Genomic DNA, 54,422 nt, shown 5'->3' with positions numbered 1-54,422 from the left:
GAAGAAAACACAAAGCACATACTTTATTTATGAAATTATTTCCTAGTCGACATTGTTTTTACTCATAAACAAATTAGAATCATCAAGCAATCTTTAATTCCGCAAGGACCTTTACAGTAATTTTATAATTAAAGCATCTTTTTATCTAAAAAAAAATCGTTACATTTGAGATTTGTGTGGAGTAGTTAAAAAAGGAATCGAAGTGACAGGTGAACAGAAAGCTTTTCTGCCCAAATACCTTTTCGATTCTCAATTTGGAAGAATGTGTAACCAATCCAAGTTTTTAGGTATATACTCGACACTACCTCTAATTACCTATATCAGAATTTTTTGTCATAGCTCGCTTTACTCCATCACCAAAGTGTCTTGTAGTATTGTTCTGAAATAAACATTTTCGATCTACAATAGCATTTTTCCATTACATTCACGAGTAGGAGTGCTAGGGTTACATGTTTGATGTTATTGAATAAAGTACCTATTCATATTTTGTCATAATAGCTGTGCTGGTAGCCGATAACATTCCTCAAGTGCCAGCCGAACTGAATACGCTACTTTTAGAGATAATCGCCTCCATCGGTGAATACAATGTACGATTACAGTTATCGTATCAAGAGCATTTCCCCATCGTTACCAATTTCCAATTTACTTTTCAGTACTTCTTGTGATATTGAAGTTGCTTTATTACGTTTACGATAAGTGCTATCAGGCACTGAATTCTTCACATGATCACGCAAGAAAGCTTGAAAAGTTTCATTGAAACGTTTCGTACGTATCCATGTGATTTAATAACTGGAGCACTTGTGACAGGAATGGAAATCAGTTACAGTAAGGGATGCTCTCATTACATAAATAATTTATGAATATTGGCTTGTATCGATGTGCAAACGTGGCAAAGTTATAAATGTTTGAATTTAACAGTTTCAATTATCCATAAATGTTGAAATACAAAGCTTAATTATTACAAACCCAACAAGCTAAAATCCTGCATATTTATTATCTACATTACATTTCGTGAATAACTGGCTCAGAGTACATTCTTTCCATCGATTATATTACATAAATTATTTTTGGTACAATTACATATTATATCACCAAAGCTAGGAACTAACAGATAATAAATAAATAATTATAAGTAACTAGTTTCCATTATTTATAAGTGTAGTGACTTCCAGTCGTAATCTTTTTGAAAATTAAATGGGCATGTGGTGGAAAATGGCGGTCATATTATTCTAAACTCTGCATTTCCATCGTGCAGTCCTTGGAGTGACCCTTTCGCATGATGGGACGATTCATCAAAACGTGAACAACCTTCATTTCTTCATGCTGAGTATCTTCGTTTTTTCCTTTCCTTTTTTGTCGTCGCGTGACATTACCACACAATCTTGGCACGACGCCTAAGAAATTAACCATGTAAGGACTATCTCATTATTTCCCCGAATCCCAGAATCGTGTCAATTTTCCACTTGCGAATGTTTTCAGGTGTGTTCTTATAATCACAATCAGGATAATCGGCTCGAATCCTGTAAAAAAAACAGAAATTAATGCGGCTTACAGATTTCAATGTATTCATACGGTAAAAAATCGATAGATCTAGCTTTTCCGATCTTACTTCATAAGACGGACAAGATTTTTTGTATTAAAAACTAGGCTTGTTCCTTAATGGACGGTAATTAGAATGATTGTATTCCAATAGTAAAGTTAATGTTAGAAAAAACTACTGGGTATCGGCATCAATTGGCAAAATACTGCTGTTACACAGTGAAGTTAATTTTAGTCCATTTTCTTCAGTTTTTTTTCCTAATACTTCCAGTCTATCTGAACTATTGTGTTTGCAGAGTATCGATATTTCTCATTTGTTATAGGTATTCCTGGTGTTTTGTGGAAAACCGTCTTTATTTTTATAACATATTGGGTCCGTTTAAGTCGTATAAATATTATAATTTTAATGTCAATAAAACTATGGCTATGACCGCACATTATCTGTGCTATGACTATGTGGTGCCCTCAGAAGAGCATACCGGCTCAATGGCGAGGAGGGATCAGGGGCGGACTGGCACGGGGGGGGGGGCGATTGCCATCTAGCCTGTAGATCATAATGGCCCGTTGGAAATTTATAAGTATGTGCTGTATTTAGTTTCTTGCACTATTAATAAAATATTAACACGTTTCTCTAATTGGGGTTGATGTAAAAAATTCTGTTTTAATTGAAGTACAATGAATTTATCATTTTTTGTCGTAGCATGAAAGTGCTGAAATACAATGATAGGGGACGCACCTCGTGTGGATTGTATATTTTGTTACTTTTAATTATCAGCTTCTTATTAATTTCGGTGCGTAGAATCCAAATCAATTCGTACTTTTTCGATTAGACTTCTCAGTCAAAAGTTATAGACTAGAAACCAATTTCGAAAAAGAATTCAAAGGGCTGTAACTTTTGAACTAGTAGCCCAATCTTGGAACTGTTTGAAATTATGTATTCTACAGGCCACATTCTATAAGAAATTTTTTTTTCCGGGCGATCTGAGACAATTTTTTTTCGGGGTTCAAAAAAAGGCAGTTATTACCTTCCTTTTTTACCAAAAATCGACTGCACCAAAATTTCTCGGGAAAGCACTTTTTCTTATTAATTTGGGCGCGTAGAATCCAAATCAATTCGTACTTTTTCGATCAGACTTCTCAATCAAAAGTTATAGACTAGAAACCAATTTCGAAAAAAAATTCAAAGGGCTGTAACTTTTGAACTAGTAGCCCAATCTTGGAACTGTTTGAAATTATGTATTCTACAGGCCACATTCTATAAGAAATTTTTTTTTCCGGGTCGATCTGAGACAATTTTTATTTCAGGGTTCAAAAAAAGGCAGTGTATAACCTTCCTTTTTTACCAAAAATTGACTGCACCAAAATTTCTCCGAAAAAAACGGACTGGCACGGGGGGGGGCGGGTGGCGATTGCCACCTACCCTGTAGATCATAATGGCCCGTTGGAAATTTATAAGTATGTGCTGTATTTAGTTTCTTGCACTATTAATAAACTATTAACACGTTTCTCTAATTGGGGTTGATGTTAGGTTGTTAAAAAATTATGTTTTAATTGAAGCGTTTTACAATGAATTTATCTTTTTTTGTCGTAGCATGAAAGTGCTGAAATACAATGATAGGCGACGCACCTCGTGTGGATTGTATATTTTGTTACTTTTATCAGCTGCAATTAAAAAAAAACTGTATGGTAATTTATTTTCGAGAAAGGAGTACTTTAAAATGTTTTTGTGGTGCACCTCAGAGCTAACCCCCTCCCCCCCGCTCCGCCACCTTCATTACTACACTAATACTTTAATGGCCTGTAACCTATGCAATTCCACCTGGCCCGCACTTACCCAGTCCGTCCCTGGGAGAGATCTTCAAGGGTGAGGTATTTGCTCATACTTGATGAAATCTCTAGAGATAAAACCCTCAGTACTGAGAGGATAACGAAAACAGTTTGTCTTACAAAAGGGTTTATGACGATAATCCTCCCTTCATCGACTGGAAGGATAATTTCAATAAGGTAAAGGGTAATGGAATCGTGTGTTAGACAGATGGTTCAAAAACTACGGAGGAGCCTGGCTGTGAAGTCTACGGAAGCGATGGACGGGGCCGCTGAATCTCTGTAAGCCTAGGACCAAAACCAACCGTGCTCCAAGCTCCAAGCCTACATATATGTAATCCTGAGGGCAGCTGCTCACCTATTAAAAGCGTACCTTACCATCAGGAAGATATTTATAGTTACAGATAGCAGACGAGCGATTAAGCATTAAGACTCGTATGTAGTAGATTCAGAACTAGTCCTGGAATACAGACAAGTGCTCAGCGCACTAGGCAGATGTAACAGTCACACTAGTGTGGATACCGGGGTCCGCGAGTTATGCTAACTCCTGTAGCTACAAATATTACTCAATCACACCCGTTTTTGTAAGAGTATTTTTTCTACAATATTGAATGTCTACTAAATACTATATCCAAGAATCTGACTGCAAATTATCCGAACATGATTTCTCGGGGTTCATATTTTTTGGGTAAGCTTGTTTTTGTAAATTAAAAATAAAAATGAATTTACTAACGGATTTTGCAGAAAAAGTCCTCAAAATAAAAAAAACCCCCCGATGCTTGAAAGTTGAAATTTAACGCGCAAAGAATATAATAAAGCAAGGTTACCCCTCATTTAACATACACCAAAAAAGATTTACAGCGTCGGTATTATGCCAAGCAACGTCGATCGACAGCCCTCTTAAATATTCCGCTATACTGCTAAAAATTGAATATTATGTGTAAGAAATTGTCGGCGGAAAAATATTTATATTTTGTTCGCCTCTCGCGAAGGAAGGCGGAAAAAATGCCGGCTACCCCTATACGCTGAATTATAATGTAATGATGAGGGAGCCTATGCGTGACCAGATTACCATATTATCGCGAACATCCCCGGAAAAGCCAACCCATTACTATCATATTTGCAAGCACTTAGTGTTGGAATTCTGTCTGTGTTGATTAACATGTCTGTTAAGGTACTTTAACGTGATGCATGTGAAATTTTCTGTACGTTCTACGTTTCAGGGAGCATTTTTATCGCGATACTTCGCCATCTAGGCTTCTAACGAAATGCTATGGAACTAGGACGTGCACGGTTTTTCTTATGCGTACAGTAACGATTAAAACTAGTCACGGAAATACATTTCCGACGCATAAAAACGTGTACAGATTCTACCAAAAGTTCTGAAATTCACCAATTTAAGTGATCTTTGTAACGGGAGCCCAGTGTAGAACCTAGGATTTTCGGTCCTGAAATTTAATGTAATCGTTTTCTACGTGAAGATCATAGTCAATGCAGATTAAGCACAAGATACGATGCTGACAAAGGCCGATCTGGACTTACGCTTTTGGGGCCCGTCACTGGCGCATCTTCTAGAATGATCTGTCTTATCGGACCAGTGCCACAGAACAGTCAACAACTGAATTCACTGAAATGATACGTTTAATAAATATAATTACCGAAGCAGCGAACGTCACCTGTGGAGAGACTGGTGAAACTAGTAAAGCTGTAAAGACTGCCTTTAATCGCCTTCACACAACAGAGAACTTAATAGGATACTTACAGTATATTTTAATAAGAACTTTCCGCTAGGATGTGCCGTCGAAATTTCGTCATTTTGCTGTACACAGAACAGAGGCTAACATGCGACTCTTTTCGTAAATATGTCCTTAGAAATTGCTTGCGATTAATTGCATCACATCGCAACCTGTTAAAAAAATTGCATCAAATTTGTTTGCGATTAATCGCATCGCCTGGAAAATACCTCATCGCCCATTGCGCTATAGCGTCTTGTCAGATCGTAGCCTAACATTCTGGGGGGTGGTGCTTCAGTTTCAGGTTTGGCATTTTCTTGGGGGGATGGCATCTCTCCGCCACCTTAAATGGCGGCGTTAGTGGACCTCCCTTCTCACCGCTGTCATTTTCTTCCTTTCCTTTAGTCAGAAAATTGATCGCTTGTAACCGTCGCGATGGTTTGGCTTGCTATAGTTAGATTGGGGAGTACCCCGTTGGACTTCGAAGACATTGAAAGGCAAGACCGGACAAGACGTACTAAATTAAGCATGTGGTTGAATCTTATTGTGCAACTTTGCATTTTCGTTAAGTCGCCTAATTTTTTGGAATATAATTTTTTTTAATCAGATAGGATACGGATTCTAAAAATCCTTAAATTTCTAGAATATTCTAAGAGAATTTGAAAAAAAATCAAACACCGTCCTTAGATCCTAACAAAACTACAGCAGTTCTAAATACTCCATACACGGTGTTTACGGGCTTGTGATTTAAATTTTATTTTATCTTTTTTTATTTATGTGGCACAAGAAAGTAAAACAATTTGCTATAGCTATCACAGATACCGCCTGCACACCTGCCCATGCGCGTTTTGCCCAAAAGCTTTTCAGCTTTTTTGCTTATATCTAAATGTTACCAAATTTGGTCCCAATCGGTTCAGCCGTTTAGTTGGAAATGAGACCGACAGACCGCCATCAACGAGATTTTGTCTGATTCGGATTCCTGGTACTTCAAAACGTTTGATTGAAAAGGTGGTGATCATCTTTTAATATCTTACTAACGTGCGGGTGGTAAAAATAAAGATTATTGTTGTGCCACCACAGATAATTAATAATAAACGTAATTTTACAGCAGTTGTTCAAAGTGTTGAACACAAAGTCTCGATCAACATTACTTATAGTAGTAGACGGCCGGTTGTTGATTTATTATTCTACTTCTATTAAGGTGTTTTACTGCGAATCGCCTTCTTTTAATGTGTTTAATCACCTCTTAAAAATAAAATGACAAGACCTTAAACACCCTGTAAAAGATTATCAATAAGTATTTTAAAGTTCTAAATTTCTAATGGTTCTGAATGTTTTCGAATTGTGCCGATTCTGAAGGTTCTAAAGATTTTATATATAATATTCTAACAAACAGTTCTATGAATGTAGTATGGTTTTTCTAAGCTGAAGACTCTGAAACGATTCCAATGATCATCACCGTGACAGAATTCAGCAAGTACCCATGCTTACGTTTCGTGTTCGGTATCAGGAAATATAACAGAATTTCGCACACCTTACCTCGACTTGGTTGGCACATGGCACATGGGTTTAGCTTCCATCCCGATGCACAATTTAGCAATGTTTCAACGTTCTTTTTCATTTAACATCTGCAAATTCTGTAATAATTCGGTTTACAGACAGTTACTGCATCTGTCCGAAGAGGCCTTTAAACGGAAAATTAAAAAATTATTAATCAAAGAGCGAAATTTAACATAACAATTTTTGTTTTGTTTTTTCCTTTGTTGGTAGGTAGTTACTTAGTAGATGTGTGATTGTTTACAATCAAAATCGAACTCTGCTAATTGTTTTATTTAGTAGAATCTACGTGTAGATATATGCTTTATGTTTCTAGGGGTATAGGGGGAAGAACAGATAAAGTATCTCAAAAACTTCAAGAGATAAAGAAAAAACTTGATCAGTAACGAAGCCTTTGGGGACCTAAGTAGCCCCTTCCGTATTTACATCATATTTAGGAACACCCTGTATATCCAATACGTTACGCTTACGAAACGGAGCTGATTAATAACACAAGTTGCGTTTGCTCTACTCTTGCTTGCTATTTAATACAAATACAAAAAGACAATTCCAATCGCAAGGGCTTTATTTATAACCAATTTGAAGAAGGCAAATCAGTTAGGTATACGATCACATAATTTAAGTGATATTTAAAACATAACCAAATAATTAAGCCGCCAAATCGTCGCCTGAAAACTCAGCCAAATGGGTTTGCATATAATTCCAGACATTATCATGAGTACCGAATATGATACGATAAGACCTGACGTTAGCACTTTTCACTATTACCCGCAACTCCTTATTTATAAAAACATAATGAGTTTTGCTTCTTACTTCTTCTTCGGTACAGCAAACGCATGCGATTATTAGCAAATATAATCCGCCACGAGGTACGGTAAATGAGGTAATTGCCGAATCGAGATCTTCTTCGCTTTCGAAATTGGGCTCTACCGTATCATCGTCCACTTGGAGATGCAGCAGAAATACCTGCTCCTCAGATGGCTGATTCAGAAATATTTCCGTAATTTTGGAACTGAAGCATTGCATGTCAATATGGCGGTAACAAATTGAAAAAGAATACTTACACCATGTTATCCAGTAAAAGGCGCAACACTGTAAATGTCACTAAGTACACAAACGCAATCGTGTTCGCACAAAACGCAATTGAACAAATTCTTTAGCTTTATTAGTTGCACTATATGGTGGATTGACTTGATATAAGGCGCCCGTCTGGTATATGCAGGAGAGGGGGATAAATTGAAAAAGAATATGTCACGAGTTCATGACTACCTAAAATTAAAAGGTTCGCAGTGTTCTGTTCACTATCTATAACATGAAACAGGAGTAGAATAATTCTAACTTAATGTTTTAATTTGAGCCGGTAATAAACAAGTATTATTTCTCCCTTCCCCCGTGAAAATTAGGTGACTCATATTGATCAAAGAATAAAACAAATAACAATTTTTTGAATAGTCTTGTAAAACTTAATACTTACAACATTATGGAATATTATGCGATGTATGCGGAAAAATAGTCCAAATATTAATTAACGTCCATTATCTTTAAACAAATAAGGAATCAAAATGCAATTGACCATTTTTTTTAATAAAGGCATATCGTAGCTTTCTTCGGATCAGTAGGTAATAATTCCATCAGAAAGTAGCCAGACATGGATCTTGTAAAATAGGGGTTGGAGGGAAGGTTAAAGTTAATTACGTACAATGATTTACAAAATGATAGCGATATCCACTACTGACATTCCCAGGGGCGGACTGGGTAACTGCGGGCCAGGTGGAATTGCATAGGTTACGGGCCATTAAAGTATTAGTGTAGTAATGATTTTGGGGGGGTTAGCTCTGAGGTGCGCCACAAAAACATTTTAGTACAAGTACTCCTTTCTCCAAAATAAATTACCATACAGTTTTTTTTAAATTGCAGCTGATAATTAAAAGTAACAAAATATACAATCCACACGAGGTGCGTCGCCTATCATTGTATTTCAGCACTTTCATGCTACGACAAAAAATGATAAATTCATTGTAAAACACTTCAATTAAAACAGAATTTTTTAACAACCTAACATCAACCCCAATTAGAGAAACGTGTTAATAATTTATTAATAGTGCAAGAAACTAAATACAGCACATACTTATAAATTTCCAACGGGCCATTATGATCTACAGGCCAGGTGGCAATCGCCACCCGCCCCCCCGGGCCAGTGCGCCCCTGGTTATACACTGCCTTTTTTTGAGCCCCGAAAAAAAATTGTCTCAGATCGACCCGGAAAAAAAATTTTCTTATAGAATGTGGCCTGTAGAATCCATAATTTCAAACAGTTCCAAGATTGGGCTACTAGTTCAAAAGTTACAGCCCTTTGAATTTTTTTTCGAAATTGGTTTCTAGTCTATAACTTTTGATTGAGAAGTCTGATCGAAAAAGTACGAATTGATTTGGATTCTACCCACCCAAATTAATAAGAAAAAGTGTTTTCCCGAGAAATTTTGGTGTCGTCAATTTTTGGTAAAAAGGAAGGTTATACTTACTCTGTCTTTGTTTGAGCCCCGAAAAAAAATTCTCAGATCGAGCCGAAAAAAAATTTTCTTATAGAATGTGGCCTGCAGAATCCATAATTTCAAACAGTTCCAAGATTGGTCTACTAGTTTAAAAGTTACAGCCCTTTGAATTTTTTTTCGAAATTGGTTTCTAGTCTATAACTTTTGATTAAGAAGTCTGATCAAAAAAGTACGAATTGATTTGGATTCTACGCACCCAAATTAATAAGAAAAAGTGTTTTCCCGAGAAATTTTAGTGTAGTCGATTTTTGGTACAGTTCCAAGATTGGGCTACTAGTCCAAAAGTTACAGCCCTTTGAATTTTTTTTCGAAATTGGTTTCTAGTCTATAACTTTTGATTGAGAAGTCTGATCGGAAAAGTTCGAATTGATTTGGATTCTACCCACCCAAATTAATAAGAAAAAGTGTTTTCCCGAGAAATTTTGGTGTCGTCAATTTTTGGTAAAAAGGAAGGTTATACTTACTCTGTCTTTGTTTGAGCCCCGAAAAAAAATTCTCAGATCGAGCCGAAAAAAAATTTTCTTATAGAATGTGGCCTGCAGAATCCATAATTTCAAACAGTTCCAAGATTGGGCTACTAGTCCAAAAGTTACAGCCCTTTGAATTTTTTTTCGAAATTGGTTTCTAGTCTATAACTTTTGATTGAGAAGTCTGATCGGAAAAGTTCGAATTGATTTGGATTCTACCCACCCAAATTAATAAGAAAAAGTGTTTTCCCGAGAAATTTTGGTGTCGTCAATTTTTGGTAAAAAGGAAGGTTATACTTACTCTGTCTTTGTTTGAGCCCCGAAAAAAAATTCTCAGATCGAGCCGAAAAAAAATTTTCTTATAGAATGTGGCCTGCAGAATCCATAATTTCAAACAGTTCCAAGATTGGTCTACTAGTTCAAAAGTTACAGCCCTTTGAATTTTTTTTCGAAATTGGTTTCTAGTCTATAACTTTTGATTGAGAAGTCTGATCAAAAAAGTACGAATTGATTTGGATTCTACGCACCCAAATTAATAAGAAAAAGTGTTTTCCCGAGAAATTTTAGTGTAGTCGATTTTTGGTACAGTTCCAAGATTGGGCTACTAGTCCAAAAGTTACAGCCCTTTGAATTTTTTTTCGAAATTGGTTTCTAGTCTATAACTTTTGATTGAGAAGTCTGATCGAAAAAGTACGAATTGATTTGGATTCTACCCACCCAAATTAATAAGAAAAAATGTTTTCCCGAGAAATTTTGGTGTAGTCGATTTTTGGTAAAAAAGGAAGGTTATACACTGCCTTTTTTTGAGCCTCGAAAAAAAAATTGTCTCAGATCGACCCGAAAAAAATATTTTCTTATAGAATGTGGCCTGTAGAATCCATAATTTCAAACAGTTCCAAGATTGGGCTACTAGTTCAAAAGTTAATCAATTACCATACAGTTTTTTTTAAATTGCAGCTGATAATTAAAAGTAACAAAATATACAAATATACTTTCAAAATACTACGACAAAAAATGATAAATTCATTGTAAAACACTTCAAAAAATAGAATTTTTTAACAACCTAACATCAACCCCAATTAGAGAAACGTGTTAATAATTTATTAATAGTGCAAGAAACTAAATACATCACATACTTATAAATTTCCAACGGGCCATTATGATCTACAGGCTAGGTGGCAATCGCCACCCCCCCCCCCGTGCCAGTCCGCCCCTGGACATTCCAACGGTGAATTTTTTGTATTATACACGATATACAAATCATTTGGTGAAATTGAATTCACTTTTGGTTTCCGTACGCGTGAATTAATTCCATCCACTCGATTTCCCAGTAGGAAAAGGAGCTATTGCAAACGCTTTGTTCATCCGGTCGCCAATTCTTCAAAATTACTTTTTACTAGAGAATGGGTATTGATCTCGAGTTTTTTGCTAAAGGCTTGCGCTAATGGTCAAATATATTTCCCTACCGATTTCTTCATCCGTTACCTTCGGTTGCTTCCGATATGAAGTCTGAAAAATCGCTAGAGCTTGAGCTTAAAACCCGCATCGTCGCTCCATTTGGAAAAATCATAATATGCGTTTTAGTGTAATCCTCATCTTTGTGTCGCTTTTTACACTTTTTACCGAAAATTAGTCCACGTTTCTTCCCATTTGAAATGCAAAATAAAAGTAGTACCTAAATAAGTAAAACCATCGTTAACTTTAAGTTAAGTGGGTATATTAAATTAACATATCATAGAATCATCAATAGAAGAAAATAACTAAGAGAAAATAAAGAATAGGATAATGAGTGAATACATATATGAAAGAACCAATTTACATACATAAAGAGAAGAGCGAAAACGATCAGTAGTAAAACAGAGATAAGGGAATGAGGGGAAGAACATGCAATAAAAAAAATAAGGTAGAGATGAAGAGAGAAACAAGAAGAAGAAAAAAAGTCAAGATATAAAGAATTCAACAAAGAGGGAGAACTGTATGTGGACTTGTAAACAATATAATTAGAGGAATCTGACGCAATTACGAAGAATTCGAAGAAAAGAATTGAAAGAAATCGATCGAATGGGAAATTGTATTTTAAGATTCCAAAGAATTTGAATAGTTTTAAGGATGTGAAAAATCAGAAGACACCATAGAATCTAAATAGTATGATGTAGTACGAATAAATAAAAATAAAAGGAGATAAATTTATATCAATAAAAGAACTAGAACGAAGAATTTTAAGAATTTGATAAATGAAAAAAAGGCAAACAATCGAAAAAATGATAAGAATTTGAAGAATATGAATAACCGAAAGAATTTGAAAAAAGCTGAGGAATTTGAAAGTTAAAAAGAAAATGAGAGAAAACGGTAGAACAAAAAATTTGTAAACTGGGAAGTCGAAGGAATCTAAAACATTCAAGGAAATAAAACTTAAGGAGTAGGAAGAATCAATAGATTCGTCCTGAAAAAAAAATTGTTATTTACCAAATCTAGTCCTTTCGAACGTCTCCCCTCCATACTATACCATCTATTTAAGAGTCAAGTGGTGGGGAATGAGGGGGAGTACAGTACATTCAATTCCCATTTAGAGTTGTAGTGAGTAACTTCGTAGCACAGACGATTGACGAAATAATTTACCAATTTGTGTACACATTTTACAGCGTCACGCCTTTACTGGCAAAAATGGTGTAAGTATTTTTTTTTATTTATTACAATTATAGTGACGTTCACACTGTTTAGTTCAAAAATTACGGAAATAAGTCTGAACAAGTGGTCTGCGAGGAAAATGTTTCTGCTGCATCTTCATGTAGACGAGGATACAATAGAAGACGATTTCGAAGGCCTCGGAACTGTGGATTCAGCAGTTACTTCGTATGTTGTACCTCCTGGCCGGCGATATATGTTAGTAATTGGGTACATTTCTTGTAATGAAAAAATAAGTCGCAAAACTCATTACGTATTCATAAATAAAGAACTACGAGTGATTGTAAAAAGTGCTGGCGTCGTGGCTTTTCGAATCGTATTCGGCACTCCTGATTGTGTCTGGAAGTACATGGAAAGACATTTGTCTGGATTTGCAAACGACGAACAACTGCGACTTAAGTATTAAATATCATGATGTGGCGTACGTGATCATGACTCCTGTTCTCATTTATAAATAAAGTTTTTAAGGCATTCTGTTTAATCATTGAATAACGAAATCAGAGTTTAATGCAATCATTGACTAATTATACCCTTAGTGAAAGATACAACTAAAAGTATAGTCTATGCTAAAAGGTATATTTCGTACAGAAAAGTAAGGAGAATCAATTATCCCTTTTACTAAGATGTTTTTGTATTGGGTAGTCTTTATTCATATTAATGAAACAATGTGCACCCACGACACGTTTCTCCTTCAAATCTGAACATCATTTCGACTGACGCCCTTGAAAAAGGATGCACACATTGATACTAACTAAATTTTATGTTATTAGACCGATTTAAACTATATAATCCCTACAGTGTTCATAATGTCTAAAATTGCTAAGGATCCAATTTTCGAACATGCCTTGGGCTTCTGAAGTCTCCATGTTCAATAGCACTCATCCTTGATTTTGAACTCTTAGAAATCGATTGGCGAAGGTTTGACATTACTGTCTCTTTTCTTCCTCGAATAAGACGAGGAACTGACGGACAGACAAAACACAAACAGAATTGCTGTAGAAAAAGACGCCATCTTTTGTAGGGCAAAAATCTCTACTGACTGGACTAAACGACTAAACCTCGCAACTGAAACCGTTTCGGGGCAGTAAGAACGATTCTACGCAACCAGTTCGACAATGCTTTCAGTTGACCGTGTGCGGAGGGGTGGAGGAGTTAATTTTGTTCGCGAAAATTTTGATACAGTATAAACGAATCTGTCTACATGGTTTCTATTTGTGCAACATGGTTTTGCTCCAACATTTATTATTCGATCTCGTAGGTTTTAGTATCGTGAAACAAGAAAGAAATGATAGGGGTCGCCATCTTAATTATCGCACGTAAAATATCCCGAAAACGATATGAGTGACCGATAAATACTCCTTTCTCAATTTAAATATAAGAAAGCCTCTTGTATTGTAAGGTTTACCACAGACTTCATTACGGAAAGTTTAAAATTTATTATTGAAGGGTTGTCCGGAACTCTAGTCGAAATAAAAACCCTCTACCAGAAAACGATTTTCTATTTTTTAGTGCGAAATTCCAAAAAAATTCCATCAGACTTGCAAAACTGCAAATGAATTCCAAAAAATTCATTACACTTCTAAAGAATTCCAATGAATTTCAGTGAACATTTTAAGTTGATGTTAATGTTGTCAATATAGAGCGAGATACAGAGCTATTGAAAAGAATTGATATTTGTTTATAGATCTACATATTATGATGATTTCATTTTTTAAGGAAACTTCGAGGGAAAAGTTTATTTTCATGATTGTGAAAGTCAGTGACGCAACAAATTAGTTAATTTTGGGTCAAGCTCTGAGTGCTGAGTATCGTAACTGAGAATAAATCAGCAGCTATGTTGCACTTGGTGACTGCCGACAGAAGTGACTGCTTCTTTTTGTCTCGCACTTCTTCGCTCCCTTCTTTTTACCGCGATCTAGAAATAAACTTGTAACAAATATAGCAAACGAGCTCCTGGGCCACTGAACATTTAATCAGTTCTTCCTTCGGTGATGATATACAAAATACTGAAAACAGAATTCGAAACCGTTCGGAAGTTATCTTATCCACAAAAGGATGAACGGACGGAAAGTCCAAAATCATGAACTCGCTAGGAGCTCGTTAATAAGTCGATGAGTAATATAAGTAAATACATGTATATTATGAAAGCTGAAGCGTCTCGTGACGGATGAGATGAATTTAGTCCCGTGCAAAAAGTAGTCACATCGAGCGATAAGAAGCAGTCCTCTGTGAAACAAATTTTCAACTAAAAAGTGGACGACTGGTATCTTAATTGAACCACTTAATTTTCACTATTTATTTTTTAACTTTAATAAATTGCGACGCTTTTCACGTCCAAAAAAAAGCTTGAGTCCCCTTCTCATCTATTAGTTTGTATTCTCAATTTTATGTCTCAATTCTGCTGCTTACAAGTCGAACATTAAGGCATATATGCCTCTAAAATTAATACAAATGATTTTGTCTAGAAATGTACCCACCAAATTTGATTGAATTCGATGTACAATTCGTACTTTTTCGATCAGACTTCTCAATCAAAAGTTATAGACTAGAACCAATTTCGAAAGAAAATTCAAAGGGCTGTAACTTTTGAACTAGTAGCCCAATCTAGGAACTGTTTGAAATTATGGATTCTACAGGCCACATTCTATAAGAAAAATTTTTTTCCGGGTCGATCTGAGACAATTTTTTTTAGGGCCTCAAAAAAGGCAGTGTATAACCTTCCTTTTTTACCAAAAATCGACTGCACCAAAATTTCTCGAGAAAACACTTTTTCTTATTAATTATGGTGCGTAGAACCCTAAATAAATTCTCCCTGGGTATTTAATAATTCATACATACATTTTTGGCCCATTTCATGGGCGGGTATTGAAATGCTACCTTGCGCTTAAGTGCGGGGGTGGCGGCATAGCTGAAACTGAACCTTAGGGTGTCTAGAACATCCTCTGAAAGTTTCATAAGGTTATCACAAAATGCAAGGTTGAAACCTATTTTGGCTCTTAACCCCTGCACTATCAATGATTGACAGTTTAACATAATTGCGCATGCGGGATTCTGCCCAAAAGCTTTTCAGTCTTTTATGTCAAGAATATGTGTACCAAATTTGGTTCCAATCGGTTCATCCCTTTAGCCGGAAGTTAGTGTAAAGTCACACAGACCGGAAGATCGATAAACGGACCGATATCAAAATTTTGTTTGGTTCGGGTTCCTGGTGCTTGAAAACGTGTATTTCCGTAAAAAACGTGGGGAATTTTTACCCCACTGCAATACTTCCCTTTACTAACGTACGGGTGGTAACAATTCAAAGGACTATTTTCGTAAAATGTTTAAATATTGATGGCATAATTTGACTCAACACGAAAACGCAGCTTCGGCTTTGGTGGCAGTGCCGATTCACCTCGTTACCTCAAAAACTGCTCAAGATTTCTTTGGTTTTCTTTACAATAATGAAAAGTGCACGAAATTACGCTCTAATCAATTTCAAAGACACTACGATGATTTTAATACGATATTTCCATTCAAATAGCGCATAGCGTCTCGTGAGGGAGCATATTGTGACGGATGAAATATAAATTTAGTTCCGTGCAAAACATACACCCATACCAAGCGATAAGACATATTTCAAAAATGTTGTATGAATTCCAGGTAAATTATATATACAAATCAATAAAAAAAAAAGCAAAGCCACCACTCTTGCCACCACCTAAACTATAGCTTGTAAAAAGGAACAAACTACTTATTTTACACGACTAATGTTTTAATAAAAAGCTCATTTTTGCCATAAGAATTGCAATTTTGGATCCTTCCAAGCAATAAGCAGATTTTTATAGAAGCAAAATTGTAAAATTTGAACTTCATATAATAATAATTTTCACTTTCTTGGGCATACAACAATATTCTAGAGGAATCGATAACTTTTAATTGAAGATCCATTGTCCACCGGACTGGCAAACGAGGCGCTTACAATATAGTACCCTTCTACATTTTTGAAAATGTCATAAAGGACTTGTTCAAATGCGAGGTATCGATTCGAGACCATTCTAAAACTTTTCGTAATCACGTGATGGGACATTTAAGATACCACAGAAATACTTGAGATTCTTTTCAAGTAAAGTTTTGAGTTTTAATTATTGTTATCAGTAGTCCCTCGAGAGTTCTAAGTTCTCTAAGAGGGTTCTAGGTAGCGACTATAGCAAACTGTTAAACATTGTTTATTATTTAAGTTATTTGTTATTAAATTTTTAACATTTTGGTGTAGTAGGCTTTGACAAAATGCCACAACAATTCACTGATGGTTCCCTAATAAAGAATGGCATACCTAATAAAGAATCATATTGTGTCATACGTCATTCTATTCGTAATGAAATATGATAATCAATACAGTATGTACTTTTTTCCGGCCCATATAAAAATATGAAGTTGATAACGATTTCTCAGACGAAACGTCACAGTGGGCACCGTCTTGTACATATTATAAAGTTTCTATGAGGAAGAACTAATATGGTTAATTTCGAAAATCTTTAGAACTGATCGAAATTTCAGAATCTTTAGACATCATTTTACTAAACCCTAAACTACGCAACTTTTTTCTAAGTTAACCGACCGATTTCCCCATGCTGTTTATTCTTATCTTGGACACACTGTATACCGAGCTTCCAGAACTCATTACAATTGAAAAATGTTATAAAGGAGGGACTATTTCACACGCGCATTGAAACACATATTTAATCCACGACTACGTGACACAAAAGTGCTTCTGGATCTAATTCCTCTGTTCACATCTTCTACAGCATGGAAACTATCATAAATAAACAACTGTTTAGCTATTAAAAAATCGGAATATTGAGATAGAATCATTCGAAGCCTATTTTGAGTAATAGTGAACGGAAACGAAAAAAATTATACTTGTATGTACACTTTAAATTGTTTCACGTAGTCATTTGGGAACCAATTAGATTATTACAATCTTTTCTTATTTATCCCCACTCTTGTGTATACTAGGACCTTGGCGTACTTCAATATTAGCAACTTTACAGCCAATAAGACTACAGAAATTGTTCAATTTCGCCCTGCCGACGAAAGTTTCAAGTTTGTTTAGAAGAAAAGTGATTTGTGTACACATTTTACAGCGTCGCGCCTTTATTTGATAACATGGTGTAAGTATTTTTTTCAATTTATTACCGATATAAAGTAAAGTTCTCAATCTTCAGTTCAAAAATTACGGAAGTATTTTTGAATAAGTCGTCTGTGAAGCAGATGTTTCTGATAAATGTCCAGGTAGACGACGATGCAGTAGAAGACACCTTCCAACGCCTTGGAAGCCTGGATTCGGCAGTTACCTCATTTACCGTACCTTCCGGCGGGACATATCTGATAGTAATCGCACAGGTCTGCTGTACTGACGAAGAAATAAGTAGCCAAACTCATTACATTTTCTTAAACAAAGAATTGCGAGTTATAGTACGAAGTGCCAACGTCACGTTTTTTCAAATCCTATTTGGTACTCATGATAGTGTCTGCAGTTACATAGAACTGCATTTGCCTACGTTTGCGATTTCCAATTTTAATCATTGGCTTACTCTTTAAATGTGATGTGATCCTAACGAACCGATGCATGAATCATCTCCAGTTAATCTGTTTCCTTTTTATTTGTAAGTGGAATGTAAATTTTTTTTATAATAAATTAATAGAATTACAATTGAAGTTTATTGAATACATTATATTTCGTAATTCTCATTGACAAGTTACGATTTGAGGAAATTAGAAATACCTATCATATGACTAATTACTTTTGTGAAATACAAATGCGGTAATTTACAATTCGACTACATCTGAAATTGGAACGAAATATAGTTGGTATAATAATAAAGCATATTATCCCAAATCAGAACAAAAAAATCGTGATAGCATTGCGGATTGCAGTTCAACATTGTTTATTGCAGAGAATTATGATTGGTTATGTGAAAAACTGTGATAATCAAAGGTGTATTGTTTCACTTGTTGAAGGCCCGAAAAATAATATAATGTGACATCGATTTAAAATACAACTTTGTTTGCCAGAACTTGCGTAACGCGGAAAGAGGGATACAAAAAGTAAATCCTTTTTCCAGATTTTAGCATGAAATTATTTCCAGTATAGTTTTCATGAATAAATTTCATCTTTTGGTTTACATTTGATGTTTAAAACTACGAAAAAGTAACAAAACTTCAATCACAATTCGAAAATAGATTTTGTGTATGTTTTCACTCTTGATTCAGAAATCATGCAAGGTTTCAGTAACACGTCTCTTCTTGTTCCCTGCTTTAAATTATTTCTTGTGCAGTCTTCGCGCCCCAAATTTTAAAATCCAGATGGTCAAATGGAAATTTAGTACGCTAATAAGTGTCCCAGTTTCCGCAACGCAACCCAACATTTTCAAACTTCGATATTTGATTTTCATGTTTTCAGCTTCAAATTCAGTCTTTATTTTGAAAACTGTGGTTTTCGTTTGAATTTTAACCTGTGAATGGTTTACAAACTTATGCTATCAGCTCTCTACTTGAAAAGATCGATTGTACCTGCATCTTCAAACTCCAAAATTTCCTTTTAAAATTGCAACTTGAATTATTTCGTGCGAACTCTCTATTTATTTTATTTTAATTTTGCCTTTATTTTTGAATGGGCAGGGTTTCAGCCAAGGCTGCTCTACCTACCCAACCCACTATACATTTACAAATATCCATGCCCGAACCCTGATTCGAACCAGGCACCCTTAGCACCACTTTTAACTGAACTGCGCCACACAGGAATTTTTAAAAAATACCAGAATTTGAAAGGAAATTCCTAGGGAAATTCGTGCATAACAACCAAACCAAAATGTTGAAGTATTCCACAAGTATTTTGGTGTTTTGAGTATTTTAAAATACAGGGCGTTTCAAAAAGAATCATCCGATTTTGTAGGTTTATAATTTCAATACTAATAATAATATGGACATGAGGTTAATTTTATATTAAAGGATAACTACTGCTACCTAGCGGAAACCACGCGAAACTCGAGAGCTTCCTCTTACTAACAGTACATTGTTCTATCAAATCGGACTTATAGATGAATAGCAATAAATTTTTAAAATCGGATGATTCTTTTTGAAACGCCCTGTATATTTTAAGTATGGGTATATAAACTTTTTAGTGATTCCCCCTTGATTGAACCGTTATAAAAAGAATATGTAATTTGTCTACTTGTGCATATCGGAAAAATACTAGACACAGGGCAAGTTGAGTCGATTATTATATCGGAAACTAATTGTAATCGATTTATGAAAAGTTAGATATGAATTTTCCAATGTGTTCCCTAAATATTTTCAATTTTATACCAATTTTTGTTCTACCGGAAACTCACTTGTTTTTTTTATTCTGCGAACACTGTTTATTTATTTTAAACCAAGTAAATATTTCTAAATACGGCGTTTGTACTTGAGGTGCGTAGCCCTAGCCATTGTTTAAATAAAGTATTTAAACAATGCCTTAGCCCAGTGCACCGTTGAAAGTTCCAACAGAAATCTGTACTTTTGCTCACTTTTCAATGGCATTTCACTATGTTTTTCGAGAAGATTCTATTTGTAATGTTTGGCACTGAAATAGTTTGCGATCATGCGCCCAATGTATTTCTAAAATTTTCAATCAGAATCAGAAGTCTAACTTTTTCTATAGCTACTTATTAGTTAACCTTTCACTGATATAGTGGACATACATTTCTTGTTGTCCGTCGGTTAAAATGCACCAAGAGGTAGTGGTAACTTTATTAAAGTGAAAAGCATTTTCGTAATTGCATTTTATGCCAATTAGGAAAAGCTTTTAGTGATGGAAAATGTGATAACATATGTAGTTAGCGGTTTCTTTGCTACTATCGATGGGATACTACTGGTACTATTACCTGCAAACGTAAATTTTATGTTTTTTTTGTTATTTTTCTCATTAGAATCAAGACGCAACGTGCTTTAATTATTCATTAGTGGTTTCTCAAGAGTACCTTGAATCCTTCGTTGCACTAAAGGTCCAAATCGAAATCCTTTGAGAAATTACTCAGATAAAAATCAAGTCACCCTCAAACTTTAATGTGTAAATGTCTACGTTTGGTTTACGACTTTGAGGAACACCTCTTTCGAAAAATATTCTGTCAACATTTACTGCCTTCGTTTCAGACATTTGCGGCACAAGGTATAGGTAAAATATAACCGATAAAGGAAACAAGTGGAATGTATACTAAATTCAGAATAGTGCAAAAACTGCACTCCCAATAAATGGGAACGGACATGAAGATGCATAGCTTTATAAATTTAAAGCAGACTGGCTTACTTACCCACGTTTTTCCTCTAACGTTACCTACCAGCTTTCAAATTTATGGATTTACGAGCGAATGAGCAGAAACTTATTTTAAGCTTGCGGGCTCCATAAAATACTTAGCGTAATGTTTGAAAACCGGCAGAAAGTGTACTAAGACGCTACAAGTGTTAATGTAAAATTTATTAATACTTTAAGACATAATTTTCTAACAACGTAATGGTTATTAGAGGCTTGTGGTCATAGCTTTCAAACACGCTGCTCCCGAACGTTCCATAACACAACTTTAATTGAATTTAGGTTCCTGCAGGACTTACAGTTTTCTAAAAGTTTAGTTTCCAACAATAGTTTGTTGGTAAATGTTGGCCTGAATGCACGAGAGATTATTATGAACACTTTTACACTTTCTTCACGGCAAAGTGTCATTAAAGTGCAGTTTAGCATTCAGTCCGTTTTCTCAGTAAATATAAATGAGCAAACAAAAATTCTATTACTTCAACGCAAACCCTCTTCAAAGTCAACCCTACTCGCTTTAAAACAAAATATACATCAATAATTCAATTTGATTTGTTGAGGCAGAGGTGAAATTTTAAATATTTACCGTTTCAGAACTTAGAATATATTATAACGAGCGCTTGTGTTCTTATCGTTAAATAATGGTAGTCATTAAAAGGCTGCGTAACAAATGTTACATACCGCGCAGTTTTGCATAAAACTTAATAATCCCCATAATTCGGTTACAATTTACTTCACCTACGTAACACCTGTGTCACGTGCTCGCGGTTTAATCTAATTTAACCCACTATAATTGTAATTGTAAATATTTTACGCTAAGCACCTAAATGGCCATATTGGTTAGTTAAAAAAAGCAATACTGGAATACACGTGACGGTCAAAGTGAGCCTAAGGGCAATATCAAGAGGGGGAAGGAGCTTCGTACAAACTTTTTTATAGAAAATTTCCTTCTCGCAAAGTTATATGACGTTAATGTTCTCCAAGTAATATTTTTCCTAGGAATGGGATCTAAGCAGAAAACGAATTACGATATGGCTTTATTTGTGGGGTTCGTGATTGAGAAAGTACATAACTCGGTACCGAGCTCGGCACATAAACATCGATTTTCACGATTTTCCTTAATGAGAGATTTCGGAGACAATTTGTGAAAGTGTTTTTTTAGGGAAGAATATACCATTTTCAAGACTTTTTAGGGGTAAATGACTCTCATAAACGAATTTACCCGAGATTAATAAACCTACATGGTAAAGGAATTATAATCCGAGGGGTGCTACACCCTGTACATCTAAGGTCCAAATCAATTTGTTCGTGCTTTATGTAGACTGGCTCCGCTACGCGTCGTGCCTTTAAATTCGTTGCGCGTGCTTTAAAGACTAGTTTTTGTTTCTTGATATACTATATTTCGGTATACATGTAGACAAATGATCACATTTCAGGACGATCAAAAAACAATGTTTGATGACTTTTACAGAATGTTGCATGGTAAAAATTGGTGTGATATGCATAAAATTATGGCAAATAAAACCTTTGCAGTAGGCTGAACCTTCGAATTCTAAATCTGTGGAATCTCTGGTGAATTTCTGGCAAACCTGTAAAGCAGAAACATGTGTGAGGTACGCGTAATGTAACGTATTGATTTAATTATGTACATAACGGCCCTAATTAGAATTACTCTATTTACCGAAAGAAGTAGCATATCGCAAACAATCAGGGTGCATTTGAAATGTGCGCTAATTGCTCATTTGTGGCATTTAATATTTGCATACCGATCCCATACTCCACTACTATCAATTTCTAGATAGTGTGTTTGAGCAGTTTTCAATTTACCCTTTTTGTGATTGACTAAACATGAACAAAGTTGTTTTGGTATGAATTGAAATAGATATTCCCCGATAATGACCATTTAACAAGGGAAGGCGTGCTACCCCGGACAACGAGTAAAGCTGTAATTACACTACAAATAAAAAAATGGCGACCTATCTCCTTACTGTGTGCTGATTATAAAATCTTTGTAAATGCATTCAAACTGACAACAGTGATCCTAGTTCATCCGGATCAAAGGTTTTCTGTACGGGACCGGTCGATGTATAATTCCTCCAAATCAGTTTAAGAAACGAATATTCTCTCCATTATTTCAAGTCTAAACCTCTACACCTACATCTCATCAAATAATCCTCGCTTGATAGAGAGTTACGTATTAGTTTATTTTTGTTACATAATTTCTTTATGGTTGAAAACGTTGTCTTTCTTTTATTCTGTTATATTTTTCAATTCTCGAATGTTTTCTACATTTTTTATCGGTTATGTAATTTAGACTTGTTTACGCTGTTTTCATATTTATTTACTCTCGCGCACAGTATCACATTACAATTATTTCCAAAATACGTGGAACAGCAGATTTTGTTGTTACATAAGTTGAACTTCCCCATTTTGACCGCTTTATTTGTTGATATACTCGTACTTCAATTAGTTTGTTAAGTTAATTTAACTCTTAACTTAAATTCATTAAATTTTATTGCCATGGATTCCTTTGGTTACCTTCACCTATTCTGTTATTTTGGGAGCACAGTTGTATAGCCCATCCTGCGTGTACCTGATTTACTAGGGGGCACTAGTCTCGCCTACTTAATAGCTTAAAAGCCTGGGTGAGTTGCTCCTGCAATATTCATTTGCGGCATTTTTGCCAATTATTTCGGGATTGAGTTAAAGCAGTGGTTCTCAAACTTATTTCCATGGCGCCCCCTTTCTTAAAACTGAAATTGATCACGCCCCCTATCCCTATTAAAAAATAAAAACGGCTGTTATCACAAACGTATTTATTAAAAATATTACAGGGTTCGTTTTTTTTTTCATTTTCGCTATAGGGAGTTGGAAACCGCAAGATATGCGAATACGCTTACTATAGATGGGTAAAATTGTCCAGAATTTTATAGTTTATAGTTTAACCCTTTCAAAGTTACTTGTAAGTCTACAAATAGCGAAGTTATGGCCCAAAAAAAAACGAAAAATGTCATTTTGGAGAATGCGTTGGTGTCCATTTATTTTCAAAGATATCAAAAAATAATTTTAACAAATCCTTGGTGAATTTTTCTTAACTTTCTGACGGTAAAAAATTGTTATCACCCATAAAATATCTTTTTCAATCAAGTCGGATATTACAGCCATACATCAACTGCTTTTGAGGTCGTTTTTAGTTCATTCGAGATCTCTTCTTTTATAGCACCTTCACAAATCGCACATACACGATCAACTGGAAGCTTTGTGCAACATCGCTACTTTCATCAGCATAAAAATGCAAATTTCCAAATTGTAGATAAGTTCATACCTTCTTATTTGTGTAAGAATTGGTCAAATACAATTTTACATAAAAATACCTATAATATGAGCATTTTAATGGTAAATAACAGCGCCTTGCGGGGAAAGGCGCCCCCCCCCCCCCAGTTTGGGAAACAGTGAGTTAAAGCAAGAAAAATGTTAAGTGGTCAAAATTGGCTACTGGTCAAATGATCGCAACAAAGGCTACCTCTACTTCTTCGCCTTAAAAAAATAAATAATTCGAAACTTGCAAATAACCTCGCATCAAAAGTATTCATAAAACGTCAACGTTGTGACCCAAAAAGAGTGGACATTACTATCAGCATCGGTGCATCAGTGGAGGTATAACCGCACTAGAAATGGTGGTCAATTTTAAAAATGGGTAGTGGCCTGTAGACCAAGAATTTTTAAGATCATGAGATAAATACCCCTTTTTTATAGGTTTCTAAGCAGCGTAGTCTCATCGTTCTCAAGAAATATTCTCATCACAATTTTTGTCCTACTATGAGTATGGGAGGGATGGGCCATTTTGGGCACCAAAGAATTATTGCAATGATACTCAGGCTAGAAGAAGATTTCTGAAATTCTTAAAATAAAGTCAATTAAACACTGGAGATCACAAACCAACGTCAAGTAATTACGAGTACATTACACTAGGCCTAATTTTTTATGCTTCCAATCTATAAGCTAAATGATGATGATAAGTCCACACAAATAAAAAATATCAAGCACGAGGAACTATAATTTGTAGACTATCACTGCCCAAATAAGTTTTCGCATAAGTCTCGCAACTATTTCTATGTAAATTTTCTTTTCAATTATATGCCTGTTTCTGGTAAAGTGTTACCCGTTTCCGTTGTGCGGTAATGAGACGGCCGTAGATGTGAAAAGTACTCAACAAAGTCATTTGACGTTGGTCGGCCTCAATTACCAAAGTTTTATTTTATTCCGTTAGAGCATGCAAATGTTAGCTTATGACCGTATAATCAACTGGTACAAACGATTTTTTTCAACATTATTACGATGCAATCAAGGGACTATTCATTTTTATTAACGGACCAAACGAGATTCATGCACAAGGATGAAGTACGATTCGGGGTTGTAAGAGAACATGAGACACTTACCACAAACCAATCTGAAAAGTTAGCATCGTGCAATTGAAATAGTTCTGCTGCCACGTTAATTGTTATTCGGGATACGTTGCGTGTGAGGGAATGTGGAAAACTGAATTTTCGCGAAGTAAACGTTGAGAATCGATTTCAAACAAGAACCAACCGCAAACTTTAGTTTAAACATTGCGGCGGCGGCGCATTTCTAACATTTAACTGTTGTACGTTTAATTCCTTGCGGAATTTACAAAAACTTTTCAGGGCTATTTCTTATTAGAACTCGATGCGGGTGCTTAATAATGCACCTGCTGCGTTCAGGCCCATTTCAATTAAAAAATTTCACCATGTACCTAGCCACTTGTAGTTCTTATGTTACATGTTAGATGTAGTTATGTGTGCTAGTATTTGAGTAACCGTGTAAATCGCAATTTCGTAACGTGTGACGCTTGTAATGATTATATTATACGTATATGTTATTAGCTACATATAGAAGCTTATGTAGTGCAAAAAGCTCCCGGAGCTTTTTGTTGAAAATGCCATTTACATCGCAACTGTGTTCATTCAGTATACAAAAACCAATATTGAATAAACCTCTCCGTTATACCACATAAAAATAGAAGCACGTATGATTTTTTTATTGGAACTGGGATTAATTTCGACATTTTTCTCAGAATTTCGGTCATAACTCTGTACCGAAAACTCATTAACTAAACTTGAATATAAAAAATGAGAGTCATCAATATTATTTCACTTTAATAGCGTAGCACTCTGTATCAATTATCGGGGTGGCGGGTAATTTAATGCAAAATAATTACATACAATACGAAGTGAGAGTTGAAATATAGAGTTTTCATTACAATGGTTTCGTTCCCTGCCTGAACAACAAATGCAGCTAAATAAAGCTTTGAAACCACCTAAAATATGCAATTAACATCCGAAATGATTAAACGCTAGAGCGATTCAAATTGCGCAAGGTTTTCCCCCTTCGACCAAAATAAATTGCGGTAATTTAATTATTTTTAGTCGTCATTTTTTTTGTCTTCATGTTGATCGCAAGGGGTACATTCCGTTTACAACGTTTCACAATAAGGGTTGGGCATTAAAACATTTAATTTGTGTTTCAAGTTCAATTTATCCATTTCTAAATGTTGAAATTTTCTAGGGAGACCACTAAACGGATTTCTAATATTTTAAGAAAGAGCGCTAAGATTTCTAAAAAATTCATAATAATTTTGAAGACTAAACAGATTTCGAAAAATATTTGTTAAAAGTTTCTAGTGAAATCCACAGAAAAGCTTAAGATTTGTAATCATATCTTTTGAACATGTTAAAAAGAAGACATTGTAAGATGACTACTAGAAATAAAACTCCTAAGATTCCCAAACAAGTTTTAATAATAGGTACTCACAAGGGTGTTGATATAAAATTTTTTTTATTAGATGTGTTTTAATATTTTTGCATAGTCCCAGGACACCCCTCAAAATATGTTGCAGGCCACCGATCTTCTAGATATAGATAATTAAGAATGTAACCACATTAGAAAAGAAGCAATATGTCAATTACCTAATTATTTACACTTAACACACTAATGGTCGAATAATTATTCTTCCTTAGTTAGAATTAACCGCCTCTATAGCAATACATTGCAAAACCTTAAAGATAGCGTGGAGAATTAGTTGAAAGAATTCTGATGAAGTAGACATTCGATTAGGCCACCTAAAACCTCTTTTGAACACATAGCTCATTTAAAATATAGGGTTAATTTAGCGTCTCCTAACATAAGGGAGGTCCACATCTCAAATTACATAAAACGTTCCCTGTTAATACCATTATTTGTAGTGTACCTCCTTCACTAATAAAGAGTAGTTTTCAACTTCTCTAAGTCATCAGATTAGGAGGGATTAAATTTATTGGAAAATGACGGAAAGTCCCGTGCCAAAATAACATTGTAGAACCCGAATTAAGACGTAGAGTTCGGTAAGGAGAACGTAAAGTAAACTGAGTTAATGAAAGCGGCGTTGAAATATTGACCACTAACAAAGAGGTTTGGATTAATTGATACCGATAACGCAGACGGTGCCAGCAACGTGATTAGTAACCGCTTCTATTAATTGTCCATTGCAGATGGTGCTCAATTTCTCAACATGCTAGTGACACCTATTAAGCTATGGTTAGTTGATACTGTCAAACCATCAGGAGGTATACGCATCCATTTAATTTTCGAAAAGCGACGAACCTTGTGTGTACAATACGTTCGAATCGTTCGGCTTCAGAATGCAAGTGAATTTAATTAAAGCCTCGCCAAGTAAAAAAAAGGCGTCCACGAGTGGTCATAATTCATTATAAATTACATGCTCCCCGTATATATGTGTATTCGATTAGCGAATTCACAAAATAAGTTTTTGCGGAACGAAAAGTTTTCTATAAATCTTTAAGCTGATAAAATAAAAGTCATTAAAAGTCCCATTAAAGTTTAGATTTATCGTCATAGAAAACAGATGAGATAGCACTTGAACAATAATGGTGTTAAAGTTTTGTTTTGTTTGAATAAAGGTTAGAGCACATTATTTAAACTAACTCAAGTTTAAAGAAGGCGGGTTAATAAATTTATGCCTCAAATTCAAATATGTTTTAAACTTCTCATATTTTTAACATAAATTTCGCACAAAGTAAGACCCACGTGAAGTAATTAAAAATTACGAGCGTTCCAATTAATTACCATTACGTGATGTTATTTGTTTATAACGATTTCTGGGGAAAATCGTGTATGTGTTTGCAAAACTGAATAAGAAATTTAGACCGATGCTAAGAATTTCGGCATATGATTGATGATGATATGCTGACGGAAAGGTCCCTTAAAAGTACCTTGAAAATGGTTATGCACCATAAAGAAGATTTTCTATACGAGAATTCACCACCGACAGCCCTTTTTTCTCTTCAATCTTCTAAAGAAGCTCTGCCTCAGTTGTTGTTGCATTGCGCCCGTGTTACGGTTGTGGAGGGTCTGGTCGTCTACAACATTCAAGTTGTTTGATCCACTTGAGTTAATTGGTCCATGTGTGGTGATTGCAATTTTGCATTTTAAGTTTATTTAAATCCTTCTGATTCGCCAGATTCGTCGAATTCTTCATATCACTCAGAACATGAATTTCCACTTCGAATTTCCACTTCGAATTAATAAATACGAATTCTTTTAATCCCTTAGACTTTTGCTATTGTTCGGATTCTTGTTTTTTAGTTAATTTCTTAGGAATACTTCCCATTCTTTGTTTTAATTTTTCCTCTATTAGAAAACCGTCTGATGTCCCTCAGGTTCTTTGGATTGCTTTGTTTCTTTGGATGTATCATGTGAATCAAATTCTTCAGTTTTTCATATTTTTTAGTTTCTGCAGATTCTTTGGTTTCACTTGAACAGTGTTTTTCAAGAGTAAAGCTAGAAATTTGAACACTTAATTAAGCACATCATTTAAATCAGAAGGTAATATTGCGCTCCCTTTTCTTTGTTGCAGAATTCGCACCATTTTTTTAGAATGTTAAAATTAAGTACAGGTGCCTATTTCATTTCCGATCGATATAGGTCCTAAACTAATGAAAATTAAATACGTAGTTATTAATTGACATAATTTATTGAAGGTGCCAGGGAGTTGCCAGAATTTTTCAACTTGCAAAGAGGTCGCGCGTTCTTAAAGGTTAAAAAACACTGTACTAGAACATGAGATTATTCCGTTTCTTCATTTTTTTTAGATCCATAAGATTGTTCTCATTCTTTCATTCATAATTCTATAATTCTCTCTTTCGCTCCATTGAAATTTTCACATCCATACTATTTCGAATGCTTTTGATTTTTCACATTCTCTAGATTCTAATGGATTTACAGTTTTTTTTTAATTTCCCCGATTTCTGCCGATTCTTGATTGACCAGGTTCTTTAGATACATGTGGTCCACTTGAATGAGCTGTACTTCTTTAGTTTTTTTTTTTTTTTTAATTTATCTCTATGTACCTAGATCAACGATAGAGGAAGCATCAATTGCTAAGATTATTAGCTACCTCTGCCGGAAAAAAAGATGTTTTTATTGACCTATGATGGTGAGTATTTATCTGAGATACTATTTATTGTTAATGTATTTCTCTTTTTAGGTACTAAGCAGTCATGATGAATTATGGGTGAGTATTAAAAATTTGGTATAATCCAGTGTCACAGTTCGTTGTATAGATTGGTTATCTTAAAAAATTCTATTATTTTTATCGTTTATTGTTCTCCCCATTTTTTATGATATCAATGGCGGTGCCGCTAATATTACAATTTTCACGATATTCCGCAAGTTTCTCGCAACCTTCTAATATATACTTCTTTAGTTACAATCACTTTTGATATTTATTCTAGCCGTATCTTTTTATTGGGTCATCTTAATCTGTATTGCCGAATAGCAACAATAAACGGAATTCCAGGGACCTTTAGGTCACAATAAGCATTTGTAAAACTACAACTCATAGTATGGCGGCAACCGAATTTATTGCGAAGTGTACTTTTGTAACGTTTTGTAATGCGATCTGATAATATGTAAAGCACGCCGGAAAAATGTAAAACACGCTGAAATAATTTACAAAATTTAAATTTCTGAAAAGATCCAATCTACTAATTTTCGCATTAAAGGCGAACGCGATCCCCGAAAAGTTTAAGTTTCTAATTAAAACTGTATCCCAAAATAACAACGTACAAAGTGGCAAGCTCGAGCAACTAATGTTATGATAATTTAATAATTGAGTATTTTCGTAAATAATGAATATTTAAACGGAGTAAATGTGTAAAAGAGGAGATAAAATTAATTTCATGAATAAAACTGAGAAAACTGCTTAATTGCGGGGATTTAAAATCACTCCAAGTAATAAAGAGAGCGTCGGTTTTTCGTGACTATGCATCAGAATCCGAGTTCAAGTACATTTATCTCTGAATTTTTCTACAGCGGCTAAGTAAAGCGATCCGCTTTTTCACAGTCACTTGTAGTACCTGAAAGATTTCCGCGTAACTTCAACACCAGTGCGGCAGTTTTCTAATTGGAAAATTTGAATATTCCCTTCTTTTTAATACACGCCGCCTGGCAAGGGTGAAATAACAAAAGCTTCATTAAAATTTATTTATGGCTTTTATATCAAAATTATTGCTTACAAAAGCATAAAATGTCTCTGCATGTTTAATTGAATAAGGAAATATTAAACTGAGGCCCAGATGCTATGAAATGGCAAATGGCGTATACTGACAGATGGCATTGTCTTAAAATAATGAAATTTTAAACTAGCCGGTCGAGAACATTCTCTCAAAAGAATGTTTGAAAAATTGGCTTTCAATGTGAATAAAGGAGATGTAAATGTCAGAAAGTCCTTATGGTTAAGGAAAATGAATGAGGTTGTTTGATGTAGAGATTAAAAATTTAAATTTAAAATGTCGTAGCAGTTAAACGTTCTATTAAAAAAAAGCTTTCTTGCTTATGAAACCAACCCCTGTACTCTTATTTATAAGATCGTTAATTGTTTTACTTGAAACATTAAATCCTTTTGCTTCATTAATTACGAGGACGGAATTCTTATAATTATTTTTTCTTTATTCGCATAATATATCGCAGCTTGGTGGTTCCAACCAAGTAAAATACGGCTTCACCCTCCGTTTACTATTGTTGCATTTAGAATAAACTCGTTGTGCAATTTGCAATCTTCTATGTAAATTACACTTGTTGCATTGTGTTACATAAGCATGTGCAAGGTGTGTTTCCCCTGCATTTTATTTCAAGTTAGCTTACGATATGATCATCAATTCGTACGTAAAAGAAAATGTACTTGCCAGCTTTGGGAAACTAACCCTGTTCGAAACAAAACGTAGCAGTCTATATTCAAATGCACCTGATGCGTACCAAAAAAGTACTCAGTAGATCGAAACATTGAGTTTGGCCTTTTTCTCAAGAAAATTGTCACCTTTGACTGATAGCGTATAGGCCCACGAACATACGGACCACTGTCATGGGATTAAAGTATTGAACACTGAAATATTGTGAAGGAAGAAAATCGACAACGCTAAAAAAATTTGGCTGGACCAGGAGATGCAATAAAGCAATAAAATCGTGAATAACGCTAGTAGTCAAAGGAATTAGATCAAAGCCGGTATAACACTTTTAAATACGATGTCGTTATCAAACTACCAAAGGCATCTCAAAAATTTAAGCTACATGCTTGTAAATCAAGGAATGTTGTACGTCGCTGTATCGTTATGACGTATGAGGATGCTTCAAGGCAGGAATGTTAGAACGCTTCAAAGAGTTTTCAGCTCGAAACAAAATCACAGTTATGAGGAAAAATGGTAGCACGTTCCACTAACGTGTTGCTCATTACTCGTTGCAATTGGAATTTTTAATTACAACAAACTTTTTATAATGCTCGCCTCGATAACGAATGTTCGGTAGAACAGCATTTTAAGGGCGTAGAAAGTATGTAAAATTTTTGAGAAGAGGCAACAGTGCCGGGAGTGTCTCACCTTCGGCAAGTGTCAAATTTCCCACATTTTATAAGTGGAATATTTGAAAAGCTTTTGAAGTTTGTAAGTGCTACATGGAAATCTCTGCCGTATTTCTATTTGGGAAAGTGTGTTCTAACATAAATTTTATTCACTTAAAAACTTTTTTATATGCTCTACAATCGAAAACCCATTGATTTTTCTCAAAACAATACGAACTTTGTCGAAGAATTAAATTATACCAAACTTGGCAGTTATAAAACTAGTGCGATTTTAAATTGAATTCGTGAACGATTTTATTGGCGGTCTAATGAGAGCCGTAAATGAAGATCCTTTAATTAGCGGTCGGTCACAGGTGATGTTGCAATTCTACATTACACCAGTTTCACGTACGAACTCACGCCGTAACGTGTTTTATTACTTTTCTTTGCGAAATAAACGGGATTTTAAGACAGGTAAAAAAGGAAAAGTTGTACTTTTAGGTTGTTCCACTAATGTTTGCGTTATGAGCACAAGATAGCGATCGTTCTTCCCTTTAAAATGCCTACATAAGGTTTTCACAAATAATCCTTTTTTACGACGATCATTGCTTTTTATTGTCACAGCTATCTTTTTTATAACAAATTTATGGCTTGCGAAGTAACTGGGATCTACGTAAATGGTAAAAAATGAGATTCAAATTATACATAGTCCAAAAATTAAATTAGCCACCTAAGGGTTGATTTGGAATCGCTGTCTAATTTTTTAATTATCAATCGGCAAATTTGCAGTGTACGAAAGCTGCTACTTGTAAAGATTGCCAGGTTTATTGTGTATAAGGTCGATAATGCACCAGTTGATAAATCATTCATAATGATTACAATTTAGAAATGTATAAGCATTAGGGGGCTGATCTAGATCTAGATACATGCCTATGTTCTTTTTTGACAATTTCAATTTCTAGGAGATGATTTTCGGATAACTTCAATGGGGAAACGTAACGAGTGGTTAAATCGGGAAACCAATACGTATATTTGAAGGCAAAACTGGATTTTATTTTTAGAAGGCAATTGAAGGGCGCTTGTAGATTATTTAATCATAATCCGCCAAAGAAAAAAAACATTTGATGTTCCCCTAAAGTTACAAACCCCGCGACCGAGGATTCCTGTGCATGTGAAAGAAAATCTTAAAAAAATTATATCATTTTCAATGAGGATTGGGTTATACTTTTGAAATACAATGGGAATGTTGCTTATAGTTCATTTAAACATAATCTACAAAAGAAAGAAAAACATTTAGTATACCTACTACAAAAGTTACAACCCCTTCGATCGAGGATTGCTGAGTACGTAAGGTTGAATCGAGAAAGGTTTTTTATAGGTTATTTAAAGAACAAAGTTATGGGGTACTGCACAAATTACAACTCTGGCAATTGCTATGCATGTTAATTCGAATTTGTTTAAAAATCTAGTATCTAGGTTTAAAACGAGAACGAAAATTACTTATTTATAGGTTGGATATAGACTATTTAAACATAATCATTCAAAGAGAGAATACATTTTGGTATATTAAAAGGAATCCCAAGTTACTGGTGAAGGAACGTCTGGTGGTAATGCCCGCGTGCACACCATTCATCTAGAAGAAAAGAACGAGAATTAAAAGGAACGGACCCGACAGGGACAGCGATGCTGAGGCTGTCGTAAAAACGGACACATTAGAAAAAATTACGGATTTTGTCGAAAAAATTTCATGATGAAGAGTGTCTGATTGGTCATACGAGTACATGTAGTCAAAAATTTTTAGCACTGCAAAATAGATGGACGACGCATAAAACAGTCAGTTGCTCTTCCTCGTTTAGTTTTAACCTACCCTAAGGATTGTTACAAGTTGTGCGGTTGAGTGCGTTGTGGTCTTTCACTTTGCAGATTAATTTTGAATTTAACCTCCTTAAGGATGTTCCGTTTCACCAATGAGATAGATTGATCTGTGAAGCTTTTGAACATTTAATGTTCTGGATACCAAAGGTATTTTGAAATACTACAGTTATTCAGTGAGAGCTTGGCGCATGGGATTGCCTGAAAATTTTTTTCCATTCAAAAATTACGTAAATGTCAACCTGGTTTTTTAACCACTTTAGCAATGTGCAGATTGAAACGTGTAGGTACTCTTTCAACGTATCAAATTTACATAATATAAATTTCCTTACTACAAAAGTGCATAAGAAATCGCTGATCTTACACAAATCTAGAACGGTTTTTTACAACTGCTTTTACTTCTGCTTTTAATATTAATTTCCCCCAAGATGAATAAATATGCATTTTTCAGCTTTTAATCTGCTTCCTTGTGAACGGAACCATTAACACAATCCTACAAGTCTCATAACATCGGCCGTAAATTGCCTAAAATTCCATAGGCTGAGCGTATCCACAACAACAGCTAATTTAATGCGTAATAACAAATAAACCTAGAACTAATTCAACATCGTTTTAATTAAAATTGAACAAACAAATCTGGGTCAATTGCCAAATCCCCTCTTGCAGTACCGCTAGCTTTTACCTCATTTAAATTTTAGTGGAAACGAAATCAGAATAACTGTCGTTGCTTATTACAATTGGATAAATTGAAAACGTTGAGACCAGATGCTCGACTTGGGATTTAAGGGATCTCCTAGTTTGTCGTATGAATTCCGTGAATTTAAACTCGGGTCGAGGGATTTTAATTACATTTGGAGCTTCTTTCCTCGCCCGTGCCCATTTTCGATCGACTTAAGATAATGAACGTTAAAAAAATGAGCGGAGACGAACATAATCGGGGGCGCGCGAAAAATTGCGTCCGAATTATTGTGACAGGAGTCGTAACTCCCCTTGATTATCACGAGATTAAGTTATATATCCTGGCAATGTAAGTTATTTACGGTAATGAGTTCGGTGAGCAAAAAGTGCCAATGTAGGTAATCTTAGGGGTTATCCTATTAGAGGAATTCGTATCTTCCCTGCAAGGAATGTATTTTTTACATTGAAATTTTTGAGGGTGTGGCACAAACTATGAGTTCAATGGTAATTTTTTTATATACAGTGGCTAAGCAAGTGTTCAATAACTACGAAATAAAACTGTCATTATCATAACAATGTTCTGGAAGTAGGTGCGCTGTGGAAAATGAATTAATTATGATGTTGGAGATAAATAAAGCCGGTGTAATTTCTCAATTTTCATTAACTTATTATCACAATCTCTTAATTAAGGTTCCAACATAAACCAATCTACCAGTCAGTTGTTGACATGTAATTAATTTTCCATATATGCAGCTTGAAACATCTTTCGGATAATTAATTTATTCCGACTATGGGTATTGCATTCGCGTTATACACAAAGGGTAGAAAGCTCGTATACGCGAACGTACATTTCAAGTCTATTAGCTCGGTGTACTTTGACAAATTGTATTAAATCTCTGGCGAAGAGAAAGTTTCCGAATTATACCTTAAGCCACCACTATCGTAAAAGAACATCCGCAATAAGGCTCGAGAGCCAAAATCGAAGCCTGGATTGGGCAAACTTTGCCGGTGAAGATTTTGTGTTTGATTACATTGTAATCAGTAACTGGCGTCTTATATAATTTGCTTGGAAGGAACCTGAAAAGTCCACTAAAGTACCTAAAATTACCAGCATTATATGGTTGAATTCGTATTTCTGTTAATTAATTAATAGATGAGAATATGTTGTATATTCTTACAATGCACTTTCAACCAGCGACTGTGTGGTACTAGGGAAAATGAAGTTCCATTGTTTTTTTCTTGGATATGAATACAAATCTTGTTGTTGTAGATCAATTTTAACGTAATCAATATAAGGCAACAGAATGGGAAAGACACAGCAGCATTGGTCTAGAATATACCACAAAAATCAGTACAAAACCCTTTGTAAAGGAGTTTCAGGCATTTGCAAATATTTATGAATGGCTCGCTCATGTCCATGGATGAACTCAACCAGGGGATTCTTTACGAAAAACTATAACTTCCGCTAACGCTTTCTACCGTATAGATAGGTGTTCAAAATAGTTACGCCAATTAAGATGCTATTGACTAAAAGCGTTTAATTCCCCTTTTGGGGTAGAGGTCGATATTAACTCTGCAAGATCACACTTAGTACGCCACTACAAACAATACGAAATTAGCACTAAAAGAAAAACTCGCGTTTCCCCCTAATGCCACTCATATCGAACGCCCTCGTCTTTGATCTACGCATACATTTGCATTGCGTACACTCACTCGCCTTTCATTCACTTAAATGAATGAAGAACTTCTTGAAACTTATGAATAGTAATTACGAAGAATTTAATTAAACGTCGGCGAAGTCGTCGGGGGCTTTCCACTTCACTGTTCATTTTCCCACTATCTGACCGCGACAGTCTTTGAAGATGACAAATAGCCACTTTAGAACTGCAACTGATGATCAAAGCAAAGTTGACTTTGTTAGAACATCTGTTGTCTGAATAAATTCTAATTTGATGGTATAAAGTCGTCGACTTGTCAAACGCGATTGTTATTAACTTTTCGAGAGTATCACACGCTTACTTTAGCGCCGTAATACGTAGACACACACGGGGCTTTGGAAAGCAAGACGAGAATTTTGTAAGCATTCCCATTTTGTAGAAATAATTGTGTTTGCAAGCTAATCTTGTTAGTTAAGCCTTGACGCAGACGTCATTCATATGTGGATTTTCGTAGCGTAAGCCAAGCTGCTAGCGAATAATATATTTATGTTTTGCAAGATCTTTTTGTTGTTACTGGCATTGCAGTAGATATAGTCACTATTCTCTACCACCCAAGCTGCCAACACAAATAATATGGCATGGATTTTAATCACTTCACTATTTAAAAAGCTGGAAAATGTAAAGATGTTCTCGATTACATTTTCAAAATGTAAGGCAAAATTTCTCTAAAAAATTAAACCAAGAATTAAGCCCCACTTGCACCAACAAAATTAAGCACTTAAAGTTAAGTCGAACTTAAAATCTATGGCAACGATTAGTAAGACAATCATTGCTATGGTATTTAAGTTATGCTTAACTTTAAGGGATTCTTAATTTTGACGGTGCAATTGGTCCTTAATGATTTATCATTTTATGTCCTTATAGGGAACTTTTTCACACCATTTTATACGCCTATAGAGGAAGGAAATTTAGGAAAATTTTTAGAGAATCGAAGAAGGCATACCCAAAGCTGCAGATGCAGAGGTGTTTTGTGGACTTTAAGCGATGCATTTTACGCTTATTGGGAAAAAATTCCTGCTTTGGTTCCTTCTCTCCGTGAAAACTCGCCCATGTAAATTCGCTTCCCGAAAATTGTCCCCAAATGTGAGGAAACGAAATTAAGGGTGAGGAAATAATCTGCCCAAACCAGTAAATAAGATTTCCCCCAGATATTTCCACTTAATTTCGCCCCTCCTAATCGTCTTCCCCACCAGATCTCCAAGATATATATACCTGTGTCAGTCCAGTGTTTGTAACTTTTGCTTCTACCTTTACCAGTGCCTTTTGCTATTAACCAGCCTTATTTACCTGTCATTGATTACTGCACCTTTAACCGTCGTTCCATTTCCTGTAAAACCGTTGTTAACCTGCACCCCCTGTCGTTCCTTGTGTTGAGTGTGTTGCCGTTAGCCCTAGGGGGTTAATCGTAATTAGCCGTCGAGGTGAGTGAGTGTTTATAGTGTCATTAAAACAACAATCTTTCAACCCTTTATTAAAACGTGCAAGCCGTTACCCCTATTACTCTGACCAGTTCCCAATTCCCCGAGTAATTCCAGTTCCTAGGTGTACTCCCTAGCGAACGGGTTACTACAACAAGAATTCCTCAAGATTACCAGCTACTCTCCGTACGTTCCTATCTGTCCGTGTCTTCAAAACAAAATCGGAGCGTGACTCCTGGTTTTAAACGAAGTACACCTCCGTAGTATCTTCCCGTCGCCCCGTCCTGCCTAAACCTGGGGCACAGTGCTCCCGCCTACGTTAACCATAAGGGGCTGAAAGCCGTCACGTGAAAGGTTAGTTGTTACAGTTCGAACACTCACCCCGCAGGTTCTGTTGGTTACCCCGTTCGGGTGGCGCAGCCCTCAATCCCGCATCAATTAATTTGTTACATTCTAGACAGCACTGCACGTGGAAATTAACCTACAGTCCGACACGAAAACGGCATTGACAGCAAACCAGCTGACACGCTGGGGCCAGATAACTACCGGCAGATGGCAGTACTCCCCAAGTAAATACGAGGACTGCTCCGGAAATCTTTTATATTATTTTATTTTGTATATATATATGTTTATTTCTATTTAGCCAATACACTTTTAATTTTCTTTGCTCGCCAATTATTTCCCGACGCTACCCGAGGCTGTGGGCAAAAGCCGGAACGTACCCAGGGTTGCTCACACAAAGATTAGCTTTTTTAACTTTATTACCTAGGTTAAAAGATATAGATCCCGGAAGTAGTAATTTTCCAAAAAACTACCGCTTGCAAATAAATTTTTTTTTAAATAAATTGAAGTATCTTTAAAACTGGAAGTTCGTCGTATATTAACCATACAATAACATTACTCTACAATTACACTTACACGCAGTATTAAAAAATGCATTCAAATACAGAAGGTTCCATTTAAAAAATGTAGGTACCTACTTTTTCAGCGCCCTAGTTTGTGAACGCGCCCTGTATAATTCAAATTTTTAAAATGTGGAACATATTCAACCATATCATAATACAAAAGCCCTGTAGATCATATTCTCCTAGACTGTCGTGCCTTTATCACCCAAATACAGAAAAACGGGCTGCAATCAGTACCAGTTATTACAAATTTAAAATATTTTAGCGGAAATGGCCCACTGAATTTAACCTTACGCACAAATACAGAGTACACACACATTTCTGGAACGTTCATTTTGTTCCATTATTGGCAAATCATGCTTTTTAAAATTCTGTTTGTGTAGCTGGTTATTTTTTTAATTTTTGAATACGCAATAAAGAAACTACGATAAAATTACAAACGACAATGTGTCTATTTTAATAAAAAATACAGAAAAAAAACTTCAAAATATTAATGAATTGTGGGCTTCACATATCGGAAGGGAATAAGGGATGCGTGTATAGTCGTAATTGTTTGCAGCATAATCAATAATAAAAGATTACAAGATTTTCTATTAAAAAAAATAAAATGAAATTATAGCCATTAAATTCGTTTTGCTACACACATCAAATTTGAAAAATATTGATTCGCAAATGATTGACCGTAATTTTTGCTTACCCTTACTTGTGTTTCATTATTTACGTAAGTTGTTAATGCTGTTGTTATATTATAGCGTACAAAAAAGTCACATTGGTTGGATAATTAAACATGAAAGATGTTTTTTTTGAAAAGAGAGACTAATTACGGAGTTAATTACAAGAAAATTAAACGCTAATTAGAATTTTCATATTCCTGAAACATTTTCATTACTACTTTACTGCTTCATTTACATGAAATATATATTAAATTATAAAAAGCAACTGCACGACATATACAACTTTATAGGTATAACATGCGAATACCTTTTATACATTGTACATAATTATTTTAACAATTTCTTATTCTTCTCGGGCTAATGAATAAATTACCGTCTAACAGTTGTAAAATCATTGTCAGTTGTGCTATTTTCGATTATCCATAATACACGCAGGGAAAAAGAGCAGCGCCCTCCCTTCAAATGATTTCCACCGTATTTTAAGTACCACCTACTGTCATACATTAAATATAATATACCTCAGACAGCCCTTAAGCCTGAAAACGCATACGTTATTATAAATAATTCGCACTTCCTACGCCGCCGCTTGTAGAGTTTTCTACATGAAGTATTTACATTTCACTTCGTTGCAGGCAAGAATTTAAATTCTGTTTGTCAAATCATGGAAGTCAGGCGTTTGAACAAATTGGAAACACGTATAGAATATTTAAACAAACAAGTTCTAAAGGGCGCACAATAATCTATAGATACCTCCTTTTTAAAGGGTGCGCAACTTATTCTCTCCACAAATCAGAAAGCAATTAAAGTATACGTATGCGACCTGGTGTGAATGATTTGATTTAGCAATTTCAGCGTCGAGATGTAACATAAATATTCTGAAAAGGGTTTTCGATTCAATGAGTAAACAATTTTCTGTCGATTACAAATATATCTTTTCGTATAAGGATACAAGTTATTGCTCAGTTTGTATTTGATTTAGATAGACGTTTTTGAATTTCCTGCCGTGACAAAGATATACATTTATATTTATGCTTTTCAATAGCTACGTAACTCAGTCGATTTTGAATTTTTTATTCAATCTCGAAGGCGTCATGTCCTTTTAAAGCGATAGCTTCGTGATACCGATTACGTCTTTCTTCAATTTTATAATGAAGCTTTTTTTAGATATTTTGTAAATCAAAATTTAAATTGGTGAACTAATTACTCAATCAGCAGGAGGTTATAAAAAAAAATTCAGTTTGTATTCGTACCATATGAGCGCATTTTTATTGGCGGTTTGACGTATGATAGATAGTCAGAGAATCTGAACGTTGTCATTAAATTCGTATTTTAATTAATAGTGAACTACGAGTAGTTTCTGGCATCGTTTATTTCGCGAAATTCACTCCTATTATTGCCCATTCTGTTTTCAGCGCTTTTTATTTTGCTTCTTATTTTGGATTCTTACATTTATCTTTCAATAGGTACCTATTTCTTTCGTTTCGTTGGTGATCAGTTATTACTTACGATTTGTTTCCGTTCTTTTATGCACATACAAGCAGAAGATGTCAAATATTTCATGGTTCAGTACCAATTTCATTCGTACAATCGACGTTGGATAATTTTCCTAGTTCTGTGTGCACCATTTTGTTACGTTCACTTTGAGCAAACGCAATTACCACGAGATAAGCGCACGGTAAGCTCAGGGAAAGTATAGAAGTAGGGTCGTACACAAGCAAATACGAAGCAAAAGGGAAATGTAGTAATAGTAAACCGGATAGGTAGAATTCAAAAGGGAAAAGAGAATACTCACCGAAGGGCGAAGGGGGAAAAACAAGGCAGACTTAAAGATCCTTGTTCTGTTCTTGATTTAAGCTAAGGAAATAAAATAATGTACACTCTTAACGTTTTTTTAAAAACTAAGATATCGTGAAAATTGGAGTTGTTTTAAAAAAACTTTACTCGTCATTTCATAGCGATGGATTCGAAGTTTAACAAGGAAGTTTCCAAATTCGTGGGTTCAATCTAATGAATATAAGGTACCCTGCACATGGTACCCTGTGTCAAATATTGACTCATTTACAGTTATTTGTTTGAGTTCGCAATTAAAAGTAAATGAAAAACACTTGTGGCCAAAAGAAAGCAGTTTAGTGAGTTTGAATTTACTAGAAAATATTATTAAGAACGAATTTTGTGGTATTTTAATTGTGTTTGATTTTGAAGCAAGCAATTCCGAAAGCGAAAAATTTGAAGAAAAAAATTTCAGGAAAATATGAAGAAAGGGTGAAATTTCTGCAGGTGCGTTATTGTAAACTCATAACAAATCAAGCTGAGAGCAAAACGCTCTGAAGACGTTCCTCAGTCACCCTGTTATTGGGTTTTACGAATATAAATGACAGGTATTAACCGAACCGTGTCGCGGGCCACTAGTCCCTATCCCTACTCTAGCGAGTAGAGTCAACCGTAGTAATTAAAATTCCGGAGTAAACATTTGTGACCATTGTACAAGGATTAAAATAATTAGGTACTATAAACTTGTCGACTCGTTTCACTAACTCACGGAACTCACAGGAAATTGGGGGAATTTGACTCGAGCTAACAAAGATAATTGGGATAAGTAAGGGGTAGAGCTAAGAAAAGAGTACATTCTTATTCAAATTGAACAAAATGCCCAAAGCCGTTTGTGTATTATAAGGATCAAAACCAAAATGGTATCAAATAAATGTGGCGAAAGGACTCCGTCCACTACAAAATCAACAGGAACGTAATTCACACAAGATTTTCAAAAGTCTCGTATGGTGGTGTCCGTAGGTATAATAAAGTATGACTTCCAAAACGCAAGTATCTAAACATCCTCCATTTTCTTTTAAATTAAACAACCCTTACTGCAAGTGCCACATTTTTTATACAACAAAAAATATATCCCCCTCTACCTTATCTACAAAAGCAACAGTTGCAATCGAAAAGGGCGAACTTGATATATTCCCTCTCTCTGTCAACATACCGCTTTAGCTACTTGATACGTGAAAGCGAGCAAAGTGCTTTTCTTTACCGTCAACGCGTACACAAAATTGGATGGTTGCTCTCACATTAATCCTTCGGGATGAAAAAAGATACGTGAATATTTCCGTTTGCACTTTCGATCATCGGGCTGATCTGAATAACAAAATATCTTTAAGGCGCAAAGGAATTATTAAATATTAACAATCGCGCACCCCTCCGGTTTGAATTGGCAAATGTAATAAATAGTTGCAAATAGATTTCTGCCAGTAGGTATAGGGATAACTGTAAAATGGCAAATTCGGGACATTTATTCGCTTTTAGGGATGCCTAGTCACGTAAAGCTGCTCTCATCACTTTATAACACACGTCTTGAGCATAAATTCGAGATTTACACGAGATTCTGCAACCTTTATGTGTGTATGTATACAATTTGATCACGGACATTTTCACATCGAGTATACTTCAGCAACGCTTTGTTTGCGTACTTGTAGCCAAATGGCCCAATTCAGTAAGTTCTTTATTAAAGTATATGGTAGTAGGTATCTATTAACAACATATTTACCGTTGCAAACTAATTAATTATGCAAATTTTGACTGACTTTTCGTGAAATAATTGATTTCACTAAAAGACTACAACGATCGTGGTATCAAATATGGAGCAATTTTTTTTTAAACAACGATCGTGTGTCAACTAACTTACGCATTTCCATATTCGACCACTGCTGGCATTATTTTAGGTGTCATATATGACAGAAAGTGAAATAACTGTGGAACGGTTAAGAAAAAATCGTATACAGAAGGGATGACCACTGCAATTCGTATGTAATTGCCAAAGATAGTGGCAGAATTACAAAATGTAATCAGCGCAACTAAAAGTGTATTACAAACTTTTTCTCTTGCAATTTAAAAGCAATAAAGTTAGGTTAACCAACAAATTTTATCAACGCAATCCCTATTATACTTCGGATTTTCTAATGTGCATTTAATTTTCTGTTTTCAGCGCACCTGGTGCTTCTTTCATTTTAAACTTTAAAGACTTTAATTCAATCTGGTTATACATTTGTCGAATTAAAATAGGATGAACGAGCGTTGTTATTTTGTCTGTGTAATAATGGATTGCTTTTGTGTAGGACAGGATCCGTTTTGTAATATTATTTTCTTATTTGATACTAAACATGTCTACATAATTATACTGACTTCCATAAAAATCGCAACACATGAAAGTTGTCAGTGCTGAAACTTTTAGAAAAAGCCTTACTTCGAATAAACAAATTAAGGATTAAAGTTTCAAAACAATCTATCGATTGCTTTTTCTCATTTGTTTGTTGTCACTTTCTAACAATAAATGTTATGAAATAATCGATTTGATATTGAAATTTTACAATCTTCTCCTCAATAAATATTGGATAATAAGTAAGAATCAAATTTCCTACAACGACCAATTTTTATTATGCCAAATAATGTGTATTATCATTAGTTAGCTTCAAAAACGAGAACTATATGCCGCTGTATAGATCAAGTAAGGAAGAGGAATAATGCATTTATAATTTATACTTGCAACTGGTAGCTTGATTTTCTATTTGCACCGAGTTCTTTTGAAATTTAACGATTTTGAAAATCGCAGGTTCGTAACAAGCCATTATAGCACACTTTCATCCATTACAACAATAATAGCACCCGTAGGCGTTAAAATGACGATCATGTTGTATAAATGTCGTCTAGAGCTGGGCAGTATTCGATTTTGTAAATACTTTTTACTATTCAAATCCTTTACAGTATTCAAATACTTTGTAATTAAATACTTTTATGGAAGCAGTATTTGTATTTGTAACTCAAATACTTTCACAAGTATTTAGTATTCGAATACTTCGCAAAGTATTTGGATACTTTGAGAAGTATTCGAATACTTCGCAAAGTTTTTGAATACTTAACCTTCCTTTTTTACCAAAAATCGACTACTCCAAAATTGTCATATTAATTTTGGTGCGTAGAATCCAAAACAATTCGTACTTTTTCGATCAGACTTCTCAATCAAAAGTTATAGACTAGAAACCATTTTCGAAAGAAAATTCAAAGGGCTGTAACTTTTGAACTAGTAGCCCAATCTTGGAACTGTTTGAAATTATGAATTCTACAGGCCACATTCTATAAGAAAAATTTTTTTCCGGGTCGATCTGAGACAATTTTTTTTGAGGGCCTCAAAAAAAGGCAGTGTATGACCTTCCTTTTTTACCAAAAATCGACTGCACCAAAATTTCTCGGGAAAACACTTTTTCTTATTAATTTTGGTGCTTAGAATCCAAAACAATTCGTACTTTTTCGATTAGACTTCTCAATCAAAAGTTATAGACTAGAAACCAATTTCGAAAAAAAATTCAAAGGGCTGTAACTTTTGATCTAGTAGCCCAATCTTCACACTCGAATACTTTTCAAAATATTCGAATACTTTTGAAAGTATTCGAATACATTCTAAAGTATTTGAATACTTATTTTTTTAAGTATTTGAATACTTTTCAATATATCTGTATCTAATATTCGCTTGTGCTGGACGTAAAAGTATTTAGTATTCAAGTACCTTTGATTTGTGTAAAGTATTTACTATTTAGTATTCAAATACTATTTGAAAGTATTCTGCCCAGCTCTGATGTCGTCTGTAGTTAATTGCCAGGTATCCGTGTGTAAACTTATGAACTATTAACTGTTATAAAGAAAAGAGCAATAACACAATATCTAGACACGATACGCAGCCCACATTGGGTCAATGGAGAACTAATTTTCGCTACCGGAAGTTGCAAATTTTAAAGAACAGAAATTAACGCTAGTACTTTCGCCGCATGCCAAGTGAATGCAAATGGGGTGGATTAAGGGATGTTCTTTTGATGTCACCAGAGTAAAATGAGCAAAACGTAGCGCCGACAATAAAATAATGTTAAAAGTCATCAACATAAATCCGATAAACTCGCTCACATTTACGTTAGCTCGAAAGTTTCCACACGGATCAGACGCGTAATACGATATACTAATATTATCGTACAAGTTTTGAAACAAAATTTAATAATAATAAGTTTTCCCTTAACTGTTTCTTAAACTTGCAGGCCTCAATTTCTAGTTACCCATAATTCCAACAGCTGCGTCGCATTAATAACACGTTCAGTAAAGCAAGCTAAGTGAAATTTCCCTTGATTTGTAGAGCGAACACGGGTTCTGATATAATAATAGCATCCAGCCGCTAATTTTAATAACTTCCGAAACAGAAATAATTAAATATTAGATAAACGAAAATCAATGGCACGCAAATTAACTGAATAAAGGCATAAGCGCGCGTACTCAAAGGGTGGCAGTATCGAAAAAAATAAAAAAATAATTGAATTCGAAGCGAAATCGGAATATCGAGAGCGGTATTACGAGACGATATCGACAAATTTTAGTGAAATAAGCATAAAACAATACGGGTAATAGAAAACAAAAACTAGACGTCGCTCGTTGCTTTTTCAATATGCCAGTATGCGATGGAATATAAAATTGAATCTTTGAAATATTGATTTGGAAATGTCATAGTGGACTTTTAAATTTTAATTCGTCTGAGTTCTAGACCATTTACCGTAGAAGATTTTTAAAATTTAAGTATTTGAAAGTCAATCAGAATCACACAGTAATTATAGAAATGAATTAAGGATGGAAAGTCGTCCAGACCATCTATGTTTTAATTCAATTGTGTTGTTACTTATAGCGCCTCCTCTAGGAACTCTATTTTTTCATTTTACCCACGCGCACGTTAGGAACGGGGTTGGGGTAAAAAATGACCGTTCACTTTTTTACGGAAATGCACGTTTTGAGGCAACGTATCCGTATCAAACAAAATCTCGATCATGGCGGTTTGCGTGTCGGTCTGTCTGCCTTTACTCTCATTTTCAAAACGATGTATATTGAAAAGTAATCCAATGACAGTATCATTTAACTTCACTGTCGCATAGAGCACACTTTCAACTTCCATTTCATTTAAGTTTGTGATAGTACCATTTCATATGCCTGTGGAGCAGAAGAAAAAATAATACTACGAATGCATTTTGAATTTAAGTGAAACTTCATATGCACATTGAGTCGAATTAACAAATCAAAGTTTCCCTATCTACAATTGTAAGTACTGTAGGTTACCCAAAGGACCGATAACAATTTCGTTCCACCTCTATACAAGAAACCCTAATTTTAAAGATAATTGGATTCAAGATAAACTTGTAATTGAATTTTCTTTTCAATATTGCATAAATGTAGACAGTAAATTATGCAAATTTTTACTCGGAATCGTAACTTTAATCTTATCGTGAAGTTTTAATTGTTTATGTGAAAAAGGGGTATTTAACAGCTTCGTGTTTCTTCCGTCGAAAAGCCGCACAGAGTCAAAATCGATACAGAAGAGGAGATCTAAGAGGAAATAATGGCTCACTAAAACATCCCCTAGCTAGTTCAACAAGCAAAAGAAGAACTGTACTTCCATTCTTATTTAAATTTTAGTTAACTTAGTTTATTATTTCAATCTGTAGAGAGAAAACAAAGTTTCTTTGAAGGGTTTCTAACAAATTTAGTTTGATATTAATACAACATATCCCTCGCAATTATGAAGGTAAAACACTCCCAACATTGTTAAAATGCTTCACCGGAAATTTATAAAATATGAAATTCAAACATGTTCCTACTGGAGTTGCTACAAACCCTCGTCCTAAAACTTGAGATTTAAGCTTGCTACAACAACCATGCCACCTTTCGTTGTCAAAACGCACAATATACGAGTGTTTCTGTTATTGTTTTCGTTTCGCCTACGAATCTCGTAAATGTCAAGGGATGTAAACAAGATGGCTACAAAATTTAAACAAAAACCTAGAACAAAACCAAAACGCCTTCGGGTAGGACAAGGCAATGTAAATGTAAATATGCGTACAAAACTAACACCGAATAGTATGAGCAGTTTTAATAATGATAATGAAAAGTACCTAAAAAGCTTGTAGGCTTCAAGACCCTAATGGACAATAGTGCTCGAAAGATTTTTTTCGGCCACTTTCAGCTTGATTACGAAACTCGAATCTCTCGATAATGTCGCACTTAGAAAAATACCAGTTTTAAGGGGTAAAGATCAAGGCACCTATTTGTTGTGGATTTCTCCAGCACATAAATAAATTTTGTAGGTTATTCCATAAAAATTTTACGTCCGTGCCATTTTTTCGCTTTTTTATTGTGATTTTTTCAACCCGAATGATGCTTATCCGAAGTTTGTATGCTCTGAATCTACATAACGTCTCCAGCCCTTTATACTGACCATTATAAAAGAAACATTCTGCATCCGAAAAATGTGAAAGCAAAAAATGGCGTTTGCATTATTGTTGTTGAGTTTGAACGTTCAAACCACACTTATCGTCGAATCTTTAATTTCCTTTTTACATATCGTTAGGGACAAATGTGCTGCTCAAACACATCGTTACGATAAGCTTTGATGTATACTAGGCCATCAGCGAACAATACATCCTGGTTTGTTAAGGATGACAGTGGTGGCGGTACATGGTAATTTTTTAATTTCAATTTGTTTACCTTTTAGTCCCGTTGAAACTTGACAAGAAAATTATATTTGATTATGAAAATGAAGCGGTAAACATACAGACCCCAGTCGCTTTTACGCCACATTTCTCATTAACCCACGCTTGTCACCGTACTTATCGTTGGATCGAGAACATACCCGTTAATAATATTATCTAAGGTGCAGGGCCATCATGACAATGTGCTCACCAATGTTATTGGATCATGTTACAAACTGCGCAATAAAAGACAATATGAAATCTAACATCCGGGAAAGAATAATGTGTCTGCGTTTATTAGGTCATCTACGGAAAGGGCATTTATTCGTGCGTTAAACCCTTTTAACGTCTTTTGGAGAATTGTCGTGAAAATAGCTTGTATATGAGCTTCCAAATATTTTACTTTTGAAACTTTGACAGGTGCAACCACCAATATTTGGGTTATTATAAGATCCATTGAACTATGAAATTTGTTATGTCCTTTACCGTAAAAAGAAAATTTTTAATTTTCGTCTCCAGATGTAATATTTTTTTTAATTTCAAAGGGCTCGCCCCTAAACAAATTATAGCACTGGAGTCTGGATAGCAGAAACTACAAAATTGTTTTCGTTTTTTGGGCATCGTTTTATGAAAGCGTCTCGATTTGCTGCGTCGAAAATTGCTACACAAGTTATTTGGAATTCACAAAAACAATGTACGGTAAAAGTGCCTTAATTTTTCAGCAAAATCATCACACGCACGCTAAAATTACTATGCAAATTTATTTTGAGACCGCAAAAACAGTTTGGAGTGAAAGTGCTTTGATTCTTCAACAAAATCATCACATGCTCCCATTTATTGCGCCGAAAATGAACATTAGCACTACATGTTACGCTACTGTACAAATTATTTGACTGCACAAACACAGTTTAGTGATTCTTCAGAAAAAAGATTACATGCGTCAATTTACTGCGTTGACAAAATTGCGGCTAGTGGTGTAGATGAGTTTTGAAAAAAAATTGAAAGAATTAATATAGTAGTATCATACAGGGTTTGTTTTAAGTAGATACTTATATGTAGAAACCACGCTTGTGTTAGCCAATGTGATAATTTACAATAATAGGTACTTATAGCTTTGTCATTCTGTATTATTATAAAATACACTTATTAACAATTTTTTTACTATAAGTGGCCAAAATTAAAGAAAACTCCTGATTTGCGAATCGTTTTAGATTGCAGACTAAATGTGAAAGAACCATCTGGCTTTGGTTTCTATCCACAAATGGTAAGTTTTCCAAGGGTGCGATTCGATATTTAAAACCCTCATATCCTGATCCTTTGTTTATAAGTACCATTGCACGTCATTATCCCCCTAATATTTCATCAGGCTTTCTGTACCGCTTTCACCAACTCCACGGCAACTTTATTCTTAACCACCGCGTAAGTACTGCCGTTCAATCCCAGTAAGTAAAATTATTATTGGTGAAGGTGTTTGTCCTGATGCTCTTTACAAATTTCTTTATTTGTAATTTCCATTAGGAATATCAAATTAATTAGATCAGTGAACAATAGGCGGCAAATCTTATCAATTTTTATATAAAAGTCCAAAAAATCTAAAATTAGCTAATAATATTTACAAAAATGTTAAAAATTTAAAGTTCGTTGTAATTTAGTCAGTGCTTGTTGGATCTTATTTCATAATTAAACACTTTTTACGTTCATACGAAAGTGATTTATTGTGGGAAAATTCAAGCAATCTGCAAAATCCCCCCCTGAAGATGTATTGAAGTATAGCTTTCGAATTTGCGTAATACGTGTATTTCGATGGGGTCGCAAAATTAATTCAACGCGTTTCAGCAGTAACGCAATGGTGGGGTTTGTTGCAGCAGATCTTTAAGTTGCGTATTTATAGGCAAAAGAAAAGGTTCATTGTGTTTGCGAGAAACTGCCCGAATGTGTCCCGAAATCTTTGAAAATAAATGTTTCGGTCTTGAAATAAATGAGGGACATAAAGGAAAATATATTCACACTAACTCTTAACCTTTAAGAGTAATCGGGAGCTGCTCCAGTACTTTCTAAGGGACGCAGCGGTAGGAGACGAAGTATTCGAAACTGCCAGTAAAGGTGGAGCTTAAAAATGATAAAGTATAACGTGCTATCCCTACCCTACACGCGTATAGTACCTACTCCGTTCAGTTCAGTCATTTCATTTCAATGTAACGTGAATAGACAATTGAATAAGGAATTTATTTACACATATCACATATGTAGGTACTTACTCGATTTATTATTTTTTATTTCATACTGACCCGTAGATGTTCGATTACTATCAATTTACGTCCGTAAGTGTCGCTAAGCAACACTTACCGGACTGTTATTTATACACTAAATTTGACATCTTCAAACAATTCATTAAAAACTCCAACATAAATTTGACCATAATTATTTATTTGGAACATTAACATTTATTGTAAAAGAACAATTTGTGGTTCCCGCACCACTAACGCCTGGATTATTACTAGATATCGAGTTAGTAGTTTGATTCCCTCCGAGGCTCTGCTGTAGAACTGCAATAAAATTCTCGTCATGAATTGATTTATTGGAAAGCGTAAGCGGGTACGAAAGATCACCTTTGAAACTCGATCAGGGTAAACGCATGTTTTGAGTTCCATAAGATACCACCAAACCCTACCCCCACCTAACCCTTAAAAAAACCCTCAACGGGTTGAAAATGCCTATTGTTGTTTTTTGGGAATACGTATCTTGAAATCAAAGCTATTTAGGGAAAAATATGAAGATAGAAAAATTTAAGCATATATATATTTTCCTATAAAACCTATACCTATACAGGGTCATTCTTGACGAGCGTCAGTTAGAAAGATATGGAAAACATTATCATAATAAAAACAAAAGAATAACAACAAGCGACTTAATTTTTTTTATCAATTTGCCACAAGAAGTAACTAAAACATGGAATATCTCGGAAACCGTTTGAAGGAGCTTTTGACATTTTGTATCAAATTAAAGGTCTGGGAAAAAGGAAAACAAGGGTGAAGAACAAAATGGGGGGTGTCATTTGAAAAAATGGAGTTATGGGTATTTAAAAGTTTAAAAGTTGAGAGCTTTGAAAAAGTGACGTAGTCTCACTTTCTTAGACTGTTACGCATACCAGAAGAAAATTCGATCTTTCTTTAAAAAATCAGTGCAAACGGTGTTGCAATATCTCTCACCGTTTTCGAATAATAAATTTTTAAAGTTACCCCTGCAAATTCAATTTTTTACATAAAAAGTTGAATATCGGCGAAGCCCTTGGAGCAAAGGGTCAACTATGGGGTATCGTTGTACTCCAAATTCGACGTAGAATCCGAAAATGTAGAAAAAATAGAGGGTCCCTATTTAAAATATCAAAGTTGATGGCTACTTCCGGTATTTCCGGAAGTGGCGCCATCTTAAAAATATTTTAGTTCAATTCATCATGTGCCAAAACCCTTAAAGAACTTATTAGTTTATCTTCATTTTCAAAGGTTTTCCATATCTTTCTAACTGACGCTCGTCAAGAATGACCCTGTATATTTTCCTGTACCAGTGGCGGAGTTATGATATTAATTTTGGTTATTTTTAAAAAGACTAATGTTTTAATTTCTGATTGAAATAAAGACAAATTTTTCAAAAATATTTAGTTCATTAAGTCACTATGCCAAACAAAATTTATATATGTTGCGGCCAGGAAATTGAAAACCAAATAAAGTCATGGATATTTAAAAATGTCAACATAAATTAGGACCTCTAAAAATGTTATTTTTGCCATGCACGCCATTTCTGAATGCGATACCACATCTGGGCTTTTCAACAAATAGGAAATATTATTTTGTCTATACCTACTGTAGACAAGGAAGAAATATAACAAATGACAGATTAAGGACCTTGACGTTCTCTACCAGCAATATGTAGTACAGCAAAATTTAAATAAGGATTTTATTTTAGCATAGCTTCCACCAGCTCTGAAGGCAGCTCAGTACCAATAACCATGCGTTTTTAGGACTTTTTAACAAGTATTTTCTTTGAAAAGATTAATTATATTATTAAGAAGCTCCTAGCGAGTTCAGAATTTTGGTCTTTTTGTCCGTCCGTCCGTCCGTATGTGGACAAGATAACTCCCGAACGGTTTCGAATTTTCCAATTCTGTTTTCAGTATTTCGTTTATCATCACCCAAGGAAAAGATGTTCAGTGATCCCGGAGCTCGTTTGCTATATTTGTTACAAGTTTATTCTTATTTGACTCTATCGCTTCAATTCCTCTGTAGTTTCATTATACCTTCTTTACAAAGGCCTCAAAGCTGGAAAGTAATACTGACCCGGATGATTTTCCTTTTTAGTTTCAAACATGGCTGAATAATAACTTACCAATGCAGGAGTGGATCAAGACATACATGGACCTCGAAAGGGTTCTAAAGCAAATTTTTTGCAACTGTTCGTCAGGCGGTTGCAAAAAAGCTTGCTCGTGGCGAAAAATTGGTCTAAAGTGTACCCTAGCTTGTAGAATTGTAGACAGTTATAGAGTCTGACGAATTAATATAGGTATAGAAATAATTAAAAACTTATGCTATGTTAAGTATTCATTTGCCTAAACGGATCGTATTTTAGTTACACTACCTCATAATAAGTTACCCTACTGCACTGCATAGATACCTACTGACTACAATATATTACAATATATTATCGTTTTAATGCATTAAAAAAGGGATGACATAAAAAATTAGTACTGCCACTGTTATGATTTTTTATTTCATTAGAATAGGCACGAAATGAATGTTCTTACCTAAATATTTTTGAGAAATTTCTCTAGATTTAACAAAAAAAAATAAAAAATTAGATTTATTTTTTAAAATAAAATTAACATTACAACTTCGCCACTGGTACAGCACCAAACCTACGCTTTCATTTGTCTATCTTCACATTCTTTTGCAAATAGCGTTGTTTTCAAGATATTGACAAAAAACTTAAAAAAATCCCTTTCAAAGGTAGTTTGGAGGTGACAGACACGGCGGATCACTTATGGGGTTTGGTGGTATTTTAAGGACTCCAAAATCAACTTATTTACCAAATTTCAGCTTGTCAGTAATTTTTTCACGGTTAGACTGGGTCGACCCTGACGCTTTGGTGTAATCGGGGTTGGAAAGTTTCCAGAATTTTTAACATAAAAAAAGGGATTGTATGACATAAATTCCCACATCAAATTTAAAGACAATTAATTTCTCTACAAAATGGTATTTTTACCTCGAGCTAAAGTGCAACTATCAGTGTTCGAAGCATTGTGTTGTGAATTTTCAATCGTTTTTAATAAATTTACAATATTAGCGGTCATTTTCGGAGATCCATTTTTTGGTATGTTAATCAGCAGTAGGGCTGGGCGATTACGGGTTTGAATAATCGATAATCGATTATGAAAAATAATCGATTACACTGATTAATCGATTAATCAAATAATCGATTAATCAAATAATCGATTAATCAAATAATCGATTAATCAAATAATCGTTTAATCAAATAATCGATTAATCAAATAATCGATTAATCAAATCATCGATTAATCAAATCATCGATTAATCAAATCATCGATTAATCAAATAATCGATTAATCACCTAATCGTTTAATCAAAAGTCGATTGTCACGTACAAGGAGTGATAAATATCTGTTTGTATACATTAATACGTTAATTATTTAATAATAAAAATAAAAAATAATTCCATTACTCTTTTCATCAAATCGTTCATTACTAGGCAGATCGATTAATCAATAATCAACAAAGTGTCCCTGGTTCGAATCCGGGTTCGGGCATAGATATTTGCAAATGCATAGTGGGTTGGTTGGTAGAACAGCCTTGGCTGAAACCCTGTCCATTTGAAAATGAAGGTCAAAAATAAAAATAAATAAATAAAAATAAATGATTAGGCAGCTTACTCTCCGATGAGGTGTGCTTATTAGTTTTGATGATACAATCTTTAATTCATTTTAGCTGCTTAAAGTGACGTTTTAACATCCGCTATAAAATAAAATAATACTTGTGAGCTGTGAGTGCTCCTTTTTGCGTAAACCGATGATCCAGCTAATAATAATCAATTAAAATTTACTTAATAATTGATTAATCAAACAATCGATTAATCAAATAACCGATTAATCAAATAATCGATTAATCAAACAATCGATTAATCAAATAAACGATTAATCAAATAATCGATTAATCAAATAATCGATTAATCAAATAATCGATTAATCAAATAATCGATTAATCAAATAATCGATTAATTTAATAGAATAATCAAACCCGATTATCGATTATCGTTTGATTATAATCGATTAATCGATTTTTTTGCCCAACGCTAATCCGCAGAATATCTACTTCTACTCAGTTATTTTTTGATTGACAGAAATTTTATATGAAGGTTTCTAGGGGGACAGAATAGATTGACTAGACTAGTATACAATATATCGTCAATCGCAGTAATTATAAGAAATAACGAAAATATACCAGCGCACGCCTATGACTGCTCACATCCCCAGCATGTATTGCCGAAGTAGGTACCATCCCCATACATTGCTGCTGCACATTTTTAATTTCTCACTTCAAATACCTATATGTTTGGTGGAAAATATTTGTTATCCGCTACGGCGCTACTTCTATGTAAAAATAATTATACTCTTTCGTAGGCCGGGTGGTTTATTACTCCTAGGTCTGAGACATACTATCTATAAATAAATTTGATTGTTGTACGAAATGTAGCAAAAAAATTGCAAACATTCTGACGGAAAGACCAACCTTAATTACATACCTATACCTATGTGCAAATTACGCACATTAATTCTGAAGAACAAAAATATACTGTTTACTTTTAATAAAAACTTGTTAATTTGAGGGTTCAAAATTGTGCTAACCAACAATCAATTTCGAATAATTTCAATGCTACTTTGTTTTGAGGTACAACAATTTTATCATTGCACGGAATTGTCTCACATTTGTGTCCCATGTAATAAT

The 54,422-nt window shown here is 34.6% G+C and overlaps 1 protein-coding gene and 1 long non-coding RNA gene across 2 annotated transcripts; one reads left to right on the top strand and one right to left on the bottom strand.

Annotated features, from left to right (window-relative positions):
- Positions 1–4,904: 4,904 nt before the first annotated feature.
- On the bottom strand, positions 4,905–8,298 carry LOC116173009. Its single transcript, XR_004145828.1, has 5 exons — positions 7,718–8,298; positions 5,327–7,665; positions 5,126–5,269; positions 5,040–5,068; positions 4,905–4,990 (listed from the first exon to the last, which is right to left on the bottom strand). It is a non-coding gene; the product is annotated as an uncharacterized LOC116173009 (long non-coding RNA).
- Positions 8,299–12,243: 3,945 nt separating this feature from the next.
- Positions 12,244–12,822, top strand: LOC116173008. The gene is made up of 2 exons (XM_031490293.1): positions 12,244–12,341; positions 12,394–12,822. Exons 1-2 carry the CDS (start codon positions 12,337–12,339, stop codon positions 12,761–12,763), a joined length of 375 nt encoding a protein of 124 aa, XP_031346153.1. The 5' UTR covers positions 12,244–12,336; the 3' UTR covers positions 12,764–12,822.
- The last annotated feature ends 41,600 nt before the right edge of the window (positions 12,823–54,422 follow it).

Source organism: Photinus pyralis, unplaced genomic scaffold, assembly GCF_008802855.1.
Source record: "Photinus pyralis isolate 1611_PpyrPB1 unplaced genomic scaffold, Ppyr1.3 Ppyr1.4_LG6, whole genome shotgun sequence".
NCBI classification, from domain to species: domain Eukaryota; kingdom Metazoa; phylum Arthropoda; class Insecta; order Coleoptera; family Lampyridae; genus Photinus; species Photinus pyralis.
The sequence above is the reverse complement of the archived record's forward strand: the minus strand, read 5'-3'. Positions and strand labels throughout refer to the sequence as shown.